This window comes from Cannabis sativa, chromosome 5 (assembly GCF_029168945.1).
Source record: "Cannabis sativa cultivar Pink pepper isolate KNU-18-1 chromosome 5, ASM2916894v1, whole genome shotgun sequence".
NCBI classification, from domain to species: Eukaryota; Viridiplantae; Streptophyta; class Magnoliopsida; order Rosales; family Cannabaceae; genus Cannabis; species Cannabis sativa.
In genome coordinates, this window is record NC_083605.1 from 10,685,362 (window position 1) to 10,757,450 (window position 72,089).

The 72,089-nt window shown below is 32.6% G+C and overlaps 4 protein-coding genes across 5 annotated transcripts in view; 2 read left to right on the plus strand and 2 right to left on the minus strand.

Annotated features, from left to right (window-relative positions):
- LOC115716829 (cleavage and polyadenylation specificity factor subunit 2) overlaps window positions 1–2,747 on the minus strand; it is a 6,199-nt gene extending 3,452 nt beyond the window's left edge. Inside the window, exons 1-10 of the mRNA XM_030645738.2 lie at window positions 2,442–2,747; window positions 2,149–2,317; window positions 1,924–2,020; window positions 1,666–1,792; window positions 1,468–1,583; window positions 1,246–1,340; window positions 966–1,117; window positions 815–872; window positions 637–744; window positions 12–264 (exon numbers count right to left, since the gene is read on the minus strand). Of these exons, the coding sequence (XP_030501598.1) occupies window positions 12–264; window positions 637–744; window positions 815–872; window positions 966–1,117; window positions 1,246–1,340; window positions 1,468–1,583; window positions 1,666–1,792; window positions 1,924–2,020; window positions 2,149–2,317; window positions 2,442–2,590 (1,324 nt within the window). The 5' untranslated portion in view covers window positions 2,591–2,747. The remainder of the gene's footprint in view (window positions 1–11; window positions 265–636; window positions 745–814; window positions 873–965; window positions 1,118–1,245; window positions 1,341–1,467; window positions 1,584–1,665; window positions 1,793–1,923; window positions 2,021–2,148; window positions 2,318–2,441) is intronic.
- A 29,388-nt stretch (window positions 2,748–32,135) lies between these two features.
- Window positions 32,136–35,604, minus strand: LOC115716586 (signal peptide peptidase-like 1). 2 transcript variants are annotated; one of them, XM_030645414.2, is made up of 4 exons: window positions 35,436–35,604; window positions 33,371–34,339; window positions 32,575–32,775; window positions 32,136–32,459 (listed from the first exon to the last, which is right to left on the minus strand). In XM_030645414.2, exons 2-4 carry the CDS (start codon window positions 34,166–34,168, stop codon window positions 32,343–32,345), a joined length of 1,116 nt encoding a protein of 371 aa, XP_030501274.2. In that variant the 5' UTR covers window positions 34,169–34,339; window positions 35,436–35,604; the 3' UTR covers window positions 32,136–32,342. The 2 variants fall into 2 exon arrangements, with proteins under 2 accessions (XP_030501274.2, XP_060971376.1); XM_061115393.1 differs by having other exon boundaries at window positions 35,297–35,463.
- A 17,142-nt stretch (window positions 35,605–52,746) lies between these two features.
- On the plus strand, window positions 52,747–61,663 carry LOC115718184 (pectin acetylesterase 9-like). The gene is made up of 13 exons (XM_030647148.2): window positions 52,747–53,321; window positions 53,420–53,502; window positions 54,275–54,404; window positions 57,991–58,070; window positions 58,308–58,394; window positions 58,586–58,710; window positions 58,793–58,853; window positions 58,952–59,008; window positions 59,096–59,173; window positions 59,267–59,372; window positions 59,498–59,649; window positions 61,064–61,192; window positions 61,285–61,663. The coding sequence occupies exons 1-12, from the start codon at window positions 53,183–53,185 to the stop codon at window positions 61,166–61,168; spliced, it is 1,203 nt and encodes a 400-aa protein (XP_030503008.2). The 5' UTR covers window positions 52,747–53,182; the 3' UTR covers window positions 61,169–61,192; window positions 61,285–61,663.
- A 9,776-nt stretch (window positions 61,664–71,439) lies between these two features.
- Window positions 71,440–72,089, plus strand: part of LOC115715809 (tripeptidyl-peptidase 2) — a 16,684-nt gene continuing 16,034 nt past the window's right edge. The window contains exon 1 of the mRNA XM_030644480.2: window positions 71,440–71,985. Within this exon, the coding sequence (XP_030500340.2) occupies window positions 71,601–71,985 (385 nt within the window). The 5' untranslated portion in view covers window positions 71,440–71,600. The remainder of the gene's footprint in view (window positions 71,986–72,089) is intronic.

The window sequence follows — 72,089 nt, forward strand, 5'->3', positions numbered from 1 at the left end:
TTTATACATACCATCTGGCAAAGGATGAGTATTGCTGGCATCAACGACCATTGGATCACTCACATTAACATCAGGTCCAATAGAAGCTTTTGATTCCTCCTCTTTAATAAGGCTAGCTTTTAGAGCTTCCTCTCTTTTTATTCGGTTTTGTTCTTCTTCATAGGCAATTAGTTCCTCCCCAACTAAAGGGACCCTCTTGGATAAAGTGACTTTAACTGCTTTTGGAGGTGGATCTGCTTGAAGCATGCGGGCCAAAGTGCCAAACTACATAAATGGTAAAGGTACAAAACTTTTAGGCATAAACAAAAAAGATGACCCAGTAAGTTTAGGAGTACATCTCTTAAGATGGGAGACATAATATAGTACATTAAAATAAATAACAAATTATGTATTAATCTAATGCCACAGCATTCTGATTTCCTCAGAATAAATAAATAAATAAATAAAAAGTATCTAGTTCATTTAATTTAAAAAAGAAAACTAAGTTAACGTGAAGTTGATTACTCATCAAAATAGTACCGCATAAGCTAATTTGGAAACTGCTTCAACTGAATTTCTAAGATTTTGCACTACAAATTCAAATAACTGCCAAGCCAAGAATGCTTGATTTGAAGAGTTCTAATCCTACAAAAGTACCTGGCCTCTCTCTGTAAAAAGCATGAGATTCCGCGCATCATTTGCCCAGTCAACAAATATATCATGGGAGAAGCCTGCTTCCAAACTGGCCATTGATGCTAGAACCACCTATATTGCATGTATAAGTCAAGGTAAATGAAAAATAAGCATGGTGCGCAAAGCATTTGGCGAGTCTAACCTTTGGACCATCTGGAACAGTATCAAGCTCATTCTTGTTAACTAAAAGTGTGACATTCCTGCAAGCATTTCCATGTGTGTCTCGTAAGTAATTATCAACTAAGGTGAATAAACTTCATTACTAAATGATCTAAACTAATCAGATCACTTACTTCAGAAGAAAGGCATTGTCACGTGTCTTTTCAAAAGACTTTGCAATAGAATCACTCATCCATTCAAGGAAACTTTTGACATAGTCAATGGTGCTTGATGAAACATATGTTAAAAAGTATATGGGATAGTTCAGATTTTCCTCTGCCCAGCACTGAAAATAGTTATGTAGATATTATGTCACCACTAGAATGTAACAAAGAGAAAAAATCTAAGTCATAGATACAGAAAATAACAAACTAAATAAGAAAAGTGCTAGCAATGTTGCCTCAACTGACTAACCGATTCCAAAATTTGAATAAGTTCCAAAACTCGCCCAGCAGTATCAACAGGTAGTAACACTTTTCCATCTGCCCTTAGAATCTTCTTTATGGTATCTAGTACAAGAATGACAAAACTACGTTCATAGCTAGAATCCAAGTATGTTTGTAACAATGTAATCAGCATTAATTCACAGCAAGCATTCCATATTGGAGAATGAAACAAAAATTAAACTATGTATACCTGTAAATTCTTTGTCCATTTGGCGTCTGTAAGGCTGGTTGTTCAAAGCATTATAGGCATCTGTTATTAAAACGGCAGGGCGCACAAAAGAGGATGGATTTATTCCATTCAAATGCCTGACAAAAATCATAGCAATAAGCAACTTTTCTGATAATCTTATGCAATAAAAAATTCATGTAGGGGAGCAAAATGAGTTACTTTTCTTTCCGATGGTTGAAGTCAACAGCATATATAACGTCCTCCCCATCCTTAGTAATCTTCCACACAGTACCACCCAACAAATGCCCAGCCACATGAGGTGATATAACAATCCCTTCTCCCTTACCTAATGGAAAAATATACAAAACCCAATACACCCTTTTATTCAATTTCAACATCTTCTCCTCTCTCCTTTTTCTTTAATCCTACCAACAAATTAACACACACATACAAAGAAAGGGTAAAAAGAAAACTAACCAGAAAGGTGATGATTTTGGGCATAGGTAAGTCGGGTAACATTCTGGAAAGCAGAATCAATATCATCCAAAGTAAACAAATCGAACTCAGATACTTGCTGCACAAGAAAGAAATTAGCATTAAACACATAGGTAGTACTCTAAAGTAATGTTCCCATTAAATAAAAAGATTACTACTTAAGCTAAAAGAAAGGCATAAAATAAAAATTAAGACAAAAATTGCCACCTTCCGTGAGAGAAATTGATCATACATAGTGAGAAGACCTAATCTATAAACGGGCTCAGTGGAAAAAACTTCAGCTGAAAGCCCAAATTGTTTCATTGCATATGGAAGCGCCCCCAGATGAAGTGTATCTGGGTGAGATAGCAGAACTGCATCAATGGTTGAAGCTACCCTGAGCATAAAAGGAGGAAAAATCAGCACAGGCGTTTGAAGTTACAAATAAGAAACGAAAGTATACATACATATATATGTATATATGTATATGTAAATGTATATATATATAGAGAGAGAGAGACTTGGAGAGAGGTTGAAGAATAGAAGGTTCGAAATGGTCGTTCCAGCCACAGTCGATGAGGAGATTGAAACCGTCGATTGAAACCAAGTACGACAATGGGCTCTCGCTGTAGACACCGCAAAGCGGCGTTATCTGAACTGAAGTCCCCATTGTTTCTCTCTTCGGCTCGAGTTCGAGCTCTTCTCCCTCTCTCTCTCTCCCTGCCTGTGCAAATGAAAATCAGTCTTTTGGAGAGGGAAAGGGAATTGCACTAAAACGATGTCGTATCAACACTCAAGCGTACTTTACTTCTTCTGTTTTTCGCCAACTCCTCTTGCAAATATACCCTCAACCTTAGGTCAAATGCACAATTTCCCCCTCTCTTCTTTTTTTTTAAAAAAATAAAATAAAATAACATTTCATTGATAAAATGTAGTAGATCGTAAAGATAAGTTGGAAAATCATCCATTCCAACTAGCTTACTATTTATCTTAATTGTATATACAGCTAAAATTCACGAGTAGCTATATTGACCGAACGACGAACATAAATTAAGAACGCCCCATAAAACTTAGATAATAAACATAGATATCATCCAACAAAGATCCGAAATCATTACACATAAAAGATCTTCTAAAAAAAAGCCATCACCACAATAAGACAATCTAATTCTATAGTGCTCAAAGGAATATCGAGGCCCGAAGACCAATCTAGCGCCCCTAAACTAACTTGCTACTGTTTTTGCATGGACAACTGAAAGCTTTCCTACATAAAATACAACACAATATACGAGAAAACAAACATAAAAGCAAAACCTATAATCTTTATCCCCTAATGACAGTAAAAGAATAAACATAAAAGTAGAACAAAATGTAAAAAATCAAAGAAGAAGAAAGAAGAAAATAAATTATTTTTTAGAATGGAAGAAAAGAGTTTTCCTTCGGTTTCCACTTACACTATAAGAGAAATGAGAAACAAAATTATAACAGCCACCAAATAAATAATTTAAATTTTCAAGAGAAGAACCTTACTTCATCTAAAAATGAGTATTAGACAACAAATTACTTATAGAAAATAGAATTTTTTATAAACAAAACCATCAACACTTACTAATTAATTACTATCATTAACAAAAAGATTTTCCACTATACAATTTTTTTTCATTTATTACTAGAATAATAGAACAAGAAGTAACCCCTTTGGATCGTGTGAAGGACGTGTTTGGAAAAACTAGTAATTTGATTACTCCCATAAATTATTATTTAAATTATTAAGACAAAGGAAAACATATAAGCAGTGAGAGATTAGCACTTCAAATTACCATTTAATGCCTACAAATTACCTCTTGTCGTAAACAATAATGAGATTAAGTCTCGTTTAGAACGTCGTATTAAGTCAAATTATATTGAATTGGATTTTATATCATTTTTTTATATAATACTATGTTAAACTTTAATTTATACTTAAATATTATATATTTAGGTGTCCACGATGTTATATTATTTATCAATAATATAATGTGTAGATTAAATACATGTAACAAACTAATATGTAACATATGACATTATATACTATGTGTCATCATTTTGTAATATTTGGAGGAGTTGTTACTATGAGTAACTTCCACCATTATCACCAACTTTAAGAGTGTAAAAGGTGTTACACATCTTTATTTGAAATTCTTAATGGTATAGGAGTTATGGTGTGCATGAGTTACATCTCTATAGGAGTTATGGTGTGCATGAGTTACATCTCTTTATTGAGTCCATAACATCCATAGAGGTTATGACTTATGAATTTTGAATTTCAAATGGTGATATCCTAAACACTATATAAAGGAGGTCTATGGTGCTCATTTGGGAGTAAGAGATGTCAAGTTTTCTATCAAGAAAGCACATTGCTAGAAAACCCTAAAAGACTTGATAATTCCCAAAGCTATTTCCTAGAGAGTTCCCTTAGTGCTTAGAGATAGGGGAAATAAGCTTTTGGACAAAGGTGTAATACCTTGTTCAAGTCATGGTGATCCCCACTAATCTACACTCAAGGTTGTGAGTGCGTGTTTATATATATATTATTCTCTTGTTATATATATACATATATTATATTACATGTGTTGTAATCTTCTCTTCTACCTTTCATATATATATAATATATATAGTGTATATATATGTATTGTAACATATATTTAATCAATCTCTTATTTTAGTCCCTTGTATTATTTTACAATAGAGTTGTAATAAATCTTGATTTTCTTCCATTGTTATAAAATCTCTAACAATCAAAAACTTAACCCTTTTCAATAGAAGAGGTGATAAATCAAGATTGTGAGAATACAAGGATAAGAGATTTTATGTGAAAACCATTCATGGGTGAGCATGGTGGTGTATATTATGTGATTTACTATTTTATATGATAGTAATATATATAATATATATATATGAGTTATATATATGTGACATATATGTGATTATGTGTTTGTATCATATTAATATATATAGTAGTATATAATATGATATTTAAATTTTATATCATGTTATTATATGTATATATGTGAGATATATCATATATATAATATGTATATATGAGTAATATATATTATATATATATATGTAGAGCATGTAATATAATATATATTAGTGAGATTAAATATGTAGAAATAATTACTTCTATTTATTTATGTGAGACATGCATATATAATATATGTTATATATGTGTATATAATATATATCATGCATATTAAAGTGTATATATATGTTATATATGTGTGAGGTATGTAACATATATAGTTGTGTAATTAATGTATACATTATGTGTATATAATATATATGTATATTATAGTATATATGTTATATACATATGAGATATGTAACATATGTATTTGTGAATTTAATATTGACATTATGTGTATGTTACATATAAGATGTTAATTAGTAACATACATATTATATTAATGTATGAGTTATATAGTATGATAATAATGTTGATAGTAATAATATAATATTGTTTATTGCTATTAATGTGGAAATTATTATCATCTATTTTGTGAATAAAGAATATTTTAAATTCTTTTTCAATTTGGTAGTGAACATCTCACTTTATGAGATAATAAAAGATGGCTTTTGAGAAGTTACATCTTTTATTGGGTTATAAGAGATAATCATCTCATATTTGAGATAAGGAAAAGTGGACTATGAGAGTTACACTTTTATTGGACTTGCATTGTCATAAGTGTTAATTCCATTTTTGGCATATTTAATTGACAAAAATATTTTATTATTTAATGTATATTTCGGCTGGCATATATTGATTTGGTTTCCATATTTGTGTAAATCAAACTTGAAAGGAAAGTTGTCTAGCTTTCCTATTTTTGGAAAAAAGGTAAAAATGGTAAGTTTGGTTACCCATTTCGTTTTTTATCTAACCAGCTGTTATTCTGATCTTGTGTTGAGTTTCCCATTTTCTAAGATCAGGTTTCTTGAAGAGAAAACCGGAGCTAGACTTTCCTTTTCTATAAAAGGAAAGTTGTAGTTACTGCCCACGATTCTGTAGGTACAGAAACGGAAATTCCCGGATTCGATTGAAGAATTATTTTAGGGAAGTTTCTAGTGGGTTGAGGTCTTGTTCAGACCGAATGTAAGCTGTCTATGAGATGTATATTCATTATAAATACATCTTATAGCTGCTAGGTTTTGCATCTCTTTCATACACTTAGAATTGCTTTCATATCTTAAGGAAAGAGTGTCTTTGTTTAGTACCTCTCTTGGTACCTCTCTTGTATCTTTGAATTTCATTCATATCTTTAGAAAAGAGAGTCTTTGATTTGTAGAGAAGAGCTGTTCTACTCTTACTCTGTTTATTTGTTGTTTGTATTGTCTTGAGTCTGTATTCAAGTCTACAACGAAGAAGAACATCAGTGCACCTTCGGGAGAACGGTATTTACAAGCTTTCGGGAGATTGCTTTTGAAGTCTTGCATCGGGAGGATACAAGCACACAACCTTCGGGAGATGGTTGTATAGGCTTTCGGGAGATAGCCTTTAAGCCTTGAATCGGGAGGATTCAAGCACTCTTCAAGGTGATCGAAGGGAGTTCGAGCACTTGGAGTTTTATCAAGATTCGGTTAGTAGGTGGAATACATCAAGCTTGCGGCATACAATAAGAGGGAGTCTATTTATGCATAAGTCAATTACTTTGTATTTTTGATACCGATCTAATGAATCTTATCTCTGGGCGTGGCCCCGTGGACTAGTAACAATCTGAAAGGATTGTTGAAACCACGTACAAAAATCTTGTGTGTTTTTACTTTTATGCACTGTTTGTTTTTCTGGGTTTCTCTGGAGTTACGGAGTTGCATTCTGTAACTACGTAAAATCGTTTTCGTACGCTTTATTATTCCGCATTTAATTAATCATTTAATTAAATAATCAAACTGGGAATATTAAAATACGGAATTTCAATTGGTATCAGAGCAAGTCACTAAATTCTTAGTGAGATCTTGAGGTTATTCCGTTTAACTTGTTTTGTGTGAGATGTCTTTGTTTGCAGAAGGAAGTTCCATCTCTAGACCTCCTCTATTGAATGAGTCGAATTATCCTTATTGGAAGGTCAGGATGAGAGCTTTCATCAAATCGCAAGATGAGAAAGCATGGAGAGCTATTCTTACAGGATGGTCTCAACCTACTGAAAATGATGAAAAAGGTAATACTCAGGTAAAATCTGAACTCAGTTGGACCACTGAAGATGAAAAACTGTCTGGTTATAATAATAAGGCTTTACATGCTATTTTTAATGGTGTTGGTGAAGGTTTTATTAAATTAATATCATCTTGTGAATCTGCAAAAGAAGCATGGGAAATCCTTCAAATTCAATTTGAAGGTACTGCTGATGTAAAGAGATCACGATTTACCATGCTTCAAACTAGATTTGATGAATTGAGAATGTCAGATACTGAAACTTTAAATGATTTCTATGAAAGATTATCTGACATCTCTAATGAGTTTTTTGCCTTGGGAGAAAAACTAGATGAATCTGTCTTGGTTCGAAAAATTGTTCGAGTTCTTCCTGACAGGTTTGATACTAAATTGCTTGCAATGGAAGAGGCGAAAGATTTTGGCAAAATGAAGGTTGAGGAACTCATGGGATCTTTAAGAACCTTTGAGTTGAATCAACAAATCAAGAAAAAGAGTAAGCAAAATCTCTCGAATGAGAAAAGCAAAGGTATTGCCTTTAATGCTTCTGAAAATATTGTTTCTGATGATGAAAATGATGATGAAATGGTTCTATTGGCAAAAAATTTCCAAAAATTCTTGAAATCTGGTGGAAATTAAAAGTTCTTTTCAAAGAACCCAAAAGGTAACATTTCTGGTAACATTCCCTCTAAACCTTTTCCATCTAACTATAAAAAAGGTATTAAATGCAGAGAATGTGAAGGTTTTGGTCACACTCAATCTGAGTGTGCTAATACCTTAAAGAAAAATAAAAAGGGATTGAATGTTACTTGGAGTGATGATTCTGAGAGTAGTGAGGATGAAAAAGAAAAAGTTGTCCTAACAAGTGTTTTGTCAAGAAATTTGCAGGAAAAAGGAAAAAGCATTTGCTTGAACAATATCCTGATCAATGACAACAAGGAAGAATCCAGATCCGAATCAGATGAGTCAGAAATTGATGAGGATTCCATGATTGAATCCTACAAGGTAATGTTTGGTAAGTGGTTGGAAACTAGTGCTGAAAATCGCTCCCTGGTTAAAGATAATAAAATTTTGTGTAACAACATTAATGAGTTGGAAGATAAACTCAAATGTTGTGAATCTGAATTGTCTTTAAAAGAGTCAAAAATTATTTCTTTAACCAAGGAAATTGATAACATTAAAAAGAATGTTAAAATGTTAAATCCAGGTTCCACCATCTTTGAAAAAATTCAAAAATCGGCCAAACCAATCATCTTTGGTGGGTTATGTTCCAAATCAACCTGTGTCTAATACCACTAATAGTTTTGTTTCTGGAAGAACTGTTTCTACCTCACAGGTCTCTGTCTCGACAGCAAAGCACTCTGTTGTTACAGAAAAGAAGCAGCACGGTAAGTTTGACAACTTCAAAGGGAAAGGAAGACGTTTAATTCCTATTTGCCATTTTTGTGGAGTAAAAGGTCACATTCGACCTAAATGCATAACCATGCATAACATGTTTAAATCTAATTACATTGGAAATAAACATGTTTTACAAAAACAAAAATGGGTTGTCAAAAACAAATGCTTGGTAGGTTCTACTTGTTTTAAAACTGTTGCTTCTAACATGTGGTATTTTGATAGTGGTTGTTCTAAACACATGACAGGTGAAAAAGAATTTCTTGTGAACATAAGACCAATGCACTGTGGAGAAGTTACATTTGGTAACGGTCTTACTGGTAAAGTCATAGGAATGGGAACTCTCAAGTTCGAAGGGCTTCCTAAACTAAAGAATGTCATGTTGGTTGAAGGACTAAAAGCTAATCTACTTAGCATTAGTCAGATTTGTGATCAGGGTTATATTGTGAGCTTTGATAGCAATCATTGCTATGTATATAATATTCTTGATGAAATTGTGTTACAAGGGCTGCGATCTAGTGATAATTGTTATACTCTCACTACGCATGCCACTTGTCATTCTGTCTTTGAAAATGTTACTGACCTATGGCATGAAAAACTTGGTCACATTCACTTTAAAAATCTGAAAAAATTATCTGTTTCAGGGATTGTTCGAGGATTACCTAAATTAGGTAAAGAGTCATTGGGAAAATGTGGTCCATGCCGCTAGGTAAGCAATCGAAAATTTCTCACAAGAGTGTCCCGTATGTGAATACTTCCAGAGTTGTAGAACTCTTGCACATGGACTTAATGGGTCCAATCCAGGTAGAAAGCTTAAATGGTAAAAGATATATTTTTGTTTGTGTTGATGATTTTTCTCGATTCTCATGGGTGGATTTTTTGAGAGAAAAATCTGATACTTTTGAAGCTTTCCAAACTCTGTGTTTGAAATTACGAGTTGAAAAAGATTGTAACATTGGCAAAATTGTTAGGATTAGGAGTGATCATGGTAAGGAATTTGAAAATACCGTATATGATGAATTTTGTAAAGCTAACGGTATTTCTCATGAATTTTCTGCTCCTAAAACTCCTCCACAAAATGGAGTGGTTGAAAGAAAGATCGTACTCTAGCAGAAATGGCTAGAGTAATGTTGAATAGCAAGAAGCTCACAAAGCGCCTTTGGGCCGAAGCCATTAACACTGCTTGCTATACCATCAACAAGAGTATTCTTGCGCCTGTGTACTCACAAAACACCATATGAAATCTGGAAAGGTAAGAAACCAAATGTAAGTCACTTTCATGTGTTCGGATGTAAGTGTTATATTTTACGAGATCGTGATTACATTGGTAAATTTGATTCTAAAAGTGATGAAGGTGTTTTCTTAGGATATTCCACAAATAGTAGGGCATATCGTGTGTATAACATGAGAACCCAAACCGTTATGGAATCTCGCTAATGTTGTTGTTGATGATCTAAAAGATTTTTCGAGTTTTCCACGGAAGAACAGTTGAAGATTTGCTTGAAAAACCTGCCGAGGAAAAGGAACCCGACGAAGCTTCGAAGCGATCGTCGAGGTTACCGTGCAGAATCGTTGCTACGTAAAATCCAACAACAAAAGAATCCGAGTATCCTTTAAATTCAATCACCGATCCAATACGAGGGAACCATCCTCCGGGGTTAAAAAGAATCATCCTTCGGATCTCATCCTTGGAAACTTGGATGAGAGCATGGTTACAAGAAGAAAATATGCCAATATAATTCAATTTTTATGTTTTATTTCTTCTTTAGAACCTAAATCGTAAAAGAAGCTTTAATGGATGAAGATTGGTTTTTAGCTATGCAGATGAGCTTCATCGCCTTGTTCGAAACAAAGTCTGGAAAATGATTCCAAGACCACCGTTTGTGAACATCATTGGAACCAAGTGGATCTTCATAAATAAGAGTGATGAGTTTGGCACTATCATTCGAAACAAGGCAAGGTTGGTTGCCCAAGGATACACTCAAGTTGAGGGTGTTGACTTTGATGAAACATTTGCTCCAGTAGCTAGACCGGAATCGATCGAGTTACTTCTTTCCATAGCTTGCATTCTTGGTATTAAATTGTATCAAATGGATGTCAAATCCGCTTTTTAATGGGCTGTTAAAAGAAGAAGTGTATGTGGAACAACCTAAAGGGTTTGAGGATCCACATTTTCCTGATCATGTTTATAAGTTAGACAAGGCATTGTATGGTCTAAAACAAGCACCACGTGCTTGGTATGAGCGTCTAACTGAATTCTTGCTTTCTCATGATTACAAGAGAGGAAATGTTGATAAAACACTTTTCATCAAAAACATTAATTCTGATGTGATTGTTGCTCAAATATATGTTGATGATATTGTGTTTGGATCTACTTCTAACTCTGAAGTGCAGTTTTTTGTTTCCCAAATGCAAAAGGAGTTCGAAATGAGTATGGTAGGTGAACTCACTTATTTTCTCGGTCTTCAAGTGAAGCAATCAGATGAGGGAACTTTTGTCACTCAAAGCAAGTATGCAAAGAATTTGGTGAAAAAATTTGGCCTTGAAAAAGCCAAACATACCAACACTCCCATGAGCACAACTTTGAAATTAAGCAAAGATGAACAAGGAGTAAAGATAGATCAAACTTTGTATCGAAGTATGATAGGAAGTTTGCTTTATCTTACTGCTAGTCGTCCTGATATTTGCTATAGTGTTGGTGTTTGTGCACGTTATCAGGCTAATCCCATGGAATCCCATCTTTCTGCTGTGAAAAGAATCATTCGCTATGTAAATAGCACTATTGATTTTGGGATTTGGTTTTCAAAAGACACTAATTCTAACCTTGTTTGCTTTAGTGATGCTGATTGGGCAGGTAATGCTGATGATAGAAAAAGTACTAGTGGTGGATGTTTCTATCTTGGAAACAATTTGGTTTCATGGCATAGCAAGAAGCAAAACTCAATCTCTCTGTCCACAGCAGAGGCTGAGTACATTGCTGCGGGTAGTTGTTGTACCCAATTGTTATGGATGAAACAAATGATGGCAGATTATGGGTTTGATTTGAAAACTTTAACCATTTTTTGTGATAACACTAGTGCTATAAACATTTCTAAGAATCCTGTTCAACACTCTCGCACTAAGCACATAGACATTCGTCATCACTTTATTAGAGAGCTTGTGGAAAATAAAATTCTTGTCTTAGAATATGTTGAAACTAGCAAACAAATTGCAGATATTTTTACTAAAGCTCTTGACTCGGTCCGATTTATTTCTCTAAGGAAATCCTTAGGGGTTTGTACTGTTTAATGCTCTTATTTTTTCCATAATCCTTGATATTTGAGTTGTCTTAGAGTTCATAATGTCTTGTCTTTGTCCTAGAAGAAAAATTTCAACCTTATAAGAATTTCAGTCATTATTTTATTGCTAATGTTGTAATATTATGATGTCATACAGGTTTGTCAGGAAAATTGTCCACTCCTCACAGGAATATTCAGGTTCATCAAACAGTGTTATGTAAGCTACCATTTTCGAATGTTGTTGTTCAAAAACTGTGTGTTCAAGCTCCATTGGATGAATAGAGCTACCTATCTCAATGTGTGAAAGCCATCTCTGAGTAAGTTGGAACTATGTAATTAGGAGTTATGTAGAAGATACGCTACCATTGAAAAGGGCTACCATTGAGGTAGTGTGACAGCGTCTCCTATGGGTACAATTTATCAGAAAAAGTCTTTTTGACAAATTGGGCAATGTTCCCTGCTTACACTTTCACACACTAATGCTTGACACAGTTTGTGGTAAAATTTGTTTATTTTCGAAAATGGTGTTATAAAGCTATTACATACTGTTTGATGTGCTTTAATATTCTTTGTGATGGAGTCAATTTTCCTGTGAACCGGTATGACCTCATTCTATTACTTCATTAGTTTGATAAAATAATTTCTGATTATTCTTATGAGTTTGATTTTTTCATCAGGGACAAAGACAAATGGACATTGTGCATTCTAGTTGCAAAAATATCAAGGTTATTTTATTTTTCTGTCTTTTAATCAAAAAAAAAAAAATTTAAAAAAAAAAATAAATAAAATAACATAAAAAAAATAAAAAATAAAAAAAAAGGTTCGTGATCGAGTTGTCAAGTGAGCTTTGTTAAAAATTTTTGTTATTTTTTTGTTATGTTTCATTATGTTCTTAGACACAATTTTTGCTCTTAAGTGGTGATTAGTGCTTTTTGTGTCTTGGTGTGTTCTCTTGTTTATTATTTGCATTTTTTTTCTTTGGGGGGCATATGTTGAAAAAATAAAAGAAAAAGGGGGGCATATTTTTTTTCGAATTCATTTTCGAATCCTTGTATATATTTTCTTTTATTTATTTTATGGAAACATGTTTTAATTGTATTTATTTATTTAGAATGTTTCCTTTATTTGTGGAGATTTGGTCTTTTTGGTGTATATAGGAAACTTGTTCTTAAATAATTAATTTTATTTTTGGTTTCCTTGTTGGTGGCATTTTCGGATTTGGTGGGGTTATTATTTCTTGGATTTTGTGGGAAGATATGGTTTCCTTTTTTCATTTAAGGAAACATTGACCACATTTGAAAAACCTTTCTTTGGTTTCCTTTTTTCTTTCCACACGTGGGTCAAAGGTAAGGAAGTTACCTTCCTTTTTCAGTTTTTTTTAAATTGGGCATTTAAAATTGAAAGTTATATATTCTCAACTTCCCATAATCCCACGATCACCACTCTCTCTTCTCTTTTTATTTTTTTTTCTCTCAAAGGACTAACATTGTTCAAAGTGTAAGAGGGTTTGTGTTCTAGGGTTTCAAAGAAAAAATGGCCAAAACTAAGAATGCCCAACCATCCAAGAAGCCCACTCGTGGATCTGCTTCTGCTTCACCGGTGTCTCCGCCGCGCCGCCTCGCTCCGGAACCGGAGCTTCTGGTTCGTCTTCTGCTCCGACGAAGTCTGCCAAGAAATCGAAGACCCAAGCTCGAAAATCAGTGGCAAAATTTTCATCTCCTCTTGTTGGTGCCTCTCCTATTGCTTCTCCAACACCTGGGTTGGGTGATCATGATGAATCCCATTCATCCGATCACACATTGTCAAAGTCCTCTTCTTCGAATGGTGCTCCTAATGTCGACCAAGCTTTGGTGACTTTGCCCACGGTGAGTTCTCGAACAAGGTCCAAGGTTTCCACTCCTTCAAAACCTGAAGTGGTTAAACCTAAAATTGCATCCAAAGGGAAAAAGGTGGTTTCTTCATCTTCAAAGGGCAAAAATCTCAAGGAGAATCCCCCTTCGGTCTCTTCCTCGGATTCTGAACCAGAAGAAAGTGAGGAGGATCATGATTCAGAGGGCTTGTCCGATTCAAGTGAAGAATTTGTGCCCAAAGATCTTCCTGTTGTTGATGATTCTGGATCCGAGAGTGAAGAACCGAAACCGAACCCGATCTCACTACGCTGCACCGCTCCATTCCCTCCCCGCCGTTCCAAAGAAGGACAAAGGAAAAAGGCCCATTGTCTCTAATCCTGTTCTTCCACAGAAAAGAAAGAGACCCTCTGGTATTTCTCTTGATAACTTCAAGCCCCACTCTCATTATTTTTGTTATAATGATCATGCTAGAGATATGAAATTCTATGAGAATAGGAATTTTACTGTGAAGAAAAATTTTAATGTTATTGCTCATAAGCCTTTTGGAGTGTATAACATGTTGAAAGAAAGACAATGGGTAGATACCTTGATCGGTTTTGATGGGTATGTGGATAGAATTGTGAAGGAATTTTATGCTAACATCACTGATGAGTTTCTCGATAAGGACTCTTTCATGTTTGGCAAAGTTTTTGTCAGAGGACACTGGTATTCCTTCACTGTAAAGGATGTTGTTGAGGCTCTCAATTTGCCTATGGGAATTGAGCCAACTGATGTGGAGTTTGATCGTCAAAAGGTGTTCGGTTATCTCTCTGGTGATAATGAAATTGAACTCTCCGACACCATGCATATGTCTCAACTCACCTATCAACATGCTGCTCTCGTGAGGTTTGCCCTATCCAATTGGTTTCCTTGCTCCAATCCGGTAAATGTTTCAAATGAACTTGCTTTCTTTTTGTATAAAGTTTCAATTGGTGCTAAAATTGATTTGGCTGACATGATTTGGGAGCAAATTGTCTCTCTTCGAAAGGGTAAGAAACCTAGGCTCAATCTCATTTTTCCTCACTTAATCTATAAAATTTTATCTGATCAAGAGGAATTGATTCTTGAGAATGAATCAATTGAGATGCCTGCTGTTGGAACCACTTTCAAAATTCCTGAGAAGCCTCCTCAAGGAAAAGCTGCTCAAAGAAAGGCTCGGTCTGCTTCCCCTGGTCTTACAAATGATCCCCTTCTTGGATCTGCTTCCACTTCTGCTCCTACAGAAATGGCAGAATTCAACTTGCGTTTGGGAAGAATGGAGACAAGTCAGGCCCTGCTTCTTAGGAAAATGGACAGCATCATGAAATACTTCCGACCCAATGATGATGAATAAGTGGTTCAATCTTTTATCTTTTGCTTTTTATTAATGTTTATTTGAATTTATGACTTTGTTCTTGTTTGTTTTTGTTATCTTTGGCTCCTTGATAGACAAAAAGGGGGAGTAGTCATATTTTTTTGGATTCATTGAACTCTTTGTTACAACTCTGGACCCTTGGTTTTAGGGGGAGTTGCTTGTTTGTGGTTTAACACTTTTCCGTTTAAAAAGTTGTTTGTGGTTTAACACTTTTCCGTTTAAAAAGTTGTGTTCTTCGGTTTGCAAGCTTTTCCGTCCAAAAAAAGTTAATTGTTTTATGTGTTAGAGAGCTTTCATGCAGGGGGAGTATTTTCTATACTCTTGTATCTTTAAAAAGCTATTTGCTTTGGTTTCTAACACTTGATGCAGGTTTTCTCATAATCAAATATTTTGTCAATCAAAGTGCCAAAGGGGGAGATTGTTAATTCCATTTTTGGCATATTTAATTGACAAAAATATTTTATTATTTAATGTATATTTCTACTTGGCATATATTGATTTGGTTTCCATATTTGTGTAAATCAAACTTGAAAGGAAAGTTGTCTAGCTTTCCTATTTTTGGAAAAAAGGTAAAAGTGGTAAGTTTGGTTACCCATTTCGTTTTTATCTAACCGGTATTATTCCGATCTTGTGTTGAGTTTCCCATTTTCTAAGATCAGGTTTCTTGAAGAGAAAACCGGAGCTAGACTTTCCTTTTCTATAAAAGGAAAGTTGTAGTTACTGCCCACGATTCTGTAGGTACAGAAACGGAAATTCCTGGACTGATTGAAGAATTATTTTAGGGAAGTTTCTAGTGGGTTGAGGTCTTGTTCAGACCGAATGTAAGCTGTCTATGAGATGTATATTCATTATAAATACATCTTATAGCTGCTAGGTTTTGCATCTCTTTCATACACTTAGAATTGCTTTCATATCTTAAGGAAAGAGTGTCTTTGTTTAGTACCTCTCTTGGTACCTCTCTTGTATCTTTGAATTTCATTCATATCTTTAGAAAAGAGAGTCTTTGATTTGTAGAGAAGAGCTGTTCTACTCTTACTCTGTTTATTTGTTGTTTGTATTGTCTTGAGTCTGTATTCAAGTCTACAACGAAGAAGAACATCAGTGCACCTTCGGGAGAACGGTATTTACAAGCTTTCGGGAGATTGCTTTTGAAGTCTTGCATCGGGAGGATACAAGCACACAACCTTCGGGAGATGGTTGTATAGGCTTTCGGGAGATAGCCTTTAAGCCTTGAATCGGGAGGATTCAAGCACTCTTCAAGGTGATCGAAGGGAGTTCGAGCACTTGGAGTTTTATCAAGATTCGGTTAGTAGGTGGAATACATCAAGCTTGCGACATACAATAAGAGGGAGTCTATTTATGCATAAGTCAATTACTTTGTATTTTTGATACCGATCTAATGAATCTTATCTCTGGGCGTGGCCCCGTGGACTAGTAACAATCTGAAAGGATTGTTGAAACCACGTACAAAAATCTTGTGTGTTTTTACTTTTATGCACTGTTTGTTTTTAAGGTTTCTCTGGAGTTACGGAGTTGCATTCTGTAACTACAGAAAACTGTTTTCAGTACCAGTTTTATTATTCCGCATTTAATTAATCATTTAATTAAATAATCAAACTGGGAATATTAAAATACGGAATTACAATAAGCAAGAACAAATGGATTAAAAGTGAATCCAAACTTGGAAAATGAGCCATAAATTGGAAGAGCAATTTTGGACTCAAAAGTAAATGAATCAATGTGGATTCAAAAATAGTGAAAAGATAACAAAATTGGAGAAGCAATTTAGAATCTTAAATGATCAAAGTTGTGAACAAAATTGATGAAAATTTTGTTAACTTTGGTATAATTTTGGGCTAATCTCAATAAGGAGATAACCTTAAAATTATGAGTAAAAATAATCACATTATTTTATGAGTAGTAATGTGAGTTTGATATTTTAGTTTTGTTGAGAAAACTAAAAATGTCAAATGGTATTTTTAAAGTGGCCTTAAAGAGTCATTTGAAGAGGAAAATACACAAAAGTGATATTTTATATACACTTTATGGTAAAAATGTGGGGGTGAGCCACAAATTTAATCAAAATGTATTGAGACATTATTGATTAATTTATTTGATTTTGAATTCAAATTCTAAATCTAATTTGGCTGTGTATATGTAAAATTTTGACATATTTTGGTGTCAAAGTTAAGTGAAAATAATTTCAAGAAGGAAATTAATTAAAAGAGTTATAGAGACAAAGTGGTCTTCTATATTTTAAAATCAAGATATTGTCTTGATAATGAAATGTGAAAGTGTGGGGGTGTATACTCTAATATGAGAAAGTTTAGACATACTTGGTGTCTAAAAATAAAATATGAGAATTTAGACATGTTTGGTGTCTAAATTGGTGTATTTTTGATATGTTTGGTATCAAAATTATTGAGAATTTGAGTTGTGTGAAAATTAATCTTTTATGATTGAATTTTCAAAGCTTAAGTACTTAAGGAGAAAAGTGGTCACAAAGTGAACACTATATTTCGGCATGCATGATTCACATGGAATCAATAGTGAGAGGTTATAACAAATCGCTTAATCTCCGTACAAGATTAAAGCATGAATTTTCGAGGGATGAGACCTAAACTCCCTTAGTGTTTCTCTCATTGATGGTAACCTATCTTAACACTAGTAAACATCTAGTCTTAAGTTCAATAGGTAATAACAAGTCAATAGAGTGAATATGGTACTCAATTGTCCCACCTATTAATGAGTACATGTTGTGAAAATTGAGGGTTAAAATCGATAGGTTTTTCAATGGAGCTTAAGCTTAAGAAAACTCACTTGAGCTTAAGAAGTGTCTAAAGAGTGATGAGACACTAACACTCCACATATATGGACTAGAGGTGGTGCCGCCTCTTATGAGAATTGGGAGTTATTCTCTAGAGAGTCCATGAATTGGAATTTTGCACATGGCCATTAACAGTGCAAGAGCGAGACATGCAGTCTCAAGTGAGCATTAGCAAGGGTGTGTGTGTTATCACCGGTTTGTATTAAAGGAATAGTGGTTCAATGCTACGGCAACCAAAATTTCATCAAATTTTGTGGTAATTACACTAAGATAAAATTCAAGTCGAAAGACATTTTATCTAATGCACGTAAGCAAGACTTCTTAAAAGTGTGTATTTAGTTAATCAAAGTGGGGGAATATTATATTTTGATATAATAATTTTGATTGATTAAATAAATGTTACAAAAGTTACAAGTTTGTTACTAAAGAGATAACATTTAATCTAGTGGGGCATTGTTATATTATTTATCAATAATATAATGTGTAGATTAAATACATGTAACAAACTAATATGTAACATATGACATTATATACTATGTGTCATCATTTTGTAATATTTGGAGGAGTTGTTACTATGAGTAACTTCCACCATTATCACCAACTTTAAGAGTGTAAAAGGTGTTACACATCTTTATTTGAAATTCTTAATGGTATAGGAGTTATGGTGTGCATGAGTTACTGTTGGGTTTTATGCCCTAAATAAAACTCATTTCAATATAATCAGATTTACTTATTAATATAGATTAGAAATAACATTTAATGTTGCATGGTTCACATGATTTATTTCATGATTATATGTACATAATGTATAAATTCATCTGAAACCCTTTTCACATACTTGATCCTGTTTATTGTGCCGTCAACACATTGGAAAGTAAACATGACTATGTGAATAAAGTTTCCTAGATTTATCAGACATAGGGTTTTACTGATATGATAATCTACAACAGAGTTTACTTGCATTTGGAGAAGTGCTATGTTCTTTCCAGAGCATTGGTTAAAGTAAAGCTCAGGTTGGATGCATGGAGTATGCATCGGAAGGGACCGATATTGAACTTTGACTTAGATTTATTAAACTTACCGTAATATCTATTCAAGTCAATATCGCCTAGTTGATCCTAGATCAAATGATCTTAATCCTGATATGATTAGGCTCAATCTCGAGAGGCTATTCGTGTTCTTTGATTTGTTAGTTAAGCCTACTTTTAGGTCAGGGTGATACGTACATTTTGGGAACACGGTAGTGCAATTGAGTGGGAGCGCTAGCATAAACATGGAATCTATAGCTTCTATCTGGCGAATAGTAAGCAAAGGATGATCTCCTTCGAGCTTGACCAAACGAACATAAATGGTGGAGTACTCATTTCACATAAGCTGAAATATCATTTATACGGGGTCAAGTGTTTTAAGGATAAAATACATTGTAGGGTGTAACGGTAATTTAATCCCTTTACAGTGTAGATCATTCATATAGAGGATCATTGATCACATTAGGATTATAACAATGGATAACTAATGATGTGTCTATATGGTGGAACATATAGAGCATTCTATATACTGAGAGTGCAATTCTAAGTTCTATGCGTGGATTCAACGAAGAATTAATAAGTTAGTGAATTTTAGTGCTAAATTCTTGATCTACTTATTGGAAGCTCGGTTATATAGACCCATGGTCCCCCCACTAGTTGAGATAATATTGCTTGTAAGACTCATGTAATTGGTTTTGATTAATCAATTATAATTCTCAAATTAGACTATGTCTTTTTGTGAATTTTTCACTAAGTAAGGGCGAAATTGTAAAGAAAGAGTTTATAGGGGCATATTTGTTAATTATGATACTTTGTATGGTTCAATTAATAAATATGATAAATGACAATATTATTTAATAATTATTTATAGTTATTAAATAGTTAGAATTGGCATTTAAATGATTGAATTAGGAAATTGGCATTTTTGAGAAAATCAGATACAAAAGGTGGTAAAATTGCAAAATTGCAAAGCCCAAGGCCCAATCCATTAGTGTATGGCCGGCCACCTATTGTTGTGTTTTAAATTGATTTTTTTCATTATTTTAATGCCATATAATTCAAATCTAACCCTAGTGGAATGCTATAAATAGATAGTGAAGGCTTCAGAAAAATTACACTTTTCTTCTGACTTTTTCTATTCAGAAAAAACTGAGCCTTCTCTCTCCCTATCTTTAGCTGACCACTCTCTCTCTTCTTCTTCAATATTTCGAAATCCTTAGTGATTAGAGTAGTGCCCACACACATCAAGCAATACCTCAATCATAGTGAGGAAGATCGTGAAGAAAGACTTTCAGCGAGAAGGAGGTTTCAGCATCAAAGATTCAGAGAAAGAGATCCAGGTTCAGATATTGATAATGCTCTGCTACAGAAAGGAATCAAGGGCTAGATATCTGAACGGAAGGAGTCATATTATTCCGCTGCACCCAATGTAAGGTTTCTTTAACTTTATATGTGTTTATTTCATCGTTTTAGAAAGTTCATATTTAGGGTGTTAATCAACATACTTGTGAGTAGATCTAAGATCCTGGTAAAATAATTTCCAAGAGTTACATCTCTATAGGAGTTATGGTGTGCATGAGTTACATCTCTTTATTGAGTCCATAACATCCATGGAGGTTATGACTTATGAATTTTGAATTTCAAATGGTGATATCCTAACCACTATATAAAGGAGGTCTATCGTGCTCATTTGGGAGTAAGAGATATCAAGTTTTCTATCAAGAAAGCACATTGCTAGAAAACCCTAAAAGACTTGATAATTCCCAAAGCTATTTCCTAGAGAGTTCCCTTAGTGCTTAGAGATAGGGGAAATAAGCTTTTGGACAAAGGTGTAATACCTTGTTCAAGTCATGGTGATCCCCACTAATCTACACTCAAGGTTGTGAGTGAGTGTTTATATATATATATATATTATTCTCTTGTTATATATATACATATATTATATTACATGCGTTGTAATCTTTTCTTCTACCTTTCATATATATATAATATATATATAGTGTATATATATGTATTGTAACATATATTTAATCAATCTCTTATTTTAGTCCCTTGTATTATTTTACAATAGAGTTGCAATAAATCTTGATTTTCTTTCATTGTTATAAAATCTCTAACAAAAAGTTAATACTACATATATTAGAGAAAACATTTCTCTTATCTTTGTATTATATTTAGCCGAAAAGGCTATACGAAAAAATGAATGTTGTTTGAAGGGTTTTGTACAAAGAAGTGTATATATATACACAGTATTAAGGAAGCCCATTGGGCCGGTAATGGGCCAGAATAAAGACAAAGCAAATTTAATACCCCCCCTTCAAGATGAACTGTACAAGTTCCTTAAGTTCATCTTGGTTACAAGATTATGGAAATAAGTGGGAAAAAGAGCTTTGGTAAAAATATCGGCTATGTTGTTTTTGGTGGTCACATGTATTAGCTTCAATGTGCCTTCATGGACCTTCTCTCGGACAACATGGCAGTCAATCTCGATGTGTTTTGTTCTTTCATGGAATACAGGGTTCTCGGAGATGTAGATGGCAGGTGTATTATCGCAATAAAGAATGGCGGGATCTTTGTGGTGAATGCCGAAGTCCCAAAGAAGAGCTAACAGGCAGGTGATCTCGCAAGTGGCATTGGCCATTGCCCGGTATTCTGCTTCAGCTGAAGAACGAGAGACGGTAGACTGCTTTTTTGATTTCCAAGAGATTAGGGAGTCCCCAAGGAAGACACAGTAGCCAGAAGTGGACCTTCAAGTGTCACTGCATGAGGCCCAATCAGCATTTGAATAAATCTTAAGATGAAAGTCTGAATTGGACATGTTAGTTTCAGCATAAGCAGACAATTTTACAGAAGAGGCAGATTGAAAGAAAAGCCCTTGGCCATAAGTGCCTTTGAGATATCGTAAAATTCTATGAGCTGCATCAAGATGGGGAGCTCTTGAATTAGATAAAAATTGACTTAGTTTGTTTACAGCAAAAGAGATATCAGGGCGAGTAATGGTTAGGTAAATAAGTTTACCTATGATGCTGCGATATATTTTTGGATTTTCTAATAATTCCCCAATATCGGATGAGAGCCGAATGTTGGGTTCCATTGGGGTAGAAGCAGGAGTAGCTCCTAAATAACCTGTGTCAGTTAAAAGTTGTAGGGTGAATGGTCTTTGGGATACAGAAATCCCAGAGGGAGATCGACCAATTTCCAAGCCTAAAAAAAATCGTAAAGGGCCAAGATCCTTAAGTTGAAACACAGAATTAAGTTGCTGTTTAAAGGAAAGAACAACATTGTCATCATTTGAGGTAACCACTATGTCATCCACATATATTAAAAGAGCAAGAAAAGTGTCGTTGTGATTTTTAATGAACAATGTGGGATCGGAAAGGGATTGAGTAAATCCAGTGGATAAAAGATAATTGCTAAGTTTTGTAAACTATTGTCTAAAGGCTTGTTTCAAGCCATAAAGACTTTTGTTTAGTTTACAAACAACATTTGGAGAGATGTCTCCTTTAGGTTTATATTCCTTGGGAAGTGTCATGTAGACAGTTTCATGTAAATCGCCATGAAGAAAGGCGTTATTGATATCAAGTTGGTACAAAGACCAATTTTTAATGGCTGCAATAGCAAGCAGTAATTTTAATGTATTAAACTTTGCAATGGGGGCAAAGGTGTGAAAGTAATCAATACCTTCTTGTTGGTTGTAGCCTTTGGCTACTAAGCGAGCTTTGAGTCTTTCAACAGTGCCATCAACATTGTATTTGATTCTGTATACCCATTTGCAACCAATGGCATGATGTCCATCAGGAAGGGTGACAACAATCCATGTATCATTGGCTTCAAGAGCGTCAGTTTTTGTGTCCATGGCCTTTTGCCATTTTGGGTCTTTAGCTGCCATTTTGTAGCTGGTGGGTTCAGCAATGGAGTGGGCAGTAATGATTGTTGTACGAAAGTGTTGTGTTAACCTATTATAAGACAGATATTTATTAATAGGGTAAGCAGTGGACATAGTAGCAGTGGTATTACAAATGTAATCTGAAAGACGTTTAGGTTTAGATAAGGTTCTTCCTGTTTTTGAAGTGACAGGAGGAATTATTGATTCCCTGGGTGTGGATGGAACTTCATCAGGAGGTGGGACATGTGTGTTGATGTCATTCACACTTTGAGGAATGTCCATTTTGTGAGATGGAGTGGCATCATGGTCGGGAACAGATTCATGCTCCTCAGAAGGGTGTTGAGTTGGTCCTGTAGAGGGCAGTAAAGAATGTGAGAGTAATTGATTTATGGAATTAGGAGAGTTAGTGTCAGATAGTGGAAAGATATCTTCATGAAAATAAACATCTCTAGAGTGATTGATCTCTTGAGTTTCTATGTTTAAGAGAGTATAAGCTTTCATACCAGGTGGATAACCAATAAAGACATAAGGGCGAGATCTTGGATCAAGTTTATGTCGTTTGGTTTCCAAGGTGGAAGCAAAGGCAAGACATCCAAAAACTTTAAGGTGTTCATAAGTAGGAGCTTTCTTATAGAGAACTTCAAATGTAGTCTTTTTGTTAAGTAATATAGAAGGAGTTCGATTTATGAGATAAACAGCAGTATTTATGACATAACTCCAATAAGGTAAAGATAAATGAGATTGAAATAGTAAAGCTCTACCGACATTTAGTATGTGTTGATGTTTACGCTCAACAGTAGAATTTTGTTGAGGGCGACCAACGCACGAGTTGTATTTCACGGTGCCTTTGCTACTGTAAAAGCTTGTCATATTCAGTTCTTTAGCATTGTCACAACGCACTGCTTTGATGAGAACTGAAAATTGTGTCGCAATGAGCGAAAAAAAATTGTGGAATAATAAAAGAGACATCAGATTTAGAGTTTAGCATGTAAACCCAAGTATAACGAGAAAAATCATCAACAATAGTTAAGAAATATCGATAACCTTCAATGCTAATAATATGAAAAGTTCCTCATATATTAAGATGTATTAAATCGAAAGCAGCATTGGCAAAATTATTGTTAGAAATAAAAGGAGGCCGTTTTTGTTTAGCAAAATAACATTTAGAGCACATATAATCCAAAGGTTTTTCACAGATTTGCAAACTTTTATTTAGTATACTAGTAATGTTCATAGAAGGGTGACCAAGGCGAAGATGCCAGGGGTCCTTCAAAGTACAAGAAGTGTTTGCAAAGATAGAAATATTGGAAGTGAGAAAATGTCGTTCTTGTTCAAAGAAAAATAGTCGGCCAACTTTCTTAGCTGTCCCAATCGTAGAAGTCAGGGAGGGATCCTGAATCAAACATTGAGTAAAATTAAATGTGAGTTTGTTACGACAATGTTCAAGATATGCTTAACAGAAAATAAATTGAACTTAAATTCTGGAATATATAATACATCAGCCAGTATTAGTTTATCAGATATTTTTACGGTGCCGATTTTGTTGATGTGCATCTGATGGCCATTAGGTAAAGTAACAATATGAGCAACAGGATTAGTGTTTAGAGATGTAAAATAATGAAGAGAATGACAAATATGATGAGTAGCTCCACTATCTACAATCCATAAAAAAAGAGGAAAAAGTTTATCTTTACCAAAGACGTTTGAGACCACAGGAAGATTTTCGCTGGTGGATGGAGCGCTTTGGATTTGCTGACTGAGTAGTGAGATCAATTGCTGGCTGAGTTGAAGTTGAGAAGAGCCGGCGACAGGGGCCTCAGGACTGGCCGAAACTTGGTTTGCCCAAGCAGTAGGAGTATTTTTCTTTTTGTCACCATATCCAGGTGGGAAACCATGGAGGAAATTGCACTTCTCAACCAAGTGACCTGGTTTAAGACAATTGGAACATGTAGGGCGAGGCTTCTTGTTTCGAGAAGGCTGATTCAGTTTCGGTTTGGCAGGGGCAGCAGCAACAATGCCGGTGTTGCCAAGACAACGTTGGCATTCTTGTTGAACAACCATGGAGAAAACCTTGGATAGTGGTGGAAGAGGATCAAAGAGGATGATCTGAGCCCGTATTCCCCAATAAGATTCATTGAGACCGATCAAGAACTGAAGGATTTGTTCTCTAGCGTAGTAGTCTTGAACTTTTTGCATGGCACCACAAGTGCAGCCACAAGTGCAAGGAGTATTTGGTTGATACTCGTTGAGTTCATCCCATAGAGCTTGTAACTGAGTGAAGTATGTGGTGACCAAGTTATCGCCTTATTTAACATTGTTAACAAAGGTCTTAAGTTGGAGAATGCGCGGGCCATTACTCTGATTGAAGCGGTCATGGAGATTGGTCCACATCTCGCGAGCAGTAGTTTTGAACATGATGCTTGCATCGATTTCTCGAGACACGGATTGAAGGATCCATGATATTACAGTGTTATTGCATCGATCCCAAGCGGACATAGAAGGATCATTAAGTGGTGGATGGGGTGAAGTGCTGTCAATGAAAGGAGTTTTATTTTTGGCAGCGATATTAATCGAAGCCGCTCGTTTCCAAGACTAAAAATTATCTTGACCAGTCAAAAGGAATGAGGAAATTATATTTGGTTGATCTCCAGTTCCCAAGTGATAACGATCATCTTGAGAAGGTCGATCGAAAGAGGCGCGAGATAGGCCTTGATTAGCAAAAAAGCTAGAGTTATCAGTATAAGCCACATGGCTTAGAGTTCCAAGAAAGGGATTGTTACCATTAAAGAACGGCGTGGGCTGTGGCTGGGCCGGAGCCGTGGTGGCGCCGGAAAAAAATGACGCCAGTGAAGGGACCGTCTGAACCGAGGACGGATTAGAGGAGGAAAAAGACGAAAGCATGGTTGTTTGAATTTGTGATGGTGTGGAGGTCGATGCTGGAGTAGTGGAGGAACTAAATGGTGCGATGGAAAGGTGTTCAACTGGTCCCGAACTGGGGAGATCGGCGACGGGATCAGAGCCGATTACACCAGTAGGGGACGGATCGAACATGAATGGAGAAGCACCATGCGGATCTGAGATGGAGTTTTCATGAGGAGGCGGAGCAACATCGGATTTGGTGGCGGCTGTCGACGAAGGATCTTGGCCATGGTGGACGGTCGGAGATGGCAGCGGAATGGAAGGAGCTTCACTGATAGAGGCGGCGACAATGGTGAAATTTCTGGTTCTTGGAGCCATGGGAGAAGAGGGAAGTGGTAATGGTGAAGGGGGCGGCTAGGGTTTTATGGAGTTTATCACTGATACCATATTAGAGAAAACATTTCTCTTATCTTTGTATTATATTCAGCCGAAAAGGCTATATGAAAAAATGAATGTTGTCTGTAGGGTTTTGTACAAAGAAGTGTATATATATACGGGCCAAGATGCAAAGTGACCCTAAATCTAACAATAAAGTTAATAAATGTCCCTTTTTAAAAAAAATTAACAAAATGTCCATTTTGTTAAAAGTTTGATAATGAAATTACAATTATAACCTTGAATAATTAAGTGTTTGGTATAGTTATTTTGTACAATAGTATATCGTTTTTATGTGCAATAATATATTAAAAAAAACTGAAAGGTAGTATATATATATATATATATATATATGGGTATGCTTTTAATGGGTATTACCCATATATGGGTATTTTATTCTTGACCATTGGATCAAATATCTAATGGATGATATTTATAATCATTAATTAAATATTAAAAAATTAATATTTCCTATTTTGTTATTCTCTATATTACTAAAATAGATAAAACTATTAATAGAAATAAAAAATTTATAAATGGAATTATTATTTAGAAAATAAAACACAACTAAAAAAATTAACAAACTATTTTTTTTAATAAAAATTATTTTAAAGATTAAAAAGAAAAAAAATGTATATTTATCTTTTTATAAAATTTCTTCATACTAGAATTCTAAATTGCATTACTGAAAATAAAAAAAATAATAATTTTAAACTTTAAACTGTAATACACATAAAATGTATAAGATTTTTTTTTAAACCTAAAATCTTTAATTTTATAATAATTAACAATTATTTATATGTTTTTATTTTTTTTAAAAAATACTTGAGCTTACCAAATCTATAAGAACAAAACCAATGAAGAAAATTTTAACAAAAAAAAAAATGAAAGAAGAAAAAAGTGTCATAAACATTATTGAATAATGGCAATTGCCGACACAAGAATTTCAGCACAAAAAATTATATTTGACCCCTAGACAAGATTATCATCTTCCAATCTTAAAAATATAAATAATGAACAACACCTCATTAGTTATTCTAGGAGAATGATTCATGGTAATATCAAAAAAATCATTTGATGGTAATAATATTTTTCTAACAATGATAACCTAAGTAAGAACTAAGAAGTATTGTAGCGTTTTATTTTTAAGAATATGAATAATATTAAGACAACTGGATTCCACAATCAAGCTCCTATTCTTCTAATAAAAAAAACACATTAATATACATGTAAATGATTTTTAGTTTTACAATAATAAATTATTAATAAACTCATAATTTCATAAAATAATAAAGTAGTAATTTTAATTAATTTTTAAAAATAATTTATAATTTTTTTTTTAAATTATTAGTTGTAATTATTATTTCTAATTTTATAAAAAATAAATATATTTTTTTTTTAAAAAAAAAATAATTTTTAGAAACTTTCCATAAAAAGGTTATTGGATTATTACCTTATTAATTTTTTTTAGTTCCCATCAATGGGTATTACCCATTAAGAAATGTTCCATATATATATATTTTTTTTGAAATAACTGAAAGGTAGTATATTAGTTTAAGATTATAGTATATTATTTTAATGTGCTATGGTATATAATGAACGGAAGACGGAAATTAAAAAATGTGAAATATTAGTTTAAGATTGAGGTATAGTTATATTTCACTAGGAAATATTATCTTTATGTTCATTAGTATATCATGAATGAAAGAAAAAGAAAAAAAAACATGTGGAATATTAAATTAAGTTTTTGGTATATATATATATTTTTCACTATACTGGTGGTATATTAATTTTTCACTATAATATTTATGCTTATGATTGTAGAATATAATTTTTATATGCTATTGTATATCGTGAAAAAAAAAATCATTTAATAGTATATTAGTTTAAGTTTATGGTATATTTATATTGGTCTAAGGTATATCGTTTGTATGTAATATGTATATCGTGAAGGATAGAAAGGAAAAAAAAAAACTATTAAATATTAATTTAAGTATGAGGTATAGTTATATTTGACTGAGGTATATTGAATTTATGTTCATTGGTATTTCATGAAGGAAAGAACAAGAAAAAAAAAACTTGTGGAACATTAAATTAAGTTTTTTGTATAATTTTTTTTCACTATGCTGGTGGTATATTAATTTTTGACTATGGTATATCTGCTTATGATTGTAGTATGTTTTTGTATGCTACTGTATATTGTGGAAAACAATTCATTTAATAGTATATTAGTTTACGTTTGTGATATATGTATATTGGTTTAAGGTATATTGTTTGTATATCATACGATATATTAATAAAAAACTAATTATATGCTCAAATAACATATTAGACACCAACGACAACAACAAAATCTAAATGAATAAAACATATACTACCTTTTATATAATGAAAAAATAATTGACAAAAATTCAGTAGAGAGGTTTTGAACTATTGTTTTTTATAATTTCTATTAAAGGAATAAAACATATAATACCTTTTATATAATGAAGAGTATTTTAGGTATTAAAAAGTAAAAAAGGACATTTGCTTTATTATTTTAAAAAATGGACATTAACTATCTATAAAGTTAAAAATAGGATCATTTACTTACATTTCTCTATACATACACATTAATAAGGAAGCCCATTGGGCCGGTAATGGGCCAGAATAAAGACAAAGCAATTTTAATAACATCTAGTTTTACATAAAAGTATTATATAAAATACAATTCAATATAAGACAATACAATACGACTTAATACAACATTCCAAACGAACCCTTAGAGAGCTAAATATTACCAACAATAATGGATTTGGCAGAAAAATTATAATCTATATATAGCCTAAATATACTTAATAAATAGGGTAAGATACACACTTATTAGAGGTTTAGACAAACAAGCCATAACACCGCCAGAAAAGTTTCGTACAATAGCCCCAATGATAATAGAATTATTATGATCATCTAGTATTTCATCAATATTCATCTTGAAATGACCTATTAATGGAGTTATCCACCTTGAAGTGGAAGTACAAGGGGCATCAACAACTCTATCCCTTAGAGATTGACATTTTGTAAACTCCCCAAATAGAGAATGTATTCTCAATACCAAGCTGTTAAGAGAAGGAGATTTATTTCAAAGACTATCTAGCATCATTCTCCCCAAATAAATCAAGAAGCAACACAAAACAACCCAAATTCAGTTTGTGACAAAATCTCAGTGGCCTTTAGAATAATTAACTGGAACGGAATGTCCTTTGAAAGATTAGATAATATATTGATATTTAACATCTTCCACACCTTGTTGAATCCATAACACCAGAAAATAGCATGGCTATTGGAGTCCAAACTGAAACCACAAATTGGGCAAGAGGAGTGAGCAAGTACACGTCTTTTTTTGTAACCCAACTAAAGTTGGGAGAATTTCATGATATTTGCGCCAAATAAAACTCATTACTTTTTTGGGTAAGTGGATCTTCCAAAACTTCTTCCACCATAAAACCATTTGGAGGGAGAGGGACCTTCTGAATCCATTTGGGATGCGACAAAATAGCCAGTTTTTATTGAATACAAACCATATGTTGAATAGTGTTGTTGACCTAAAAAATTGACCAACTAACAGCGGGATCGTATTAAACTGATGCTTGCCACGTGTTACATAATTAGAACTCAAAAGTTAATGAACACAAGGATTTTATAAAGGTTTGGCTCCCTTAGTTAGTGGGTAATGACCTACTCTTCTTTTAGTTGTATTGATATCGAAAGATAATACTATTCAAATCACTATAAGTGAGATCTAATATAGCTCTCTTAAGGTTACAAAGTAGGAATCAAAGATAGAAAATCTCAAGTGTTGAGAGATGCTATGGTGGGCGTGAGAGAGAGAGAGAGAGAGAGAGAGAGAGAGAGAGAGAGAGAGAGAGAGAGAGAGAGAGAGAGAGAGAGAGAGTGGAGTGAGTTATCAGACTTAGAACGAGGCTTAACTATTTAGGATGAGACTTAGGGTTTTTAGGGTTGAGTTAAGGCTCTTTATATAAGAGATCCCTAATTTACAAATACAATAAGTAGATATTTACATATTAAATTGATTAAATACAAAATACTAAAATGTCCCTTAAACATAGATCTTTTTCATCTACTTTATTAGACTGTTAAGCCACAATTTGCAATCCACGTGTAAAGTTGTGCACCAAAATCCTACTAGGTCCAATCCTGCCCGGCCAGGCACTTGCAGGAAGCAAGCTGGGCGGCCTTGTGCTTTCCAGAAGTTGGCCGACCATAGGACCGACCAGCCCCCTTGAGGTGATTGGTTTGTCACTTGTCGTCCCGTTTGAGTGTCGAGGCCCCTGTTGGCTAGGGTGTTGACTTGACCTCCTTGTTGGTGAGTTGTACTGCGACGTGGCGCTAATATTGTCCACGTACACATGCCACATTAGGTGAAAAAAATCAAAATAAATCTTAGACATATGTAAACCAACTTAAATATCAACCAATTAAATATATTCATATAGCTTACCATGTTATAGAAGTCTCTTTAAAGCGAGATTTCTCTTATACTAGCAAATGAAACACCTACATATTTGATAAACACTATTATTTTATTTTCATATTTCAATTTCAAAACGTTATGAAAACCTTAATAAAATGATAATGTAACTATAATGCAACATGAAAACCCAAAACCATATTTTGATGTACTTGGCTGTAGATGCATGCGAATTTACTATATTTTTTCATGATTTGATATTAATAAATTCACTATTAGAAATTTGTAAAACAACGTCAATGCAATGAGATAAACACTAGCTATAGTATTGATGATTTTTTTTATTATTTATTAGATTATACCTAATTTGGATTGATTAGGAGCTCCACATCTATTTGTTAGATATCTACATTTTATGAATCTGAAAATTGATATTATGAGGATTAGTTTTCTGCGAATTAAATTGGAATTCAGGGTTGAATTTTAGTTTCGAACCAGATTTTCTGCTCTTTCTTCCATCAATACGAAATAATATTTGTTTGTATTGATTCATATCTTCTTCTCAGGTAAAGTCGTTGGAATTAATGGTGATTTTCCGCTTGCTTGGGTTTCATTTCGGTTGTCTTGCTGGGTTGATCGATCAAAGTTTGAGTTGGTGATTTTTTTTGTTTCATGCGGCTGAAGCTTTAGAAAAGGATGTATTATTGTAATATTTTCTTTGTAGGCTGTATAAATGTTTAAAGGGCTAACCTACTGTATTTTAGTAATATTATTGTCTTTTTTGGTTATACCTAAAAAAAAGGCGCCTAATTATAAACCTTTTATATTTCTCTATTTTTATTGTTTTATATAATTAAATAATAATAAAATCAATGATAAAGTTATTTATATATATATATATACTTTTAATAAAAGTATTAAATTTTATATTAAATCTTACAATTCTGCATTAAAATACAATATTAAAAATTAATGTAAATATAATATAGCACAATTTTTCAAGGATAGTCTAATTACACCTACTTAGATTTGGAGAGTGGCACTCCAATCACACGAGTTCTTTTTCTTCTTCCTTTGGAGTAAGCAAGATTGAAGCAAGGAAGCTTTAATAGTTCCTTTAGGCCAACTCCAACCATATGGCAAAATGTCAAATATAGTGTAGTTTAATACTAAATGCAATCTAACTAAGCTGTAAACATTAATCTAAATATGAGTATATTTATAGTGTCCCACTAAATTTAGAAGGCATTATAAACATCATAAAGATTTTTGTTTAGGTTTTAAATAATAGTTCAATTATTAAGATTTGCTAAAATGTACTTTTTAGTGGTATGATTGAAATAGATAAAAATTTAGTGTTAATTTTAATGTTAAAACAACACTAAATATAAGTTTTACCATTATTGTAGTGGACCTTAAATAGTTTCACATTTCAAATATAAAGATATGCACCTCTAATTTTTCTCCTTATTCTGAAATCAATAACCGAATCTACACAAAATATATCTAAATATTCTCAAAAACCAATATTTTAAATTTCCTTTTCATTTTTAAAAAATATGAAATTTCTTATGGCAAGAACTTATTCATGTATAAGAAGGGAGGAGAGGATGAGATTCAATTCACATATATATGCTCTGCTTCTTTCATTAGTGAAACTTGAGTACTGGAAGGGCATTGTGTAAAGCCCAAAATCAGATTATAACAAAATAACCATTGATTGCTAATTTTCTATCAGGATTTCCAAAGTGAATTTACAACTTTCAAATGGCTCTTCCACAAGCACCATGTGGCTATTGGATACAAAGATAAACAAGCTTAAACATCAACCTGGTGAACTTTATCAGTGAGATTTGACATGGGGCCATCCCATAACTCCACTAGCTCCTTCCTTATCCAAGATATGACAACAACTGGTCCCAGGGTAGAAGGCACCTATGTTCATTAAGAAAATTTACAAAGTTAATGGAAGGAAAAATCAACAAGTACAAACCAAGCAAGACAGCTCGGAAAGACTGAAAATGGATACATTGTAGCACTGGAAAATTACCAAATAAAGAAGGGCAGGTTGAGGGGAATGAGTCAGAACACCAGCTGCCAAAGCTGAAATGAGTCCAATGGCATATCCAGGAAGGGCATACCATATGTACTTGTGTCCTTTCGAAGAATGTAGATCTAAGAGAGTTACCGTATCTCTGCTTCTTCGATGATCAAACCAGAGGACCAGTGCAAGAAGCATTGCAGGAATCGCCTGGAGCAAAACAACATTAGAAATAAATTATGAACCATTTGACAGTTAGTATCATTAAGCCAGAATGATATTCATAGTAAAAAACCAGAATTGTATAAGTTCTCATCTTGAAGACGTTTCTTTTAGATTACAGAGACCGAGAAATGGGGAAAAGAGAGAGCATTTTTTTTCTCCTCTTGAAGATAACTTGAACTCAAGCATTCCAAAGATATCATTGTCACAAAACAAAAAAAAATGATCAAATGTTATATTTTATATACACCATGGATTGATACTTGTAATAACTATGACTGATGAATAAGTTCACAAAGCATATTGTAAATTGGTAAAGTGCAAAGATATATTTCACGATTCTTAGAAAGATGGATATACAGAAACTACAAAAGTTTTGGCCCCAGATTAGGAAAGCAACTAAACAGTAAGTCATATTTGAACACGAACAGACATCAGGATCATCTTTTTATTATAATGATTGATTGAACAATATATGTACATATATAATGTACATAATAGTTCATCAGTAACAATTGATTGTATCACTATAAACATAGTTGATGTTCATCATATAGTAATAGTGAGAAAAGAATTGTCATACCATATCACCAAGACCCAGCATCATGAAGTCTGTGGCATTTCCTCCAGGAATTACTCCACCCAACAAGTTTCTTGGAAAGACAATCTTCACAGGCAGCTCCAGCTTCTTGGTAATCATTTGTAGCCCAGGGAGACTTAGGCTATTAGCAACAGTGTGCACAGGATTTGATGCTTGTTGTGTTGCAACCGATACCATAACATTCGCTCCGAAAAATCTCTCAGAGAAGAATACCCAGAATATGTCGTATACAAACAAACAAACAAGGAGCATAGCACAAATTTTGATGTTTGGGAGACGAACGTGGCTCACAAAGGCAATGCATATAGATATGCCCAACAAATTGTTTAGTATCCAATATCCGGAGACAAGCCAAGATGCAACTGTACCACAACACAGCAACAATAGCAGCCCTTGGGTCCTTGTAAATGACTTCGAGCAGCACCGTGACACATAAGGGTCGGCCAAACCAAACTTTGACTTTAAAAAGGCTACATAAGGAGAGAACCAGAAAAACAGGGATGAAATAGAGGCAATGGCTGTGAATGCAGTGAGGATTTGTGAGACTGAAGAGAACAGGTAAAACATCAATAACAAACTAATAGAGCTCATTACTGGGATCATGAGTGCTTGAGACCGATCTAATGTAATTGATGCTTCTGAAAAATCACGATTACGCTCCATTTCTTTTCCATAGTTAAGAGCGCGAAATGCAGCTCCGAAAGTCACAGCTACTGCAGTCACAATTAGTGTGATTGGAGCGGGCTCCAGCAAATACAAAAGCTTCCATAAAGACTCCATGATCAAATGAAAAGATAAAAAATAATCCCTACAGAACCTTCTTTTTTATATCCCTTCTATCTAAAAGTCGTCTTCATATGTTTAATTTAGCAAGGCATGATCAACTACCACAAAGTTTGCACCAAAGTTGCACTGTTTCTTCAACGAGCAGTTGACTAGAGAAACTGCAACCTACAAAAGCCACAGGAACTTGTGAGAGTTAATTAGAATTGTATAGGAACGTATTAGCGCCAAGTCAGCTGTAAAGATAAATAAACTACATGGGGTACTAAATGCTACACACACAAACATGCATACATACACATTTCCGTAACTGAAACAGCAATGTAATGTTTTATGTAAGCGTCAATTCCATCAAACAATCTAAAGAAGAAAAGCCAACACAGTGATTGATTAGAATAAAATGTGCTATATATGGAAAATACAAAATGAAAAATGAAACCTTTTGAAACTGTAATTAGCTAATTTGAGATTACATTAGATAGGTTCAGAGCAGCGAAAGATTTCGATTTCCATGATACCCTTTAAAGTAAAACACTAAAACTCACTCTTGGATACTTCAAAGAAGAAATGTTTATTCCACAATTCAAAGAAACCTATTGAATGAAGCAATCTTCCAAAAGCAGAAAAAGTTATACCTCAATAATAAAAAGACATAAAAAAAAACTTCACTTTCTAAAGGAAATAATACATGATATACAATTTCGCAACACCAAAATGTGAAATATTAATTTTGTTCATTGAAGAGAAACGTAAAAGAAAAATATGCCCATTAAATTATGGAAGAGAAAGATATAGGAATACAATTGAATTTCTAGTTTTCTATGCTTCTTTCCTATTTTTCTCTAACAAATTAGAGAATTCAACCGATCTCACCACCGACGCATTACCCAATTGAGTTTGCTAAATTCAATATTCCAAATTAAACTAGTTAAAAAGTCTCAAACTTTACAATTTTCCTCTACTTTCTCTTAGTTTCCTACTGACGGAACACAAATTAACACCTAAAAAAATATCAAATTACCATTTCCAACTCAACCTACTCCCCAAATTAAAAAAAAAAAAAAAAAAAAACACAACTCAGAATGAAAAATCAATTCAAACAGATAAGTAAATATCTACTCCTACAGATAATCATTGCAGAAACAACTGGCTGAGAACTGAAAATCATAGTAGAAGATCTGGAAGAACAAAGACTCCGAAGAAGAAATTAGGGCTTAAAGAGGTAAAATTGGAAAAGGTAGATGAAGCGTAAGAGAGGACTAACCTTGGACTTGAACGAGTTTGAAAAAGCTTTATTGTAAGTCTCTGATCAGCAATGTAGTCCCTTTATCGGAGCAAGTATTGCACAATTTACAATGGAAGACACTACTTTGGTAATTTACACTTAAGAGTTCACACTTTTCTTATTTTTAATATTCATTGATTTTCTAAAAGAATAAGATTTTTTCTCAAAATATTTTGACATTTGAACTTTTGAAGTTATTAAAATTATTAAATTAAACCATTTTTTTTATTTAATTTCATTCAATTTTATTAATATGACGATTGTCTATATATATTTATAGGGATATGATTTTGTCGTATTATTTTACTTTCATGAATTGTAATCCGTGATGTACGACAGCCGTCAGATGAGGGAGTTATTTGATCTGACGGCTGAGAATGATCTAGGGATAATTAGGGTTAAAAAGTAGAAACGTACCCTCACACTCATTTAATGTACCCTGAGACCCATCTAATGTACCACGGAATACATTCCGTGAAAGTACATCACGGGACAAAATCATATCGCTATATTTATATAGAATAGATATATTTTAAATGTAGCGTAATGACATTTTACAATCAATTAAAGAGTAAATATCATTTTGGACTATGTAATTTGTAAAAGTTACCAATTAGACCCCCTATTTTGTTAAATAATAAAATAAACCCTGTATTTTCTAAAATAGTACAAATAAGACCCTAAACTAATTTTTTATCAAAATAAAATTTAATAAAAAATTGATCTAAATGTATTATGACAAAACTATTTACTTTTTATAGTATATGTTCGTGTTAGGAATTATCTTGAAATTTGTTATATTAAAAAAAAAAGCTGTCGAAAATTAAGTTCAAGATCTTATTTTTACCATTTTGGAAAATATAGGGTCCACATTGTAATTTAAGAAAATAGAGGGTCTAATTTGTAACTTTTGCGAAACACAGGGTCCAAAATGGTATTTACCCCATATTAAATTATAACCCTAAACTTTGATATACACCAAATCATGACTCCTGAACTTTAATATGTACCGAATTGTGCTCTCGAAATTTTCGTTCACAATTCTTTAGTAAAATTGGAAAAAAATCCTTAAATTCAACAATCTCAATAATTCGAGGGGAACTTTTAATTAAACTTTACCTGAAAAGTTTAGGGAATTTTTCAAATATATACATAAAACTAATAATATTTATATGTATAGCGCCAGTTATTTTAATACATTATTTTACCGAAAATACAAATTAATATATACTCATCCACACTTCCGTGTTTCCTCCTCGGTTTACTCAGCATCACTTTTTTTTTCCTCTTTCTTTGTAGCCTAGCCAACTATTTTTTTTTAAGTAAATCACAAAGACAAGATAATATATACCAATCAATTGTTTTGATGTTTAGTTTTTTATTATTTATTTATGTCTTTAAATTTCTCTCTTTTATAAATATGGATATCTCTATATACTATTTCATTAAACTTTTTAGTTTTTTTTTTTATATACTATATGTCATTAAAAATATAACTAAGATATACTATTTTTTTTTTCAATAAGTGTTATTTTGCAATTATATTATTTCATATAATTTTTCGTTATTTAAAGACACTAAATAATATCTTTTTTTTTTAATAAACTAAATAATATCTTAAACATCACAAAATTAATTACATTACAAAAATTTTATTTCAAGTAAAAATATACTATCTTATTGTTTCTTTTACATTATTTTTTTAGCAACATTTTCATCACCTTCAAAACCTATTTAAAAATTTAATAAGGTACAACAAAGAATAAGTATTCACCATATATCTGTTATTAGTAATTTTTATAATATAACTAATTCTATAATATTTAAAATACTATTTGGTTACTTTATAAGTTTTTTTAATAAATATATAAGCAGATTTGTTTTAAATATATTATTTAGTAACTTTTAAATAAAATAATAAAAATTATGGAGTAATTTACAATGTTGGTTATTGTATTAAATTTTAATATACTATATGGTTCCCTTATATAAAAAATAAGATTCTAGTAACTTTTATTAACCAATAAAATTTGTTGCTATATATTAAATTTTGTGTTAGTTTGATTGTTAGCCAAGTAGAAAATATGTTTTAGAAATTTATCAATATTGTCTAAAAGCATACATTTAGTAACTTTTAAATATTTAATAACAAAATAATTTCTCAATAACTAATTAAATTAGTTGGTATATTTTATTTTGTTTAAATTTAATTTTCTTTTTGTTAATTAAATCAAAAGAAACTAAAAGATCACTTTTGATTTCCATTATCTTTTTTAGTGATAGTAAAGAAACATATAATTCTCACATATCAAAATAATCACATTGAAGAGTACATTACAATAATACAACTTTTATGACCAAACCATTATTAGTGCAGTTAGAAAACATTTTTAAAATTATTTTTTAATATAAAAAATATTTAAAATTATTAAGAGATAAAAAGATAAAAAAAAAAATATACATATTTGATAACAAACCATTATTAGTGCAGTTAGAAAACATTTTTTAAATTAAAAAATATTTAAAATTATTAAGAGATAAAAAGATAAAAAAAAATATACATATTTGATAAATGTCCCATCATATGAAAATGAATTATTACATGGAAAAGAAAATGTAGATGAAAACTAAGAATAATAGGGAAGAGGTAGATAGATATTCAAGAAAAACAAAAAGAATAAATTAGTGTATCAACGTAATAATAATACGAAAGAGGGAGAAAAACAAAATAATATATGTTGAAAGTAAAATAAGTTGTGTACGTATACACGTGTACAGACAAAATTAATAAAAAACAAACGGTATGCTATAATTAAATAAACAGTGTCAATTATGATATTTATTTCAAAATTTGGTCACTAGGTGTAAATTTCTTAAAAGTTTAAGGAGTATGATTTGGTATATGTCAAACTTCACGGGGAAAAAAAATCTAAATTATCTTTTCTAAAATTTAATTTTAGAAAAATTACGGCATAAGTCCAAAAACAAAAGAGCTTGACACAAATAACTCTCCAACCTAGGACTCAATATTTTGACCGGGTTTGACCCGGACCCGACCCAGTCTACTCAAACATTTTAAAAACCCATTCTATTTGGGCAGGTCAAGCTCAAACCGATAGACCATCAGGCGGGTTTTTTGATTGGTTTATAATAGTCATTGGGTTTTGGGTTGGACCCGAACCCACCCACCAACCCAGTTATATACAATTTTATTTTTATTTTTATTACATATAATATAATAATATATTTAAAATTAAAAAAACCTTAAAACCTTTTTTTATTTTCTTCTCCTCCTAGTTGCACACACGCACGCACACAATACACACATCACAACTCCCTCACTCTCAACCCTTCTCTATCTCTTCATCCACCATACAATCACACACCACCACTACTCACTCACACCCTTCTCTTTCTCTTTGTTGGAGTCCCACACCTACGAGAGACCACAACCGACCTCCCCCCGAGTCTCTGACCTCCCATTTGCACACACCCTTCTCTTCGTCCTTCACCTTTTCTCTTCATCCCTCCCTTCCTTCCTTCCTCTCATCGTCGACGCAAGCCCCAACCCAACACCACCATACCATCAATAGCAAGTCGTGACAAGCAGAGGCAACAACCTGTAAGGTTTTTTTTATAGATAATTAATTTTTTTATTTAAAATGTAATATATATATTATATGTTGACAGTAAGAACTCGTCAACTAAGTAATTAAGAAAAATTTTGTAATAAGAATTTGAAAGATTATCAATAATCAAGAGATCAATTCCACACACTAAAAATAATAAGAATTTCATTGTTTTATTGATATTCCAAGTTCTCTTACAAAAGTTTTCCCATCCCTTATAACTATTCCATTGGGGTATTCATGCCTGAGCTTTTCTTATTTTGAAATCCCTTTGGTCCTTATGATAGAGGAGACAATATCTCTGTTGTACCATGAGGATCAGTGTTGCAGATGGATGAGGAAGAAGTGGTGGTCGGGTGTCAGTTTGTACTTTTAGTAAGACAAACCTTGTCTCCACTTCTTGTGCCTACAGTACGGTTGTCATCCCATCAGAGGCGTACTCATTCCAACAACCTTATGTTTGGTTATCTATCTTCTTTGGTCATTTTCTCTCGTTTTAGGATGTCCTGGGTGTTGGAAATTATTTTACCAGGATCTTAGATCTACTCACAAGTATGTTGTTTAACACCCTAAATATGAACTTTCTAAAACGATAAAATAAACACATATAAAGTTAAGAAAACCTTACATTGATGCAGCGGAATTAATGTCTCCTTCCACTCAGATCTCTAACCCTTGTATCCTTTCTGTCGCAGAGTATTATCAAGATCTGAGCCCGAATGTCCTTCTCTTTGTGTGTGATCCTTCACAGTCTTCCAATCTATGATTGAGTTACCACTTGCTGTGTGTGGGCACTTACTCTATCACTAAGGTTCGAAATTTAGAAGAAGAAAAAGAGAAAGAGAGGTTCGGCCAAGGAATAGAAAAGCGAAGGCTCAGTTTTCTGAAGAGAGAATTTTCTGTCAGAAGATGTTATGAGAAAGCATGTGAAAGCATGTTATTTGACTGAGCCATCACTTTCTATTTATAGGCAACTACTAGGTTTAGGTTAGGAATTATTTGGCATTAAAATAATGAAAATATCAATTTGAAAATCCACATAAAGTGGCCGGCCATGGTGTGTGTAATGGGCCCCACTTGGTTTTGCAGTTTTCACAAATTTTATTTCTATTTTCTCAAAAACGCCAATTTTTCAATTCTAACCATTTAAATGCCAAAACTAATTATTTAATAACTAAAAGATTATTAAATAATATTGTCATTTAATTTAATTATTAATTAGACATATAAATTCTATTAATAAATAAATAAACCTAGAATCTCTTTTCTTTACAATTTTGCCCTTGCTTAGTGAAAAATCACAAATTAGACATAGTCTAACTTAGGGGTGTACATCAAACCGCTCAAACCGCTCAAACCGCCCGCACCGCACCGCACCGCAAAAAAAATGCGGTTTGAAATTCTTCGCGGTGCGGTTGCGGTTTGAATTTTTCCCAAACCGCGCGGTGCGGTGCGGTTTGCGGTTTTGAATTATTAAACCGCGATTCAAACCGCACCGCACCGCATCTTTTAAAATTTCAATTTTTATATTTATTTTATTAAGCTCATACATATGAGCCCAACCCAAGCCTATAAATCTTAGGGCAAAATCCATAACTCTTCACAAACCCTCTCTTCTTAGCAACAAACCCAAGTCCATACATGTGTATTAAAATTTGGAGTTGGAAGTTTGTGTTTGTTTTATTTTTAATCTATTGATATAAGTATGTTAGTTGTACATTTATATTGTTGTTAGAACTTAATTAGTTTCAAGTTTGTTATTTTGATTTAAGTGTGTTGTTGAAACTTTAAAAAGATTATTGATTTATTGTTGTTGTTATAACTTTTATTAGTCTCAAGTTTGTTGTATTTTCTTAAGTGTTTTGGAATAATTATATTAATGATAGTTTAATTATTTTATGATTATTTCAAAAAAAAAAAAATTGTGATAGTTCAAACCGCATAAACCGCAAAAACCGCACCGCACCGCATCATTTTTTGCGGTGCGGTTTTTGCGGTTTTTTAGTATCGCGGTGCGGGTGCGGTTTGGAAAATTAGAAAAATCGCATGTGCGGGTTGGTTTGAAAAAATGGTTAAAAACCGCACAACCCGCACCGCGAACACCCCTAGTCTAACTTTAGAATTATAATTGATTAATCACAAATAAATTATTGAGTCTTACAAGCAGTATGTTCTCAACTAGAATGGGGACCATGGATCCATATGCTGAGCTTCCAATAAGTGAACCGAATTTACTAAGTAAATTCCTACTTATTAATTCTTCGTTGAATCCACTCTTAGAACTTAGAATCGCACTCTCAGACTTATATAGAGCATATTATATGTTCCACGATATAGATATGCTATCTCATTTAACCATTATTATAATCTTATTGTGATCAAAGATCCTCTATATAGATGATTTACATCGAGATGGGATAATTTTACCGTTCTCACCCCTCAATGTATTTTGCCCCTTAAAACACTTAGCTACCTGTAAATGGTGTTTAGTGATCTAAGAATTAGTCACTTAAACAAGAGCTCATCCATTTACTTCTATTTGCTAAGCTCAAAGGGAATCATCACTTGACTTCTATACACCAGTAGAAGCTATAGATTCCATATTTATGTTCAGCACTCCCACTCAATCATACTATCCTGTTCCCAAAATATACGTATCACCCTGACCTAAAAGTAGGCTTAACTAATAAATCAAAGAACATGAATAGTACTCGTGAGTTGAGCCTAAGCATATCAGGATTTAGATTCTTTTAATCTTAAGATCAACTACTGATATTGACTTGGAAAGATATAATAGTAAGTTTATAATATCTTAACTAAGTTGCAATATCGGTCCAATCCAATGTATACTCCATACATTCGAAACTTGTATACTTTACTAATGTCCTGGAAAGAACATAACACTTACTCCAAGTGTAAGTACACATCATCGCTGATTATCACATTAGTGTAAACCCAAAACACTGATGAAACAGGGACTTAGTCTTTTGATTCATATGATCACAATCACATTCCACTGTGTTGACGATACTGTAATTGTGAATAAACATATGATCTGGATTTAACTGATTTTGTGTATAAATGTAATAAACATATTAAACCATAGGCATGTAAAATTTATGCAAACATAAATCACTTCAAATTTCTTATATTGATTACAAATCAGATTGTAAAGAGTTTTATTTAGGGCATAAAACCCAACACTGGGTAGTGGGAAGGCTTGATAAATTTAAGCTAAGTGTTTTCACTTAGCTTGACATTCACGCTGCTTCAAAGTTGGTATATTTGGATGTCGGGATAACATTTGGAAAAAGGGAGATATGAGGGAATAAGGAGAGATGATGGGGGGAATGGAGAGAGGGTGAGGGAGTGGGGAGGGGGTGTGGGAGCAGGGAGGGGGAGTAGGGGAGCAGGGAGAGGGAGAGAGAGTAGGGGAGCAGGGAGGAGGAGGGGGAGTATGGGAGCAAGGAGAGGGAGAGAGAGTAGGGGAGCAGGGAGGGTGAGTAGGGGAGCGGGGAGGGAGAGTGGGAGCGGGGAGAGGGAGTGGGGCATGGGGAGAAGGATTGGGGGAGTGGAGAGAGAGAGTGGGGCGTGGGGAGAAGGGATGATAGAGAGAGATAGATAGAGGACCCACTAACCTTGGTATCCTAATTCTAATGAGTGGGTTTGGGGAATCATTCATTGTGTGACTTTTGAACAAAATTGTTGAATTTTTAAGGTTAACACTTGCCCTGGAGTCTAAATGAGTACTTTCAAGTGCTCTTTTTGACTATCTAGTTGAATCACCTTTGGCCTAGGGTTGGCACATCTTGTGTAATAAACTATTTGAATTGCCGTACGGTGGTATTAATGCAATCATAAATGAAGTTGATAGGTTGTACACTAATCCCTAGATTGAATGTGGCTTTTCCCATCCATTGATCACACGATGATCCAACAGCTTGCATCGATTCCCTTTTCTATAAATAGCCTTCTACTCCACTTCATTTTCATTCACTCCTCCACCATTCTTAACACCTTCTAATCACTGATTCATTCTTCCTTCCTTCTTGAGTCCATATCCATTTGGAACTCCTTAACACCTTGTCATTCCAAAGTTTACCTTGTTTCACCAGCGCTACACTTTCAGGTATTTCTTTTCTTCACTTCTCGCCTTTTTTTACTATATGAATACACATTCAATACACTCGTAATCTAGCGCTTGCTTATGCGTAAGTTGACTAGTAGCAATGATCCACATGTTTGTACCTATTCAACAAGCCTAACCATGTGTCCATTCCCACTCCCTTTTTTAAATTCTTAGGTTGGGCCTAGGGGTGAACCCTATATGGTGTGGCCTTGGGTTTTATGCACTTTACAGTATATTTATAATATGGTGATGTGCCTTGTATATTGACAAGTGGGAATCAGATTCCTAATGGAGACCCAGGGGTCATCCTTTGTTCCTGATGGGGTCATTCCCATCGAGCTTTCATCCGAGTCTGATAGGGATGTTAACGATCCCTTGTTGAGGTACCAATGCTTGATGTTAGAATGTTCAGGCTGTCTAGAGCAAATTTATGAGTTCTAGGAGCGCCTAGCCAAACTTAGGGAGGAGGTTAAATTCTTGAAAGGGCAGAATCAACCTTTGTTTGGCGATACAGATGCCCACCTTTGTTTTCTTAAATAAGTACATCAAGACATCACGGAAAAACTTGCTCACTCAGAGTGTTATATTCCTCCTGAACCCTCCCCTAGGCATGTCCCCATGTCTCTGAACTTGAGGTCAGTTGTCTTCCAGTAAGGTGAAAAGGGTGGTTCTTCATACTACCCCCTTTATTTGACGTCGCACAGGATTATCCATGTGGTGACGCTTTGGTTGTGTCTAGATCGAGTCGAAAGACCTCATCCCATCGAATGAAGAACATGAAGTGTGTTGCTTCTTGTTCTAACTTATTCTGTGACATTACAGATATATGGACCAACCACGTTGCACAAACAAGCCTAGCACACCACTCCCAAATCGCGACTGATCCATCCCTTTTGGCATGTCCAATGTGGTTAGTACTGTTACTCAGTCTAAATTCAGGAAGTTGGTGCACCAATACACTGTGACACAAGATTTTAAATTCCTTTAAAAAGACTGTGCTCACTGACCTCCTGAAGGCATGGTGGCCTTTAGTGAGTATATACCAAAGGTAGGTGTTTCTTGGCCACTTCAACTGTTCTACGTTGAGATCTTAAACTATTTTGGTGTGGCTCCTCTACAACTTATGCCTAACGGTTGGAACATCGTGACGTGCTTCTACATTGCCTTTAAGAAGGCAGTTAGTCGGGCGCCCACGACCAAAGAATTGCAATATGTGTGGGTTCCCAATAAGAGTGAGCATTTTATTTTATTTTTGTTGTTGTGTTGGTTATTGTTGCTTAGTTTTTTAGTTGTCATTTATGGTGATTGTCTACTGATTATTGATGAATTATCGGTAGATTCTCGATAGGATTTAGTATTACACTTTTTGTTGTCATGTTTGCATTTTATTTCTATTATTATTGTGTTGTTTAACTTTTGTTGATGTCATTGATAAGTTGTGTTTTTTCTTCTGTTGTATTCTGTCTATTTCTTAATAGGTTTTTTATTGGTTCTCGATATGTTTTCGATAAGATTCTAATACTTGTTATGTTTTTTTCTTTAATAACAACTGATTATTACGAGAGTGTTCTTTTCTCGCTCAGATGAAGAAGCATATGCTAGGACAATAACTTATAATGATGTTGAGATAGTGATTCAGATAGGTGTTGATGAGAAGCATCCTTAATATGACGCCTAGGATCCCGCTGTTTTCGATAGATTCTAAAAAAGTAGCAAAATAAATTAAAATAACAACTTCATCGTATTAGATTTTTTTTTGTAGTTTTATAGTAATACCTTAAGGTTTAATAATCAGATTAGCAACTCTAACTAGATTAATTATGTATTAATGAGAAATTATATTATAATATAATTTAACATGTGAAATTATTCTGGTTTATTGCATTTTAAAACCCCGTTGGTGTGTTAGGGGCATTTTTTTAATTTTGACCCAAGAAGGATAAATTTGTAATTTTATGATATAATGTATTTATGGACTATATTATTATATAGTATGTTTATTCTGTCTTTCTGTAAGTATTATCTGATATGTCGACACAATATATATTCACAATCGGGTATTTTGGGTCGAATCGGGTTCGAGGCCCAAAATATATTTTTAAGATTTATTTATGGAATTTATATGATAAATGAGAAAATTTGATTTATTGTGATACATGTGCGTGTTGGGTTTTATGCCCTAAATAAAACTCATTTCAATATAATCAGATTTACTTATTAATATAGATAAGAAATAACATTTAATGTTGCATGGTTCACATGATTTATTTCATGATTATATGTATACAATGTATAAATTCATCTGAAACCCTTTTCACATACTTGATCCTGTTTATTGTGCCGTCAACACATTGGAAAGTAAACATGACTATGTGAATAAAGTTTCCTAGATTTATCAGACATAGGGTTTTACTGATATGATAATCTACAACAGAGTTTACTTGCATTTGGAGAAGTGCTATGTTCTTTCCAGAGCATTGGTTAAAGTAAAGCTCAGGTTGGATGCATGGAGTATGCATCGGAAGGGACCGATATTGAACTTTGACTTAGATTTATTAAACTTACCGTAATATCTATTCAAGTCAATATCGCCTAGTTGATCCTAGATCAAATGATCTTAATCCTGATATGATTAGGCTCAATCTCGAGAGGCTATTCGTGTTCTTTAATTTGTTAGTTAAGCCTACTTTTAGGTCAGGGTGATACGTACATTTTGGGAACACGGTAGTGCAATTGAGTGGGAGCGCTAGCATAAACATGGAATCTATAGTTTCTATCTGGCGAATAGTAAGCAAAGGATGATCTCCTTCGAGCTTGACCAAACGAACATAAATGGTGGAGTACTCATTTCACATAAGCTGAAATATCATTTATACGGGGTCAAGTGTTTTAAGGAATAAATACATTGTAGGGTGTAACGGTAATCTAATCCCTTTACAGTGTAGATCATTTATATAGAGGATCATTGATCACATTAGGATTATAACAATGGATAACTAATGATGTGTCTATATGGTGGAACATATAGAGCATTCTATATACTGAGAGTGCAATTCTAAGTTCTATGCGTGGATTCAACGAAGAATTAATAAGTTAGTAAATTTTAGTGCTAAATTCTTGATCTACTTATTGGAAGCTCGGTTATATAGACCCATGGTCCCCGCACTAGTTGAGATAATATTGCTTGTAAGACTCATGTAATTGGTTGTGATTAATCAATTATAATTCTCAAATTAGACTATGTCTATTTGTGAATTTTTCACTAAGTAAGGGCAAAATTGTAAAGAAAGAGTTTTTAGGGGCATATTTGTTAATTATGATACTTTGTATGGTTCAATTAATAAATATGATAAATGACAATATTATTTAATAATTATTTATAGTTATTAAATAGTTAGAATTGGCATTTAAATGGTTGAATTAGAAAATTGGCGTTTTTGAGAAAATCAGATGCAGAAAAGATAAAACTGCAAAATTGCAAAAAGTGAGGCCCAAATCCACTAAGCATGGCCAGCCACTTTTGTAGGCAATTTAAACTGATATTTTCATTATTTTAATGCCAAATAATTCAAACCTAACCCTAGTGGAATGCTATAAATAGATAGTGAAGGCTTCAGGAAAATTACACTTAAATTTTCTATTTTTCCTTCAGAGAAAAACCTGAGCCTTCTCTCTCCCTATCTTTGGCCGAACCCACTCTCTCTCTCTTCCTCATTGAGATTTCGAAATACTTAGTGTATGAGTAGTGCCCACACACAGCAAGTGATACCTCAATCATAGTGAGGAAGATCGTGAAGAAAGACTTTCAGCAAGAAGGAGTTTCAGCATCAAAGATTCAGAGAAAGAGATCCAGGTTCAGATATTGATAATGCTCGCTACGTAAAGGAATCAAGGGCTAGATATCTGAACGGAAGGAGTCATTATATTCCGCTGCACCCAATGTAAGGTTTCCTAAACTTTATATGTGTTTATTTCATCGTTTTAGAAAGTTCATATTTAGGGTGTTAATAAACATACTTGTGAGTAGATCTAAGATCCTGGTAAAATAATTTCCAATAGTGCGTGTGTTAAAATGACATGTTTGCCCTTGATTATATGTGTATGGTTATATTTGGCTGTAGGGGTATTTTGGTTATTTGACCACTTAAGTTATTATCCAACAAAAAAAATTGGAAAATTAGAAACTATTTTTTTTTCTGAGTTTGAACCCCTCTTAGCCGACCTCCTCTTTCTCTCTTTCTTACCTTTTTCATTTTCAACCAATTTTGTGGAGGAAAGGCTTAAATTGGAGTGAGTTTTGTGTGATTTATTGCTTGAAGTTTGTGGAATTTGTGGTAAAGCTTCTAATCCCTTTTTATTTATGTTAAATTCTGATATTTGAAGCTCTTTGAGTTTGTTCTTGATGTTCTTTGGTTGAGTTTGCATGTCGATGTGATTTTTGTGAATTGTTGGTGATTTTAGTGTATTTGAGCTATTGAAAGTATGTATATTGCATCTAGGATATTTTAGGGGATTTTAGGGTTGAGATTTGTTATTTGATTTCTGGTAAAAGGTTTGAAGTTCTGGGTTTTTGCCTTGAGGATTTGAATTTCAAGCTTGAGCATGTGTGTGTGTGTGTGCACTATGATATTTGTGTTACACACTTGAATTTTGTTGTTTGTTATATTTTTTTTAGTATTGTGTGATGCTCAAATGAACACCAAGGTTAGATTGATTTGCTTTTAGCTAAAAGATTGGATTATGCATGGTTGTGAATATGTTGGTGTGAATTTTTGGTTGATTTTCGAGTGTTTGAAAAAAATGGCATTTTAGGGGTTCCAAGGCCCCTTACCGTGACCACGGCTGGGCTCGCTGCGACGAGGTCCTATTTTCCCCGAGAATTTTTATTTTCTTGATTTTACCATGACTTTTGACTCGGGACTCTGTTTTGAATGTTCTTGATATCGTTAGAAAGCTCATTTTGAACTCTACATGTTAATCTATAAATGAATGTAAATTATATATTTGTGATATCTCGGGAATGTGTGACTAGGATTACCGATGCGCATTAGAACACCTAGGAATTTAGAATCTCCACATACTTGGATTACCAGTGTAACACCCTAACTATTTTAGGCATGTTAGCGTGCTTTTTAATTTACTGTGTAGCTCGTTGCTAATCAACGAGGTTATTGAAAATCGTGATTAATTAAATTTTGCTTATTTAATTATAAACATAAAGTGACATACATATAAAATTTTGAGATCTCGTTTACAAAAATATTTACAAAAGTTTAATTATACATGTACAAAAATCTGTCGCCTAGCGACTACACATCAAAAGCCCTGATGTCCCAAAGATCGTACGCTCTAGGCCTAATCGCCCCAACATGTACAACCTCCATTTGCTCGCTCTCATGGCTGCTCAGCCTTGCCCTTACGTACACATGGAAATAGTAACTATGAGTCAACAAACTCAGTAAGAAAAGCATAACATAAAACATAATAATATCCCAGGTTATAATCAGGCGCCCATACACCCAACCATAACCCTATCCCCGTGTCCCACACGGTACTGAGTCTAGAACGTTCATACGATAATACTATCAATCATAATGTCAGCCTATACTCAATATGTCAGCCATACTCTAGCCATATTGATGTGACATCATCGATCAATATTTCAGCCAATGTACATTTATTAGTAATCAGTACAACTCTACGTATACTATTACTGCAATCAATATACTCTAACAGGCATAAACAGCATGTATGATAAACATGTAATTACATGTGCATAACATTATACTAATCTTACCTTGTTTTTGAATTCAGGTCTGTCGGCCAACCTGAGTGGAACAACTACTCGGCGAATTACATGCCCTTAAATCACATCGATTGTTAACCGGTTTACACAAGGAAATCTCAAAAATTCCAAAACCTAACCAAATCGATTACAATCCTTACCAAACCTTCCAGACCTGTATATTATACCCCAATAGACATCATCCAAGCAACAGAACAACCTAACATGCTCAATATTAAAAATCACCATTAAAAAGCCAAGCTTGAGTTTTAAAACTCAAAGCTTGCTCAAACAACACTACAGCCACTCAAACCAGTCAAAAACAACATATCTAATCATTATTTAACTTCAGAAAACAATATTAAACAACAACAGCCACTACATAACTCAAATACCCAAATTCATGCAAAATCCTTAACTTGAAACTCAAGAAACTAGCAAGGAAAGATACTAGGAACTCAAGGTTTGCTAAAGAAAAACAGAACCCTAGCTGGTTCTAGGAGGGTTCGAAAAAGAGAGAGAGTTTGAGGGAAAAAGTGGTTTTGTCTAATTTCTAATTTTTGTAAAATGAGTAAAACAAAATGATTTTCTTATTAATTAATATCACTATGATAATCAGCATACTAATTCCACTAAAGTCCACTAAAGGACAAAAAGCTAAAGAGGCAAAATGACCAATTTGCCATTCCCACAACTAACTAGTCATAATTCACTTAGGGGTATTTTGGTCACTTCTAGAATTTTGACTATTCTCGACATTCCCAATGTCTAACTATATTGCCCTGCTATACTAAAAATACTAAGATGTGATTCTTATAGCTAAGCACCGCATTCCAAAATTTTTGGGCACAAAACATGCCAAATTATAAAATTCCATATTTACCATATAAAATGCATTCTGAATTCAAATAAATCTCCATAAAATAATAATTCATAACTAACATGCAAGTTTCATAATTAAACCTTAATTATCTACTAATTTCTAAGTTAAAGTCAAGCTGTCTTTACAACTAGGCAAGATAGTAAGCTAGCACGTAGAGTTAAAGCACTGTAGCGTTTATGTATGTTATTAAGCATATTTAAGTGAGAAATCGAGATTAGGGTTATTACCCTAAAGTAAGCGGTTATGTGGTCTTGGATTATTACCCTAGCATTTAAGTGATTTTGAATGCTATATTATATTGTATATGTTGAGATAAAGCATTATTCGTGTAAGCCATAATTAGGTTAGACTTGGTAATTAGAACCGAGATAAACTGTTCTAAGGTCTTAATGTAACTAGACGTGTGAGCGTAATGCGTAGATAGACGATAGATGCGGTGGCATCAAATATTATGTGATTTCTGATTATATTGCATATTGTTATTTATACTGTCTTGATGGGCTTGGCTCACAGGTGCTCTATTGTGCAGGAAAAGGTAAATTTGTTACTGATCAGCCATGAGTTCGAGGGCTTAGTGGTGTATTGTACATGTTCAAGCCATAATAGACCACGAGGGTTGGGTCTACCAGAAGAAATATTTTGTATTACAAATTTTGCTGCTTAGGTCGGCGTGTAAAGATAACTTGTAAGATTTTGCAAAAGTTTTTGCAGGATCTCGGAACAAATATAACCTTTTGGAATGTTCGTAAAGTTAATTAATTACAAGTTATAGTTTTACTCTATAGTATTAATTAAAAGTTTAAATTTTCTGCTCTTAGCTTTAGTAATCCCGATTTAGCGGGATTCGCATAGCTTTAATTACTGTTCGTGGTGTTCCTATTGTTAAGGCGTTACAATTTAGTATCAGAGGGCCAAGGTTTTTAAACTTTTTGTAGACCGGCTGAACATGTACAATCATCATCAGAGACAAGCTCAACTCGTGGTGCAGTAAGTATTGATAGTAAATGCTTAACTGCTTTTGTGATTAAAAGTTTACCGCTTTCCGTTGTAGGCAGCATATGAGAATCTAAAAAATGAAATGTTATATGAAAATTATAATTAGTGTTTATATTGATAAATGTTTATTTTAAAAGAGAAATAGATAGTATGAGTTAGGGTTAAGGCAATAAGTGCGTAAGCATGAATTTGGTGCCTAGCTCATCGGGGTTATTGATTTCAAGGCTATTTAAAAGAAAATGGACCCTCCACAATCATCTAGACCATAGGGCAAGCACGTAGAGCTTGGTAATAACTGAACCAATCCACCGGCATTGCACGGGGATGATGCCCGGGTTAATAATACTAATCCACCTGCCGACTGGCAACAAATGTTCCTCGAAATGTGATGCATTATACTTGGTTGTTCTATAAGTTCTATTTATAGAATATAAGAACCCTAGAGACAACCACAAAATCGATTCCACAATTGTACAAACTTTCCTAAAAGAAAATCCTATTTTGTAGCATCAGAATAAAGTTCTGCAGTAGCAAACTAAAACAGAAAAGGAAACTTGCCAAATAGGTGTCCGATCATGAACATGGACTTGATACCTGGCAAAAATAGTGTACTTGATTTGATTTTATCAAGACACAATCCAAATTACAATAGTCAAAGTTTCCATAAAAATTAACTTTCAATAAGAGAATTTCTTCTTTTCTACAAGAAATTTCCAAAACAAGAAAATAGACAACTGAAAAATATTATTTCCTTTGATAAAAAAGAGCAATAAATACACAATATTAAGGTGATAAAATCAATTTAATTGAACAAAGAAATGCACCATAAATAATAAATACTTTGACACCTAAATTGCAAAAAAAAAAACAAAAATGAAAAAAAGACTTTACAATATATATCTTTTGTTTCATTTTTTGTACGAAGCATTTTCTTAATTGTATATATATAGTCTTCAAAGAATCAAATTACCATATTTCTTTTGGGCCGATTTCTTTCTTCAATGATATGACATTCGCAAATGGGCATAAAAGTCCCACACTCCCCCACTAGCTATGGTAGCTAATATATAAAATAATATCGTGTAGTTTTATAGTGCTGTAAAAATAATCAAATGAAAATGTAACACACACAAGGGTTGTGTATTATTACCATGGAAGTTGCATAGAATATAGATAGATATAGGTACTGAAAGTGAAAACCCTTCACTAAAAACTGACCATTTGGCTACTAATTTCAACGCAAAAGATTAACCTAATACTATTGACTCATTATTAAGTGGCCACTAAACCTACCCAAAACCAAAACATAAGTGTTGTTTTTTCTGAAAGAAAAAGGGATCAGGTATTGCAGATTCTTCCCTTTTTATTTTGGTAACTTTGACAATCTCAGGACTGAGTTTTATACATTATGTTGTCTTAATTAGATTATCAGTACAGCAATCTAACCTCATAAAATGTCAAACATAATCTCTCCCAATAAGAAATTATGGTGAGATTCAAACCTTTCACCTAAAAGAGGAAGAATGCTAGTAAAAAATAATTGACTATATATATAATCCCTTCAAAATAAATTGACTATTTTGTTCATAAAAAAAGGGTAATTGACTATTTATAGATAAACAACAAACTATTACTATAACAGAATAAGCTATTTTTCATAAAATCTAGCTGGTTGTTCTTTATTTTTACCGACTCTGTTAATAATAATAGTAACTAAAATATTGAGAATTAAGAGATAATACTTAAAATTTACATATTACTAATTAGAGAAGACTCAGTTAGGATAGTGGGCCCGATGCCCAACATAATTTCACTGGTGAAGTCCTGTTTAATATCACCACCCTCTCCTCTCTTCCCTTCTCTATATAAAAGTATAGCTCTATTCATTCCTACACGACAAGCATAACTCTCTCTCTCTCTCTCTACTGCCACTCTTCACCTTTTGCCAGAAAACGTCGTCGTTTCCAGCCACACATCTTATCTTCCTTCCCTCTCATCTAAAACTCTTCTATATTTCCATTTTTCTTTTTATTTTTTTCCCCATTGATTCCAAAATCGGAAAGGCATATTAATCACGTTTCCGTTTTTGGATTTTTCTATATATTTGCACATACATCAGTGTCGTCGGTCTGGTCCGATTTTCACTTTTTTTTTTCAGAATTAACTTTTTCTCCATTTATGTCACTCTTCCATTGATGGTGATTTATTATCTCGAGATTTCACGGATCTCTGTATTATTCTCTTTACAAGTCCTGTAATAGTAAGAAGAAGTACTTCTCAGAAAAAAAAAACTGAGAAGCTTCAATGGAATTATTGCAGCTGAACGTCGTCGTTTTATCTGCGTTGGCTATGCTAACCTGTTCCCCGTGGCAGGCTTTTTCTCAGAAAACTCACCTTTCAGTGGGTATGACTCTGGTTCGAAACGCTTCGGCTCTCGGAGCTCGTAAGTTTCTCTTTCTCATCAACAAGAAATATATATATATATATATGAATTTGTTGATTATATTAACAAATATTTTTTGGGGTGAGTGTTAATTTTAGTTTGCTTGGATGGGAGTTTACCGGCGTATCATTTGCACAGAGGATTTGGAGCTGGAACAAAAAATTGGCTTCTGCAATTTGAGGTAAAAGTAGTGTTTATCTTGTCCAATTAGAAATTGACACGTTAGTATGTCAATGCATGGAATGATTGACTGGGTGAGGTCATCGAGAAGGCCTGTTGTTGTGCCATGGTCTTTGGTGCAGTTGAATTTGATTGGTTGGGTTTCCCAAAACTAGATACGAATAAAACGACACCGTCTTTACTACTTTCTCTCTCCTCTCTTTAATCTTGTGTCTCGTGCACTTTATCTCTCTCTCTCTCTCTAAACGGCGCAGCCATTGTCTCCATCGCAATACAAATTCTGCCACGAAACCCATCGATTAAGCGGCGCGTTTTTACTTTTATAAGCTTATTGTTGGTCACTTTGATTAATAATTAGTAGTGTCCATAAATTCAACATTATTATTATCATCAATTCAGAAATGAAAGCATCTTACTTTAGATATATAATTAATGGGATTCGTGTGACTATGTCGTTTCGTTGGGTTGTGTTGTGCTGTGTGGTCTCAAAGGAGATTACTTACATTGGATTATGCATGCCATGCCATTGTCATATATGTATGTGTATCTATAGATCATTCATTATCTATGGTCCCTAATTAATAATGGGCCATAATGTAATAATAGGTGGAATATTGGAGCATTATTTATAGTTCATTTAGTTGAGTGGGTGGATATATATGGGTTAAAGTTATGTCATCAGTTTAATTTTTTTTTTTTTTGGTATTCACCATTCATTTATCTGATTAATTAAAGTTCTTATTGATCATCATGATATCATTTGATCTATGTAGGGAGGTGGGTGGTGTAATGATATAAAGTCATGTTTAGAGAGAGCTAACACGCGCAGAGGATCAACACGTTACATGACCAAGTTTGAGGTTTTCTCTGGAATCCTAAGCAATAATGCTTCTCTTAATCCAGGTACGTAATTCTTAATTACTTTTGATTGAGGGTTTAATTAACATATAATAATATATGTATTATAACATTTTTATAATGTTTTATTCCATATTGAACTAAACATTTATGCCACTCATCAAACATTTTTTGAAGTAGCTAGTCCATTTGTCACATGCTAGATGAAAGATACTATTCTTTGAGATTTTATCATTAAGTTATGCAAACAAAAGCATGTGATTAACCATTTTTCTTTTAAATGAAGTCATTTTGTGTAGTTCATTCCTAGCGACACTAATAAAAGTCAAGGTATATAGTAAATAATAAAAAGAAATTTATTATCTAGGAATCCAGACAATGGCATATGGCCACCCAAATAAGGAAATTTCTTTGGTACTTTTTAATAAGAAACATCATGGCAGATACAGTTGTATATACTCTTACATATAAAAACCTCTAAAAAAATATGAACAAATATAACCGACACTTAGCATAGTCATTCCTCTTTGTTACATATACTTATTCTATATTTTCTAAGATACAGATTACACATTTACATCTGGCGGATTCAATATTTTGACTTTGTGGGAACTTATTTATCATAACAAAAAATATTTATAGCTATAAAATAATCACTCTTACTAAATTTATTTAATTTTATGGGGCTTTTCTACTATTTTGTTCTATAATTATAAAATTAAAAAATTTATAAAGACAGTATTTTTGTTAGTGGGCTATAACTCCCGCATCAATATTTATGAGTCTGTCCCTGTCAACCATTTAAATAAAAACTAATCTAATTCATATATTATTAAGTATTAGAGTCACTCTCTCGTTGATAGTCTCACATTAATAATATGTAGAAATAAAATATTATAAAATGAATAGGCTATGAGTATCCAATTTCTAAAAAGATAGACCATAAAAAGAGCTGTTGTATTAGAGTTAACTAAACTCTAGTAAGTATTCGATTTCTGAAAAAATGAGTTATAAAAGAGCCGTTTATGATTTAGTATTGTGGTCTTTGACTTGTATTAGAGACTAGAGTTAGTCTTACTTTATAATGTATGGAAATAAAATACCATACATTAGATGAATAACTTACTCATTCTATTACCGGTTTTGAAATAAAATACACCTTAATTACATCAGACCAAATTTTAACATTAAGTTAACGTTTAAATTAGTTCTAATAACTTATTATAAGTTGATTGCACTACATCATCCTCTCCATAGTGAATACTACTTGACAATTGTAGCGTGATATTATAGGAATTTTTGATGGTGCTCTCATATTTGCTGCCGCCTTTCCTTTCTATTTGTCTCTCTGTTTTTGCTTTTGGTTCTTTCTGATATCTTACTCGAATCTCAAGTAAGAGACCCGCTTGAAGAGCCTGAAGATCTACATATGGAAGGTCTTAATATTATACTGTATCAAGTTTTTTTTAATGGGACGAGGTTGAGGTATCATTATCATTGACTTTAGTAGAGTTGGTACCGCTGTCCGATCTATGAAGGTCTGAAATGGAATCTGTTATTTGTGAGAGACAAACAAAGCTCAATAATTAACACTTACAGACCTCTGTTTTGTCTTCTTTCTCCGATTCACGTGATTATTATTAATTAATAATTGCTGCTGCTTCTGACAATAAACCATTTTAATTTGCTTTACTTTCTGATGACCTGACCTCTGGCTATTTTTTTACTAGGAAAGCTAATTTAAAATATTAATGTCTATATTTTTGCATTGAGCACTTCCTATTAGTCACCGATGTTTCACTTAGAATAGTTAGAGCATCTGTAAATCCAATTAATGAGCAGCATTCTCTTCTTTACTCTATTATTCAAAATACTTTACTAAACTCTTGAGAGTGCTCTAAGATTTAACTTATAAGATATCTTAACTTATATTACAACAAAATTACTTCAATGGTGTACCAAACTTCTAAACTCAATATAACATGATACAAAATTATTATATGTTACCAATTTTGTATCATAAATGCTTTACCTTTTATCTCAATTTATATGTTAATTTTATTATTTCATTGTTATACTTAAATATAGTTTTTGAAATTTTTTTTTTTTTTTTATATTGGTTTTACATAATAAAAATAATGATAAAATTATTGTTTTTTTTTATATACATTTTTAATTAAAGTATTAAATTTTGTATTTGTACATATAAATATAATATTAATAATTATGTCAAATGTAATATAAAGTTATTTTTTGTTCTGAAATATAACACAATATCCGATCCACACTATGTGCAGATTTTATTTTTTTGATCCAATCCAATCTACACTATTTTGGATTGGTTATTTTTTAATATTTATGAAAAAAAATATTTTTTTACATAATTAGTAACAAAATAAAACAAAGTATAGTTATTTTATGTCTCTAATAACATATCAAAATAAATAAAATAACAAATAATAAATTCAAAAGAAGAAAAAAAATTGTATGTATAAAAAAATGTTTAGTTTTAATTTTAAATTGTATGTAGAAAAAAAATTATATATAAGAATATAATATACATTTAGTCTATTAAGTTTTGAAATATAATTATTTTATATGTATTAAATTTTTAAATTATTATTTTATTTATATTAAAATGTTATTTGTATATATAATTGTTTAATTTTTTTTTATAAATATGTGTAGATTGGATTGAATCATTTATTTTTACATGTCAATCAACATTCAATCCGCACAAGTGCGGATTTTGAATTTTCCAATTCAATCTGCACAAGTGCGAATATCTGCACTTTACGAATTGGATTGGATTGAATCGGCTATTTTATAAACACCCCTAAATAAAAAGTATAACATTTAAAGGTAGTCGTGGGTGGGTTATCAAGGTAGTCGTGGGTGGGTTTGATAACTTTAGCATTTCACTTTTGCATGGGACTATAATTATGATTCATTTACTAAAGTAATAATTAGTCTCTACAGTTGTGCAACTGTTTTGAGCGTCCTTGCACATTGCTTGTTGACAGACAGGAACCAGTTTGTTGAAGGTTTGATTTGTAGAATTTACCATTTAATTTGACCTTATTTACATTTAAGATCCCTTTATATTTTTTTAACAAACATTTAATATCCCATCAATTAATAATTAGAAATAAATCCCTTCAGTAAGGCCATGGCCCATAGTAGACTTCATAATTTAGGAGAGCTGAAATCTTTTTGGTAAAGTATATATGGTTTGCAGAGACTGCTTTTACTTCTTTCATAGTTGTGGCCAGCTTAATTTGCCAGACTATGTCCTTTTGTAGCTTAAATTTTGATCACTTGGAAATCTCGTTCTCTGTGAAATTTATTGATTGCTGAAGCTTTTATTTATTTATTTTACATAAAGGGTAATTATTGTGAAAGAAATTACACTATTTTTTTTCTTACAAATGGTAATTTGCATAATGATGCACAGATTGGAAATGGAAACTCAATGTCAAATTTTAAAAGTGTACTAACACTTGTGTACATGGCCGTGTCTTATTTATTTGCTTGTTTTTTTTTTTTTTTGAATATATAAATAAATTTTGTTCTAATTTAAATGGTTATTGGCCTTTAGTTAATTATCATGCTATGAATGATTGTCAACCAGATTTTTACAATTGGAACCGCGTGAAGCTAAGATATTGTGATGGAGCCTCTTTTGCTGGAGATGGGAAGTTTGACAATGGGGTATGATGATTGGAGTCTCTTTCTTTAATTTTTTTATTTCTTTTTAGCACCCAATTTTCAAAGTTTTAAGATATTACATTCATGGTGATTTAGGTCCCTTTTTCTTTTTCACCCATAATTTTACCAAATCATAGTCATCTCACTCAAAATGTGAATATCCCATTAATTATTCATACAAATATATGTTAATTATATTCTTACTTACACATTTATTATGTTCTCTAAAATGAATTACAGACATCATTGCTCTATTTCAGAGGTCAAAGGATCTGGGAAGCTATCGTTCTTGACCTTCTACCTAAAGGTTTAGGACAGGCTCACAAGGTATATCTTTTTTCTTAATTTTTTTTGGGTGAATCAGCTAAGTATTTATTGGTCAAATTTACATTTGCTATCTAAACACACACGTACACAGTAACACAGACATGACATATATGATCTTAAAAAAATAACATAATTTAAAAAAGGGAATGGTTTATAGTTTTTCAATATCATTATTTTGATATTTTTTCTAGGCTCTTTTATCAGGATGCTCTGCTGGGGGTTTAGCTTCCTTTTTGCATTGTGATAACTTCACCAAATATTTACCAACAAATACCACTGTAAAGTGCTTGAGTGATGCTGGTTATTTTCTTGATGAGTAGGTGATCATTTCTGTATTAATTTATTAAATTAATTGCTCTTTTTTTTTTTTTTTTAATTTTTAATATTTTTTTTTACAGGGCTGACATTAGCTTGAATCGCCCTATGAGGTCTTTATACAAAGAAATAGTTTCTCTACAGGTATACCTCTTTTTCAATAAAATTTCATCACTTAATAAGTTATATTGCATCAATATATAGGATTTTTCTTGATTAATTTAATTGCATATTTATGATAGGGTGTAGAGCAGAATCTGGACAAGAACTGTACCACACACCTTAAACTCCCAGAGTTGGTATTATTTCCTCAGCAATTTTGAATTAATTCTTTTATGATCTCATTCTTCTGATGTTTGATTATAGCCTATATATTGTTGGTGCAGTGCTTTTTTCCTCAATACGCATTGAGATTCATTCAGACACCATTTTTTGTTCTGAACTCAGCATATGACGTATTCCAAGTACTAATATGAACCAAGTTAATCTAATTAATTAACACTACAAATTGCTAATATGAAACAACTTCTAAAATAATGTTATTTAATTATTAACAGTTCCATCATGGGTTGGTGCCACCTTCTGCTGATCCACATGGTCATTGGAACCGTTGCAAACTTAATCCTGCTGCATGTGATGCTAACCAGACAGCCATATTACAAGGTTATTATATATTTGTTAATAATGAATTTCTTAAATGGAGCTACCTTCACATTATTAATTAATTATAGTTTTGTTAGGATTAGTCCTGCATTTTTCTTAAATTTGATTTTTTTTTTTGGCTGTAGATTTCAGGCATGATATGATTGTAACTCTAAACTATTCATTCACCCAAAACTCAAGAAGAGATGGGATGTTTATTAATTCATGTTTCGCTCATTGCCAAAGTGAGTCTCAAGATACTTGGTTTGCTGTTGATTCCCCAACAGTTCACAATAAGGTATCGGAAATCTCTCTCTCTCTCTTCAAAAAGAAAAAAAAAATATTAATTTTTTTCTCAACTACCTTTCTTTTCACTTCAAAATAAAGTAGTTATTCAATTAAAATATATTTTAACACTTTAAAATATAATTAAATAAAAAAATAAATAAAAATTAATTCACTTTCATTTCATTCTTTTTTATTACCTCAAACTAAAAGTAGCTAAATAATTTCTTAAGAAAAAAAGCATTGTTATAAATAGGGGTGGGCATCCGATCCAATCCAACCTTTTTTCCTCATCCGATCCAATCCAATTAGTAATTGGATTTGGAAAATCATCATCCGATCCAATCCAATTAGACCTCAAAATCCAATCCAATCCAATCCAATTACTAATTGGATTGGATCGGTTTTTTAATTGGATATCCAATTACAAACCTAAATTTCAATACTAGCTTAAAAATATAAAGAAAAATACGTAAAAAACTAAGTATCACTTTTTATTTAAGTTTAATACTTCATAAATATACTATTCTTACAAGTATATTGTAGCTAAAAGTTTTAAATAATTAAAACAATAACATTTCTAAGTAATAAAATAGAACAAAACATCATGAAAATAAATATACTAAACAATCAAGTGTTACAAATTCAACATACAAAAAAATCTAATAAAAATATAATATATATTTATTATATTTTTCAATATTTTTTATTATATAAATAATTTTTAATATATATAAATGTAATTGGATCGGATCGGTTTTTAATTGGATTTTGAGATTGACATCCAATAAGCGATCCAATCCAATTAGAATCCAACTTTTAACATCCAATCCAATCCAATTGTAATTGGATATCCAACTTTTTGTAATTGGATTGGATTGGATCGGTTCAGTTCAATTGGATTGGATTGGATGATGCCCACCCCTAGTTATAAATGGTATTAGTATTTTTATGTAGTGTCGTTCTATGAAGTTCTACGAATAGTTAGCAGTTTTCTATAATCATTATTAATGTAAAATAAATAAGATTCAATATTAAATTACACTAATAACAACATGACCATGTTAAACATGACACTAGAAATTTTTTTTAGTATTTCTCGAGGAAAAATATTTAGCTTTGTATATTTAGCTTTGTTGAAAATCACGACAAAGTTTGTATGTAATCAATAATGAAGGATTACTTTTCAACTTGTATGATGATTATACTACAAGATTTAAAACCAGCTCAATTAATATTGTTTGCATTATTTTTACTATTTGGTTTTTGAGATGAAAACTACATGCATAACATTAAAAATTTTAAAACCCTCAAACCAAATTGACAAAAAATTTCATTCTAATTTTATATTTGCAGCAAATATATGGGCTATGTTTTTGGATATATGTAATACATTTCATTAGATAAACGTACTGTGTTGTGTACAGACCATTGCAGAAGCCGTTGGAGATTGGTACTTCGGTAGGAAGATAACCAAAGAAATAGACTGTGCTTATCCATGTGACACTACTTGCCATAATCTTATTCCTTAATTCTAATATCCTTAGGCTCGAGAGGTAATATTAATATTCCCATTAATTAATTCCTGTTGATTATGGAATATATTTCGAAATAATCTTTAATAATTTACAATATATATTTGTTGCAGATGGAATATATCGGGGCTTAAGGGGAATAGAGTAACCTTTTTCTACACAAAGATTTTTTTTTAATTCTCTAAAAGAGGAATTGACTAAAGCAGCTTATGAATGAAGTAAACCCTACTAGGAAGCAATGGATTTGGATTCTTTGAAAAGGAAAAGCAAAATATACTGACATACCATTAATACTACTAAATTTAGGAATAAAATAATGAAAAATGATACGTATCACATATTATTATTGTTCTTATTACAAAAAGAAGGGAAAGGAAAAAAAAACAAATTATTATATCAATAATGGACAATATGTTGACAATTGTCTAAAATATCATTGTACAAGTATATATATCCTACATTGAGGAAATTATTTAACTTATTCCCATGCAATCTTCTTCTTCTTTTTTAAGGTAAATACTAATTTGATATAATGTGTTTCTATAAAAAACTGATTTATAGCTAGTATCTTAATATTTAATTACTTATTGTATCAGTCTTCTTGATAAAATTTGTTGATCAATTTGCGGCGAAATTGCTTCATGTTTTAATTTTTATACATTTAACCCCTTTATTTATTTTTTGTGGCAAAACTCCCTTATATTTTAATTTTTATATACTTAACCTTCTTATCTTTTTTTTTTTAATGGCAAAACCCCCTTAAATTTATTATTTTTTTTTTTTGCAAATTTAAAATATTAGTTAGATATTACCGTTAAATATTAACTTGATTACTACTGTGTCATTTTCTTATTGGTATATTTAAATTAATTTTTTTCTTAAAAAAATTAAACTTTAATGACTTGGACCAATCAAGAATTTCCACGTGGCAATTTACTTAATACTTAACAGTCAAGTATTTACAAAAGTTTCAGAATTATAACTTAGGTATTATTACCGCCAAAAATTAAACTTGCTATTTATTTGCAACTAAGAGTTAAACTTAAGTATTTATGCCACAAATTACTCTATTATTAATGATTTTTTAAAAATAATAATGGTTGAAAATTATTTCTTTTGAACTGTAACTTTCATTCAATTAGATAAACTCGGCCTCAACAATATTAGCAACATCAAAAGAGAGATTATACTTCGAAAAAAAGACGATCATCATATAAACAAGATGCTTTAGCCATAAAATGAACAGCCTGATTACCAGACAATCAGATTTGATAATACTAATACCTAAAGAATTGCGCTTCAATTATGATAATACTTCTTTGAGAGTCATGACCTCAACAATTTCTAGAAGAACTTGCCCAATCCGTAGTCCCATAATCCCAGCCACAACCCGACCCTTGTGATCCCGAACAACCCCACCAAAACCATACCTTCCCTCCTCGTCAAACAATGCAACATCAATATTCACCTTGAGTTTTTCATAACCTGGTTTAGACCACAACTCAGGCCCATTCGAAAGATACCAAGTATCAAACGCAAGAAACAAACTTCTTTCTTGAGCTTTTCTCTACTGATCAAGAGTGATACGAGCTAAATTGACAATGGAATTCCTACCCTTCCACAAGAGTTGATTTCGTGCAAAATAAATTGCCAAAACCAACATCACTACTTGAAAACTTTGTTCCTCGTCCAGTTGTGAAAATAAATGAAGAAACCAGTCCCCAAATGACCCTACATCAACTAGAATCATAGCCAAACTTGCTATATGCCAATAATGTTAGACTTTTATTTGGGCTTACATTAAATTTTATTGGTTTTATTAAAACTTGGGTTGATTGGATAGTTCTTTGCTGTGTTAGCCCATGTTGTTGGTGATCAATTGTTAATGGGCTTAGCATCTGTGTGTAAAGTCTAGGTGAAGCAGAAGTGTGGGCTTTTCTAGTTGACTGAAGCCTTTGATGAGCAGGCCCAGCCCAACTAGGGTTTTGTAGCTAAGTCCCCTCCCTAACTCTATAAATACATATTGTCTCATCACAATTGTATACCTTTTGATAATCAGATAAATAAACTGCTTCTGATTTAGAGATCTAGGGAGGAAGACTTAGTTGATAGTATTGCACTATCAAAGTGGAGTAACTGATGTGGATCAAACAGAGATAATTGCTATGGATCAATCAGGTACACATACCTAATTATTATATCTTATTATTGTGTTCTATGTTATATACAAATAGATCTTGGGTTTATTATTAATTTTTCTAACATGTGGTATCAGATTGCCTATTGTATATGATTTAGAACCTATAATTAGTATAATTAATTTTTATATGTTAATTATCTAAAATTACATATCAATTTCGTTATTATTTTATGTGCAATTTTTTGTTTATAAATCTTAAAACTTTAGGGGTTTTATTGATCTTTAAATTCTCTTTCAATTGATATATTATATGCATGAAATCATTATGTATATTATGAGAATTTTAAGATTAAACTTTTAGGGTTTATATATTTTTTTTATGAAATTAATTTTGTGTTTTTCAATTTTATTGATTATAATTGATTAAAATTGATTATAAATGGATGATTCTTTATTGTTTTATAATGTGAATACATATTTTAATTTCGAATTAAGTTGAAAATCAAGAAATTTTAGCATTTTTTTTTTTTTTTGGTTTGAAATTTTCGGATTAACTTATTAGATCTACCATTGTTTTGGATGTTTTACCCCAAATTGAATCCATAAGTAGATTAGATATACAAAACCGATCCAAACCCCTCCTTTTCTTGAAGTTTTTGTCGCGTTTTTGGCCGGAAAACTGCTCCGACCCGCCTGCGCATGAACCGGGTCGCGTGACCCGCATCTGGGTCCGGCTGGAGGTTGAAGAAGGTTCCAGCCAGCGAAGCCCACTCGCGGCTGTCGGAGAGTGAGAGAGAGTGAGGTAGTTTCGTGACTCCGTTTTTGACGATTCTCTTTTCCAATATTATTAGAATTTAATTTCTGATTTTTTTTGGTGATTTTTAATTAATTTTTTGACGCCGTTTAATAATTATTATTATTTTAATGATAATTATGCAGTTAAAAAATTATTAAAAATAATTTTTGATGATTTTTCAAAATCCATAAATCATAGAAATTTTTTTGGGTTTCTTCTCGTTCCATAAGATATAGTCACTCTCTTATTTAATTTATCTTGACTATGTAATCTCCACCAATATTCTTTCTTTCACATCTTTCCATTATTTGTTGTTCTAAAGTTATAAAACTTGATTGTTTGATACAAAAATAATGTGTTATGGTGGACACTTTATTTTTTTTATTATCAATATAATAAAAGCAATTAATATCTCTCTTTTGGAAATTTGGTTGAAAATTATTAATTTTCAATGATTGATTTATCACCAAATTTCACATGTTGAAGAAAATATTATATATTTTGGTTGACTATATGTGTAATTACTTGCCCAAAGGTAGTATTTACATATATTAGTTCACATTCCATGAAGTGAGTTAATATTAAATATATATATATATTTTAATTATTTGCCCAAAGGTAATAATTTAAATATATAAATTTATTATTATTTTTTGCTTGAATTAATACATATTTTTAAGAAATTTATTTGCCCAAAGGTAATAAAATTCTTAAATAATATGTATTTTTTCTTTGTTGTTAACTTCATGAAGGTAGATCATATGTGTGTTATATTCTCACCCCAAAGGGGAGTTTATAATGACCAGTTGACTCTACAATATTTTCTAATGCATTGCTCATATTGCTTATTCAAGTTTTAATTTTTTGGATTTTTCGGTCTCCTTTCTGCAAACAACAATAACGTTTTCATCTGAATTCTGAATGCTTCAACTTTAAGACATGGAGACGAGATGTGAAAATTGCTTTAGGCATAATAGATTTGGACTTATGCCTTCGAGAAGAAAAATCTGCTGATCTTATACTAGTATCAGAATTGTTGCCCAAAAAATTCTTCATGCACAATGGAAAAATTCAAATCATCTTAGTCTCATTGCTATGAAACGTTTAATTCCTGGACATCTTTTGGTGGTTTGCCAAACACCACAAATGCTAATGAGTTTTTCAATGTTCTAGAAAAACTATATGACACTGGTGAAAACGCTGAAGCTGGACATCTTATGGATGAAATGACAACCATTAAGTATGAGGAATTAAAAGGAGTGCGAGATTTTATTCTGCATTTTTTAATGTTCAGTACAAGTTGAAAGATCATAATATTCCTCTTCCTGACTCTTTCATTATTCATCGAGCTCTTCATGCACTTCCTGCCTCTTTTAGTCTTATCAAGACAACCTACAACACTTATAATAAAACATGGAGTTTTAGTGATCTAATTTCTCAGTGTGTAGCTGAAACAAGCAAGCTAACAAAATGAAAAGAATGAGTCTTCTCACTTTGTTTCTCAACTCAAGCCCAACAAAGGATAAAGAAAATATGAAAAGAAGCAACCACAACCAGGGGCTAAGGGATCTCAGAAAGCCAAGTGAGAGGGAGTCAATGCTTACAGTGGACACTTATATTGGAGTTGACGTTCTTTATGTTGGCACATTAATTCTTGAATTACAGTTTAGTGTTCAGATTGTTTTGAACAGTACTTTCTTGATTCTTACTTTTAAAGTAATTCAGTTTCGCTTCCGCGTTTTAGTTAAACAATGATTTTCTTTTCGTTTTCCCAATTAAAGTGTTGACATTATGTTTGACTCCGAATAATTGGAAACTGTTTTTACTCTGATATTCTTTTCAAATTATCATTGACTTCCTTGACTTCCTTTTTCAATGCTGTAAATATTGTGGGTAAGAAATCTTATATTAAGATAACATACTTATTATTATGGAACGATAGATTGGGTCATATTTCTAAAGAAAGAGTTCATCGATTACTTCTAGCTAAAATTCTTCCTCCTGTTGATGTTTCTGGCTGGGATACTTGTGGTGATTATACTTGTACAAAATTGACTACTATGTTAAGGATACAAGTATGTCATAACTTTCAAAAATGATTTTTCTCTATATGGCTTCACTTGATTCAAGAAAAATTCAACGCTCTTGATAAAGTTAAAATCTTTCGAAATGTTCTTCAGAAACAATTAGGAAGAGTCATCAAAGTTGTTCATTCTGATCGTGGAGGAGAATATTATAGTCGTTATACAGAATCTGGACAACACATGGGGCTTTTTGCAGAGTACTTACAAGAAAATGGTATAGTTGCTCAATACACTATGCCTGGTTCACCTGAGCAAAATGGCGTTGCTGAAAGGAGAAATCGCACTCTCATGGATATGGTGAGAAGCATGATGAGTAGAACAAATCTTCCAGAGTTTTTATGGGGTGAAGCACTTATGACTGCAACTAAATCATGTTCCCAGTAAATCTGTTCATAAGACTCCTTTTGAGTTGTGGACTGGGCGGAAGCCTAGTCTGAATCATCTTCGTATATGGGGTTGTCCAGCTGAAGTACAGATTTATGATCCTAATTTGAAAAAGTTAGATCCGAGAAGAAATCGCTGTTATTTCATTGGTTATCCAATGCGCTCAAAACGCTATCGCTTTTGCTATCCTACTCGTGGTACGCGAATTGTTGAATCTCAGACTGCTAAATTTTTAAAATTTGATGTTGCTGAAAATATTCCTTCAACATCTCTTGAAACGGGGGAGTCATCTAAAGGAATTTTTATTCCTATGTCTTTTTCAAGAGATGATAATAATAGTAGTCTTATTCTTACTCTAGTTGATAACACTCCCATTACTGGTGAATATATTGCTCCTAATATCTAAGATGACGAGGGTCCTATTATTGATGAGGAACCTATTATTGAAGAAGGTTTTGTTGTTGATGAGGGTCATGTTATCAGATAAATCTAATTGTGGAATATGTCATTCAAAATGATGGTCAATAAATAGAGGTTATTCCAGAAGTACCTCCTATATGGAGATCTCAGAGACAAAAGAAGTCAACAAAGTGTCATGATAATTTTGTTTATCTTGGAGAAGGAGAATATGATATTGATCATTTTGTGGATCCTGTCACTTACAGTGAAGCACCTAATTGTCCACATTCTTCAAAATGGATAGAAGTTATGGATGATGAGATTAAGTTCATGGACAAAAATAATGTATGTGTGGAAGTTAGTTCTAATACTTGATGGTTTCAAACCAATAGGTTGCAAATGAATTTTTTAAGAACTAAAAGGGATAAAAATGGACAGATTGAAAGGTTTAAAGCGTGTTTAGTGGCTAAAGGCTTTACTCAAAGAGAAGGTATTGATAACACTCAAAATTTTCTCACCTGTTTCCACTAAAGATTCATTCAGAATTATTATGGCCTTAGTTGCGCATTTTGATTTAGAGTTGCATCAAATGGATGTTAAAAATGCTTTTCTGAATGGAGAATTGAATGAGGAAGTCTATATGTCTCAACCTGAAGGCTACAAGGAGAATGGAAAAGAACACTTAGTTTGCAAGTTGAAACGATCCATTTATGGTCTCAAACAGGCATCTCGCCAGTGGTACTTGAAGTTTGACAAGGTTGTGACATCGTTTGGTTTCGTAGAGAACAAGTTTGATCAGTGTATTTATATGAAGATCAGTGGGAGTCGTTATATTTTTCTTGTTCTTTATGTAGATGATATTTTACTTGCCAGCAGTGATTTGTCACTACTAAATGAGACCAAAAATTTTCTGTCTTCCAATTTTGATATGAAAGATCTTGGAGAGGCATCCTATGTTTTGGGGATTGAGTTCCATCGTGACAGGAATCGAAAAGTTCTTGGCCTATCTCAAGAAGCTTACATTAATCGTGTGCTCAAAAGGTTCAACATGGATTTGTGTAAAGCTGGTTCTGTTCCTATTCTGAAAGGGACACATTTACTAAGCAACATTGTCCTAAGAACAACTTAAAAAGAGAAGCAATGCAGAATATCCCATATGCAAGTTTGATGTATGCTTAGGTTTGCACTAGACCTGATATTGCTTTCATGGTCGATGTTCTTAGGAGATATTTATCTGATCCTGGCCATGATCATTGGGTTGCAGCCAATAAAGTTTTGAGATATTTGCATAGAACGAAGAGTTTTATGCTTGTGTATAAGCATGTCAACAATCTTTAAGTTGTTGGTTATTCAGATTCAGATTTTGGTGGTTATGTAGATGATTTAAAGTCAACTTCTGGCTATATTTTCACTTTTGTTGGTGCTGTTATTTCTTGAAAAAGTGTTAGATAGACTTTAATCGTATCATCTACTATATATGTTGAATTTGTCGTATGTTATGGTGCATCTTTGCAAGCTCTATGGTTAAAGAATTTTTGTTTTTAGAGATACGACTAGTTGATCCTATTTCCTCTCCTATACTAATCTATTGTGATAATAATATTGTTGTTTTCTTTTCAAAGAATAATGAGATTAGTAGTGCTTCTAAATATAAGGAAATAAAGTATCTCACTATTAAAGACTTGGTTAAGAAAGGAGACATTGTGATTGAATATTGAAAGACCAAGTTGATGTTTGCAGATCCTCTAACCAAAGGATTAAGTGCCATATTGTTTGATAAACATGTTTTTGATATAGGCATTTTATAATCTTTTGCTCCTTTGGGTTAGTGGGAGTTTCTTGCTTTATCTTTTGAGATTACATTTATATGTAATTTACTTGTTAATGTTATGAACTACTTTGTGGGCCAATACTTTTTGATTATTGGATGTTTATGCTTTCAGTTAGGCTTTGTTATATTCTCGAGAATAATTGAATTGAAAGCATGTAGTTCATATCTTGTTGTGATCATTGTATTTTAAGTATATTTACTAAAAGACAATGATATTTTGTTGGCTTAATGTTTTAAGCAAGTTTAGTGACACTTACTTATTTATTAAGTAGTGTATGTTTAATTTCACTGGCTTATTTATTAAGCATCGCAGTATCAGTGAAATTGAGGACTGATAAGGATATTATGTTATTTAAATTGATCACATGTTGAACATAAATCCTTACCACACTACTAGACTTATTGACCATGTCGATTTAATACTTTGGTATTTGTGATTATGAATGTCTTTTGTTGATTTAAAAACAATATGACTGTCATAGTTCATTATCAAAGGTTAAATTGGACCGGTATGTTGAGATGCTATCAGAGAACTATCATTTTTAAAGTGGCCACAAATGTTTTTCTGTTGTTCAACCCATGAGTCGTTTTCAAACAAAATTATTTTGATATATAATATATATGTATTAAAATCAATGTAGCCCAAGTGGGAGAATGTTAGACTTTTATTTGGGCTTACATTAAATTTTATTGGTTTTATTAAAACTTGGGTTGATTGGATAGTTCTTTGCTGTGTTAGCCCATGTTGTTGGTGATCAATTGTTAATGGGCTTAGCATCTGTGTGTAAAGTCTAGGTGAAGCAGAAGTGTGGGCTTTTCTAGTTGACTGAAGCCTTTGATGAGCAGGCCCAGCCCAACTAGGGTTTTGTAGCTAAGTCCCCTCCCTAACTCTATAAATACATATTGTCTCATCACAATTGTATACCTTTTGATAATCAGATAAATAAACTGCTTCTGATTTAGAGATCTAGGGAGGAAGACTTAGTTGATAGTATTGCACTATCAAAGTGGAGTAACTGCTGTGGATCAAACAGAGATAATTGCTATGGATCAATCAGGTACACATACCTAATTATTATATCTTATTATTGTGTTCTATGTTATACACAAAATCACAGGCAACTAAACAGTACAAAATAAGTTCATTTGCCCCATGACAAATCGGACACAACAAACTTATATTTTTTCACATTATAAGTAATTAAAGTGTTAAAAAATTTATGGAGGGAATATAAAAAAAGAAAGAAAGAAAAGTCTATACTTCTAATTTTATTTTATTTGTTTTTCTAAACATGTCTTAGTGGGTAATTAATATAAAAGATAAATGATAATTTTATATCAAAGGGACATGGGATGCGATACCAAAATAGTTTAGACAATTTAGTTACTGAGTTAAGGCGGACTAGATATGTACTTAACGTGAACCCAAACATAAAGCCTAATTTTTTTATAAATAATATGAATGTGAAAAAAAAGGATACTTTTGTAAAATTTTGAGACATAGTCACACTAATACTCACATCTACTCTTACACAAGTCAAATCCGTTTTACATAACACAATTCTTAGGCTCATTTTAAGTTAGGACCAGACCTTGCTTGTTTTGTAACAATTTAAAAAGCAATTTTGTGATTAATTGTTGGAAAGTATAAAAAAAAACTATACAATTTTGTTAAGTAATTTAGAAAAGAAAAACAAAAAGTAAAAATGTCATGAAAGAAGCACGTTAAAAAAATACTCTAAATCAAATAATATATATTTAATTATTTTAATTAGAGATGCACATTTTCTTCACGGGAATGGGGCTTCGCGGGACTCTGTCCCTAATGAGGCGGAGATTTCCCATCTAAATAGGAAACGAGGTGGGGACGAGAATTACTTTTAATCTCCGAATGTTAAACGGGGCAGGGACGGAGATTACATTCCCCGCCCCGACGAGGACTCGTTTAATGTTTTAACTTATTTCTACTAATATTTTATATTTTATAATTTATGTTTACTTTTTTAGTATATTAGTATTTTTTTTTATGAATTTTAAATTGTGTTTTAGATAATAATTAGTTTATTAAATAATAATTAATGTATAATATTTTAATTTTTATGTAGTTTAATATTTTTGTATATTAAAATTTTTATTGTAAACTTTATTTTTCTTTCCCGCCTTGTTCCCGACCCCATTAGGGGATTCCTCGCCCTATCTCCGATGATGAATAAGTACAAATGAGGATTAAACTCTTTAACGGGGTAGGAACGGGAAAGCACTCCCCGCCAATCCTCCGTCTCGTGTGCATCCCTAATTTTAAGTCTTCATAAAAACAAAAGAAAAGAAAAAAAGTACTTTAAGTGGCATAACATAGGAACAAACCTTCAAAATAATACTAAAACATTAGAAAAAAGAAATATTAAATTATTGAAAAACGATTGCTAATTTTTATTGTTATTACTAGTATTATGAATATAATGATTAGATTGAGGAAATTATTTCCAAAATTGAAAAAGAGCCAGTGTGGCATTTGACTTGACCTACTCTATTTCATTAAGTGGGAGCTACATGTCTATCCAAATGCATGCGAGGATAAAAAGGTAATTTCCCAACACACTTGGCGCAGCACCTACCAAACCATATCCAAACCAAACGCACCCAACAACTGAGCCCCGGACATTGAGGTCGAGCCTCAACTCCCCGCCTCCTTCGACCCAATCCTCGAACCCCAAAAACACCGCCGCCGCCACCTAATCCCTAAAATTACCAAAACACCCCCAACCCATAATAAATAAAAATAAAATAAAAAAAAGATGCTTAACCCAATGCTATTATTGCACAAATTACCATCAGTGCCCTCGTCCTCACTCTCTCTCTTACAGCAACAGTTCTCGCTTCTTGTTAGACCCGAAAGAATCAACCAAACGCGAAGACCAAGAAAATCAGACTCGAACAGAAGAAGTAGTAGTAGTAAAAGGCCAGGTACTAGCGGCAGCGGTGGTGTTACTGGAAGTTTTAGGGTTACGGCAATGCCTGGTTCTTCATTCGGTGCTGACGATAATGGTTCGCTTCGTAAATTCAAACTGAACGAGTCAACGTTTTTGGCTTCACTCATGCCTAAGAAGGAGATTGGTGCCGATCGCTTCCTTGAGGCTCACCCTGAAAACGATGGACGTGGTGTTGTCATCGCTATCTTTGGTATTCATTTCTACTGATGATTTAAGATGTTGATCGGACTGTCTCACTGACTTGGATTGAGGAAAATGAAGTAGACGAGATATTATATGTATATGCATGTTATG

Coding starts and splice junctions, on each gene's coding strand:
- LOC115716586 (XM_030645414.2), bottom strand. CDS start 34,168: ATGGAGTCTTTATGGAAGCTTTTGTATTTGCTGGAGCCCGCTCCAATC. Junction 32,776..33,370: donor TGCTGGGTCTTGGTGATATG/GTATGACAATTC, acceptor GTTTTGCTCCAG/GCGATTCCTGCAATGCTTCT. Junction 32,460..32,574: donor AACCTGCCCTTCTTTATTTG/GTAATTTTCCAG, acceptor TAATGAACATAG/GTGCCTTCTACCCTGGGACC.
- LOC115718184 (XM_030647148.2), top strand. CDS start 53,183: ATGGAATTATTGCAGCTGAACGTCGTCGTTTTATCTGCGTTGGCTATG. Junction 58,711..58,792: donor GCTGGTTATTTTCTTGATGA/GTAGGTGATCAT, acceptor TTTTTTTTACAG/GGCTGACATTAGCTTGAATC. Junction 59,009..59,095: donor ACCTTAAACTCCCAGAGTTG/GTATTATTTCCT, acceptor TTGTTGGTGCAG/TGCTTTTTTCCTCAATACGC.